At 42.2% G+C, this 70,866-nt stretch overlaps 3 protein-coding genes across 13 annotated transcripts in view; 2 read left to right on the top strand and 1 right to left on the bottom strand.

Annotated features, from left to right (window-relative positions):
- MKRN1 (makorin ring finger protein 1) overlaps positions 1-13,649 on the top strand; it is a 26,626-nt gene extending 12,977 nt beyond the window's left edge. For 2 of the 4 annotated variants that reach the window (XM_020800460.3, XM_020800458.3), the window contains 6 exons: positions 2,679-2,905; positions 5,666-5,892; positions 8,423-8,637; positions 9,366-9,476; positions 9,949-10,087; positions 11,870-13,649. In XM_020800460.3, coding sequence (XP_020656119.1) covers positions 2,679-2,905; positions 5,666-5,892; positions 8,423-8,637; positions 9,366-9,476; positions 9,949-10,087; positions 11,870-12,082 — 1,132 coding nt within the window. In that variant the 3' untranslated portion in view covers positions 12,083-13,649. The remainder of the gene's footprint in view (positions 1-2,678; positions 2,906-5,665; positions 5,893-8,422; positions 8,638-9,365; positions 9,477-9,948; positions 10,088-11,869) is intronic. The other 2 variants (XM_078376245.1, XM_020800459.3) reach the window with 1 other exon arrangement.
- A 5,307-nt stretch (positions 13,650-18,956) lies between these two features.
- RAB19 (RAB19, member RAS oncogene family) lies at positions 18,957-27,449 on the bottom strand. Of its 4 annotated transcripts, none has more exons than XM_072999960.2 (4): positions 27,365-27,449; positions 24,212-24,442; positions 21,158-21,341; positions 18,957-20,000 (listed from the first exon to the last, which is right to left on the bottom strand). In XM_072999960.2, the coding sequence occupies exons 2-4, from the start codon at positions 24,404-24,406 to the stop codon at positions 19,735-19,737; spliced, it is 645 nt and encodes a 214-aa protein (XP_072856061.2). In that variant the 5' UTR covers positions 24,407-24,442; positions 27,365-27,449; the 3' UTR covers positions 18,957-19,734. The 4 variants fall into 4 exon arrangements, with proteins under 4 accessions (XP_072856061.2, XP_020656082.3, XP_072856060.2 ...); XM_020800423.3 differs by lacking the exon at positions 27,365-27,449 and adding an exon at positions 26,818-26,967; XM_072999959.2 differs by lacking the exon at positions 27,365-27,449 and adding an exon at positions 26,736-26,818.
- Positions 27,450-29,562: 2,113 nt separating this feature from the next.
- SLC37A3 (solute carrier family 37 member 3) lies at positions 29,563-65,587 on the top strand. Of its 5 annotated transcripts, none has more exons than XM_072999964.2 (16): positions 29,563-29,785; positions 30,707-30,780; positions 36,927-37,107; positions 39,213-39,327; positions 44,792-44,884; positions 46,433-46,516; positions 47,647-47,792; positions 48,636-48,732; positions 50,854-50,938; positions 52,215-52,420; positions 53,310-53,451; positions 54,135-54,236; positions 54,805-54,852; positions 56,075-56,226; positions 62,719-62,784; positions 64,488-65,587. In XM_072999964.2, exons 3-16 carry the CDS (start codon positions 37,013-37,015, stop codon positions 64,578-64,580), a joined length of 1,524 nt encoding a protein of 507 aa, XP_072856065.2. In that variant the 5' UTR covers positions 29,563-29,785; positions 30,707-30,780; positions 36,927-37,012; the 3' UTR covers positions 64,581-65,587. The 5 variants fall into 5 exon arrangements, with proteins under 5 accessions (XP_072856065.2, XP_078232369.1, XP_072856063.2 ...); XM_072999962.2 differs by having other exon boundaries at positions 29,679-29,785; positions 30,707-30,935; XM_078376243.1 differs by lacking the exon at positions 30,707-30,780 and having other exon boundaries at positions 29,675-29,785.
- The last annotated feature ends 5,279 nt before the right edge of the window (positions 65,588-70,866 follow it).

Below are 70,866 nucleotides of genomic sequence, written 5' to 3'. Positions count from 1 at the left end.
GCAACCATTTCATTCTGCCTAATAGTAGGGTTCCCTCTGGACTGATGTAGAGGCTGGAGAAGGGAGCTACTTGGTACAACCTGCCCATGTTTTGGTCTTACTTTAAGATATAATATCTGAATAAGGCTGGGGAAACTGCTGTCTTTATCTTTCAGCCTCTCTTTATGTCATGCAGTTGTCCATATGCCCCCAAATTGTTAATCCCTCCTAAAAGCTACTGTAGTACTTCTGAAGAGTTATAATGATCATGTGCTGTCTAGCATCACATGTCAAGTGCCTCTTATAGGGGGAAAATGTAAAATATTTTACACATGAAAATTGTTGGATAAAATTAACATTGATCCTGCATGTATTTGTTCAAAGTCATTTGTATTTTAAGGAAGTAAAAAAAAACTTATGATTCTTTGATACACTGATAAACTTATTGATAAGAACAACAAAAGTATGAACAAAGAAGGCAACTTCTGACTTTATTAATGCCACTTTCCTTAGAGCTTGGGAATCACTTTTAGACAGTGGAAGATTACTGTCCGGTTTAGCTCACTTGGCCAGTTTTTCTAGTACTATAAGTGGTATTTGCATAGCTTCAGCCTATCAGAATGTGTACCTAATCCATTAGCAACATTAAAATACCTTTACATCCTTAAACCTTTTTATTTTTGAGGCATTCAGTTGTTGATCCAGAAAAAAATTATACAGGAATGTGTTTTCTGATATGAATGCAAACAGAGCTCTTACAGCATGCTAATAAGTAGCACTCTGGCATGCATGAAATGTAGGTTCCTTTTCTTGATTTTATGCCTTGAGGCAGCCATTCACAATCAGATGCCCTCCAGGTGTAGTAGACTACAACTCCCACTGCTCAGCTGTCATGAGATGAGGAGAGTTGCAGTCTAACATATCATATAGTCACTATGTCAGAGACAGCTGCTTTGAGGTATTAAAATAAACTGTAAGAAGACTTTCAGTTCCTTAATGGAGTGCCTGCGGGCTGAAAGCCTTTATTATTTGTTGCGTAGATCGGTGACCCCTACAAATGAATTGGCTCTACATACCAAGTTAAAGCCACTATTAAAGAAAAGATTGATGCTTAATGTGCCAGACAAATGTCTGCAAAATCAGAGTAGCCACATAGCAAAATGCGGGAAACTGTTCTTTTAAACCTTATATAGGAGTTTATGTGTGATATGGTTCTTAACAGTCCAAAACAATTAAGTTAATCTGCCAACATATCAATCCCTCTGTATTTTGTTTTAGTATTATAAGGTAGCAATTTAAATGTCTTAGACAAAGGATATGGGTTTGAATGAAAGTCCTGAAATTGTAATAAACTACAATAATATATGCAAGTTTGTGGTGGTGTCAGGCCAACATAGTGCCAGGCTCCAACTGGGTTGATCTTTGTAAGAGTTTGTATTGTATCATTAAGCTCACTTGGGACAGTCACTGTGCCAGCCTCCCCTACCTCATAGGACCATAGTGAGGATAAAATGGAGAGGACATGTGCAAGACCCTGCACTCCTTGGAAGAAAGGCAGGCTATAAATATAGTAAGAACATATGGATGTATGACGTGACAGTTGTGTGTGCATTGTGTCTTTGAGGGAAAACAAGCAGCAACTTCCTTACTATCTGAGAACTAGTACCATCTTGTTCCCATCATTGGTTGAAAGTATTTTCTTCCTCTTGATCCAGCATGTGCAGGAAGGATAATGAGGATAAAATGTGATAATCCCATGTATGTCACCCTACACTCCTTGACTGAATGATAAGATAAGCATGTGAGAATTAAAACATATGAGAGGCAAATTTGTTGTTGCCCATTACAGAACAGATATTTCAGAGTGTGCTTGGAATGAAGGAACGGAGAAGAGCGTCTCTGGTATTTACTGTTTTTTCAAAGGGACTTGTTGATCTGATGCTCCTGCTAGAGGCCGAGAACACCATTTCTCATCAAACTGAGCAAATTACCATGCGTTTGAAAGGAAGATGCTGGGACCTTTGTAATTTGCAAAACTTGATCTCCAACTTTTTAAAAAATGTCCTCGTATATTCTATATAGAGAGAAGCACTAGAACAGCAATGGCAAACCTATGGCACATGTTCCACAGCTGGCACGCAGAGCCCTCTCTGTGGGCATGTGAGCCATGGTGATGCCGCCGTCCATGCCAGCCTCGTGCGGGGCACAGCACCACTCACTGCTGGGGCTCAGCTTGAGCTCACACTGCTGTCTCACCTCCCCCGCCCAAAGAGAACCCGTGAGTGGCGCTGGAGGAGGTGATTGGGCAGCCGTGGCAGAGACGAAGGAAGAGCTGCACTTGGCCACCCCTCACGGCTGCCCATTGACTGTGGCTCCGGCCCCACAAGAGAGTGAGCAAGCAGGGAGGAGCGCAGCACAGGAAGCTTGCTTCACTCTTAAAGAACAGGCAAGCGCCTTGCCGATATTTGGGGAGGGGGCGAAGATACCCCCTGGCCACCCTCTGGAGGATGCTTGCTGATTTGGGCACTCGGGCTCAAAAAGGTTTGCCATCACTGCATGAGAATGTGCCCTCATCTATGACATATAATGGACCTGCTTGTCATGAATATTTTGTAAATGAACTTCAGTACACAGCAGTGATTTCTACATCCATTTTTGCTGAAGAGGATAAAAGTCCAATTCTGATTCTCCCTTACCAGATATGAACATACCAAGCCATTGAAAAGGGAAGAAGTGACTACTGTGAGTCCAGCTGCAAAAACATATCCATCAGCTTCCACAGATGTGACCTCATCCTCTGCAACACTTGAAGTAAGCACCAGTGAGACTGAAATTGAAGACAGAGACTTGGTCGTTGTCGGAGCTGGTGCTGAAGATTGGGTCAATGCAGTGGAGTTTGTTCCTGGGCAGCCATATTGTGGCCGCAGTAAGTTGATTCACTACAGTATTTATAACCTTTATTTGCAAGTATTAGCACTTAATGGGCTTTTTGGCCAGAATGTTATTGCTAGTTTTTTCTTGCATAAGGGATACCACATGATTCTTGGTGGCATGGCATGTTGCTGCTCATTAGTGAAGTGTTGATTGTGTTCCAAGGTGCATGCACAGTTGAATAGCTGACCATTTCTTTTACCCTATAAATGCCAATTGGAAATGAAGGATCTGTTGTGATGTTGCTCTGCACTAGGATTGAAGAGTGATTCCTTCACTCCATAGTCACTCCAGAATTGCATAAGTAGCCCAATTCAGTCTGGTTTTGCATATTTGTCCTATGACAGTACACATCCCTAACTGAAATGCACACAGGATATGTCTGATACTTGATTCCTGGTGGTTTCAATATCACATTGCCTTGTGCTTATGTGGGCACACTTATGTGTGATCTGTAAAGAAGAGGAAAAGAGAGCTGGGAATGGGTGGTGAGAGATAAGACAGTATTAAACTGTTACATTGACAGTTTAATACTGTGCACCATAACCTAGAAGGCTGATGGATATCAGTGGGATTTCTGTTCCTGGACAAAAGCTGAAATTCTGTTACTTTTTACTCAGGCAGAAAGCAAAGGGGGTAACATTTACTTGCTTCCAGCTGGCAGTTGCAGCTGAAATTCTTGTTTGTGGTACAGGCTGTTATGCTTCTGCCCCCCCTCCCCACCCCCAAAATCCCAGCAGTGATTCTTTAATTGCCAGCTGAAAACAACTGAGTGTTAATCCATTTACCTTCCCCCTGTACAACAGTATTTCAACCAGTATGTGCTTTCTAAATAAGTAGCTTATTAAGTCTTTCTCAGCATGTTGTGAAAGAACATAGCTTTATTGTCATTTCCTTGTAAATCTTGCTGAATGTTCTTTGTGTGAATAATATCGTCTTGATTAGTAATTTGGCATCTTGTTATCAAGAGAATGATTTTGGAGTAAGTGTTCATAGTCAGTATTACAGATTCTCTAACAATATACTGGGTATATTGTTTGCAGATACTGTACATAACCGTGCAATTTAAGATCGGAGAACATTTGTCGTCTTATTGTATTTTGGACTTCAAGTTCCAGATGGCTCAGCCAACATGGCATGCAATAACACAGTGTCCTGACTATTTCTGTTGTTGTTATGCTCCGTCAAGGTTGCTTCTGACTTTGGTGACACTATGAAATAGTAACCTTCAAAAGGTCCTATTATTAACAACCCTGCTTAAGTCTTACAAACTTAAGTCTGTGGTTCATTTATTGAGTCAACCCATCTCACATATGGCCTTCCTCTTTTCCTGCTGCCTTTAGCTTTTCCCAACATTATTGTTTTTCCCAGTGGGTCTTGTCTTTTCCTGATATATCTAAAATAAAGTAACCATAGTTCACTCATTTTTGCTTCTAGAAAGAGCTCAAACATCCATTTGTCTTTCCAAGATATTTTGGAAATCAACTTCCATATAGCAGAAATATATTTTCTGTTACTTTTTGGGGACTGAAAGGCAGACCCAGAAGCACTGGAAAGACAAATGCTCACCTACTTTTATTCAGTAGTTCAAAGATCACACACCATTTCCAACATTCAGATGTATCGCATACAGAAATCTACTTCCATCACTTGGATATATTTGCAACTTAACCATCTTTTCTTGCAGTTTGTACATAAGTGGACTTTCATTGTTGCATTTTCATTTTACTGTCAGCTTGTATAACTTTTGAACTAAGTTGTTTTTCTTTCAAAACAATTTTCTTGGGCAATATTAAAAGAGGGGGGCAGTGGGAGAAGAGCTCATTATAGGTATTTCCGTCTTTTCCCAACCTGTGGTCATTATGACTCCAGCCTGATATCCTGGAAGAGTAAGGACTGCTTCCCATTACTAATTCTTCTGCACAATCAAATCTGCATATCCATAAAGCATAAAGTGGGCTTCATGGTAACACTTCCACCTACAGTTAAAAGTACGGAAGGTATATGGCCTGGCCCCCATTCATATTTAGTTACATAGTCATGTATAGGAGTTTAACAGCATGGAACGGTGATTTCAGTTGCAGTAGTAGTGAGCTGAACTGTTGCAGGAGTTGCCAGAATGTGCCAGCCAGCCTCTGGGAGCAACATTGTAGATGCCCATATATGCAGCAGTATTCACACACTTGTGTGGCATTTTAGCAAAAACAATTTAAAATTCCAATGTAAATAAAAAAATTTTTTGAAAGTCATGGTTTTTTAATTTTAAATTAAAATTTTAAAAATCATTTTACCCACTTTGAAGGTTATTTTTCTTAAGATAAACTGACTGATCATTGTAGTTTTAGAATCTGACATCCAAATGATGTAGAAATATTTATAATATAATGATTTAGAAATGACATTTAGGCGCCAGGTCAAAACCTTCCTGTTCCAGAAGGCTTTTAATTGAAATAATATTAGCTGTGGGTCCGATGGCAATTTTTATATATATTTTAATTGTATTTTAATTGTTCTAAATTTTATTGTATTTTAAATGTTGTAAGCCGCCCAGAGACCTTTGGGTAGTGTGGGCGGCATATAAATTAAATGAATGAATGAATGAATGAATGAATAAATAAATAAATAAATAAATAAATAAATAAATAAATAAATAAATAAATAAATAAATAAATAAATAAATAAATAAATAAATAAATAAATAAATAAATAAATAAATAAATAACATGGTCTCTGTCTTCCTTCTGATTTTTGCCAGCTGCTCCTTCCTGCACTGAAACACCTTTGCAGGGAATGGTCATTGAAGAAGAATATGAAAAACAGCAAACAAATCTGGAAATGAAAAAGCAACTTTGTCCTTACGCTGCAGTCGGAGAATGCCGTTATGGAGAAAACTGTGTATATATCCATGGAGATGTATGTGACATGTGTGGCTTGCAGGTCCTCCATCCTGCTGATGCTGGGCAGCGATCCTTGCACATAAAGGTAAGAACTGCTAGATAGCTCAGTGGTTTAGGTATCTAGCTGCAGAATCAGAAGGTGAAGGTTTGATTATGCACTGTGCTTCCTTGACAGAGGCTGGACTCAGTGATCAATAGGGTCCTTTCCAGCTCTGCAGTTCTAAGATTATTGTTGTTGTTAGGAAGATTAAATAAAATAAGTAGTTGGCCAGCTGGAGTTTTAAAGTATTGCCATTTTTGCAAACTTGCAAGCCTCATAGTAGTTCTTGTAACAATTGTAAACTAATAAAAATATGCAGAGTACTGTAATAGTTAATATTTGGATTACTGTATTTTGGGATTCAGAGGATTTAAATGCTGTTCTTGTTATGTGCTGTCAAGTTGGAACTGACTTAACAGGGCTTCTATGGTAAGTGAGATGTTTAAGGGATGATTTTATCAGTTCCACATCCCCAGTGAGTTGCCCAGGCTGAGCAGGGATTAGAATCCAGGCCTCCCGAGTCCTAGTCCATCACTATCCACTGGACCAAACTGGGTATCACTCTACCCTGAGCTTTATACAGCACTGTAATTATTTAAATTGCTTGGGCATATGTGGTTCACAGGACACAATTGCTATGGACTTTCTGGCTCAACAAGGATACTCGCAAGATGCTTTAGTTTTCTCTTCAGAAAATGTCCACAGTTCTTCACAGAGATTAACGTTTTGCTGTGAGAACAATGGTACCATTTTTATGCCATTCAGGTTTTATAGGACCTTTGCAGAGCAAGCAGAATAGGAGTTGGGACAACTGTTATCTGCTGTCCTTCAGATACAAAAGGAGCAGTTACAGTAAATCTGGGAAAGGGGTTTTCAGCCTCCCCAGGGACTATGGGCACATTGGAAAATGCTGAGGCTCTTTCTTGGTCCTCACCACAAAATAACTATCATCAGCCTCTGACTTGTCGTGAAAGACAAGCTGTTTCCCAAGTAACTGAAGACAGGCTGTTGTAGAGTTTGAGTTCTGAATGCTAAATCACATATTTGTGGCCAGTCAACAAGAGTAATTTATGTAAAATATTTTTATCCCGCCTTTCTCCTTAAAAAGACAACTATACTATCATAACTGTCTTAAATTACTGTTCCATGTAAAGTGAACCTTTATATCTAAAAGTCCCGAGGGATGAAATGTGTTCTTATTTCTGACTTTAAAGCAATTTTATTCTGCTCTTTTAATATCCACTCCCAGAGTGGATATTAATAGAATAATACTTGGACAGTATCCTTGGGCTATAGTCTAAAAGAGATATCTCAAAAGTAAAATACAGTATTTTTGTGTCCAGTATACGACTCTCCATCCTTTTCAATATATGAAAGTAGTTGTTTTTGTTTCCAATTCGGGATGTGGGAATGATGCAGTAGTTAAGGCATTTAGAGGATAGTTTGATTTGATCTGGCCACTTGTTGCCAGTTTTGAGAATTCCATACATAATCTGTGAGTGAGTTTCATTGGACTCAGTGAAACTGAATACTGTACGTGCATGAATGAGAGGGTAAAAGAGCGAAACTTCCATCTTGATTGAAGTTTTATTACACTTATAATATTGAGTCACATTTCTCTTAATATATTCAAAGCAGTTTAAGATAAAACAGTGCATTACAAAATTAGAACCAGCATTTAAAACGGAAGAAAAGAATATAGGACAGTAAGATACAGTACTATCGCTGTTTTTAAAGCCTGTAGAAAATCCTTTTAAAGTTTTTGAAGGTTGCAATCGTTTAGTTCTTGGGAAGACATCCCAGGAACCATACCTGATATCCCATAGCTCAGTGGTCCCCAACCTTGGGCCTCCAGATGTTCTTGGATTTCAACTCCCAGAAATCCTGGCCAGCAGAGATGGTGGTGAAGGCTTCTGGGAGTTGTAGTCCAAGAACATCTGGAGGCCCAAGGTTGGGGACCACTGCCATAGCTGATATCCCCTCTCCCAAGATGCATAAGAAAGTCATCTCACAAATGCTTCCCCCTGCTGGTGGCAGAAAGGATCCTCTTCCATCAGTGCTCTGACAAAGGGGACAAAAAGGAGCTGTGTTCTGGGCAGACAGGAGAATGTTTTGCATCCCTGAGATCCAAAGCCTGCTTCTTCCCTGCTACTTTATCCCCCACCCCCTGAATGAGAGCAATACATGCTCCAGACTTGAGTCTAGCAAACCATTTTTCTCTCCCACTGGAGCCTGGAGGGCAGACAATAAACAAAGAGGCACCGAGCAGCAGAAGACATGGGAGTTGAAAGCCTGCCCAACACACACACATGCCCCAGAGGGCTCTGGTTTTTGCATCTCCTATGCCATGAAGTCTCCGTGCCACTCCCAAGAGAGAATTTTGATTGTAAGTGCCTGGTTGTAACCACAATCCAGAGGAAAGTGGCTTCTTATACTCACCCTCATGACAGAAGGGGCGCTGGTACATTTGTGCACTGCTTCAGGCAAGAAATGTTATGTCAACATGGGGCTTGTCCTCCATGGTTATCCTTGTGGTTGGAAGCTATCTGTCATGGTCTTCCTCTCTCCCTTGCAGTCTTGCATTGAGGCTCACGAGAAGGACATGGAGCTCTCATTTGCCGTCCAGCGTAGCAAAGACATGGTGTGCGGGATCTGCATGGAGGTGGTGTACGAGAAGGCCAACCCCAGCGAACGCCGCTTTGGGATCCTCTCCAACTGCAATCACACTTACTGTCTCAAGTGCATCCGCAAGTGGAGGAGCGCTAAACAATTTGAGAGCAAGATTATAAAGTGAGGCACTTCCCCATGTCCGTTGTGCTTTGTTTCTTGGGAAGAAATTAGTATGTTACGTGAACTTGGAACATCACCCCTCTTTCATCCCAAGACTGTGGTTAATAAGTAAAGTTACTATTCAGAATTGAGGGTTATTTGGGTATACTTTCTGACCTTGGTATTCTTGATAGGTCAGTGAGTTCCATTTTGTTTGAATGTTAAGTCATCTTTTTTCTCCTTTTTTCGCTTTTTTTTTTGTTAAATCGTAACAACATGCTGTCCTATTGGTTAAAAATGCAAAATCATTTGGGTTCAGATGTTGAAAGAGACAGATTCAAATGTGTGTTACATAAGCCTTCAGTCTTCTAGTTCATTACTGAACCAGTAATTTATCCCTCTTTAAAGTCTGCCTGGAAAAAAAAATCCCAAACCAATATGGACATTCCAGAAAGCAAAGTTACAAAAAATAATAATAAATTTATTTATATCTAAAGCAAAATGAGTCTGTGTGTGAAATGTTTTTCCCCTTATGCTCTTAAGTAATGGAGAAGCTACAGAATTGAGAACCTCAGAAAATGGTGGGGATTGTGGTCTGGGTGAGATTTATTTTGTGAAAGGAACATGGTACAGACCTCTGAAGTACAATAGACTGCTTTAGAAGGTGGGCATATGCTGTGGTGTGTCTGTAGCTGAAGATAATGCCCCTGTCATGTGGAATTTTGCAGTGCAGTCTGTTCGTTCTCCAGGTCCTGCCCAGAATGTCGGATCACATCTAACTTTGTCATTCCAAGTGAGTACTGGGTGGAGGAGAAGGAAGAGAAGCAGAAACTCATTCAGAAATACAAGGAGGCAATGAGGTATGAGCACAGCAGCCTCGGAGCAAGTTTGACTGCAGACATTAAGGGCGTACTTGGAGAAATGCAGGGTGTTACCTGAAGTCCTCTCATACCTCCTTCCTACCCTCTCCCCTCCACAAAATGCATCTTTAAACACCAGCAGATGCATGCGGATCACGCGTTACTTCGTCGCTCTTTTTTGCCAGACAACTTCACAAACTGTTTCCTTGCCCACCCAATCACAATCTGGCCCTAACTGGTATTACATGCTAGCACAGATTTTCTCCTCTGCATGTACCTACCCATGTGCACACCTTTTGAGTATGTACGTTCACCTAATCCATTGTGTACCTGTGTAGACTGATTGTAAAATGGCTTCAGCAGCAGGCAGTGCCTCTTTTTAAAAGGAAATCACCTGGATTATAAAGCAAATGCAGTACTGAATTCTGATTGGCTATGCTGTGAGTAAGGGTTGCGATATTTTCCTTTCCAGCAACAAGCCATGCAGGTATTTTGATGAAGGTCGTGGGAGCTGCCCATTTGGAGGGAACTGTTTTTACAAACACGCATATCCCGATGGCCGCCGTGAAGAGCCCCAGAGGCAGAAAGTGGGAACTTCAAGTAGATACAGAGTAAGTCCCACAGTTTTATGTTGGTTCGTTTTTTTAGACAAAGGTAAGATGTGTTAAGCTAGATTGTTTTTGTTATTAGATGCTGCTTCCTCCAATTTACAAAATATGAATAATTTTGATGGGCTTCTTTCTGTGTGATCCCAACCAGTCAGGGAACCTGTAAAGAATATAGTGACACCATTACCAAACTCAACTGTTTGACATCTCAAAGCCAAATTAAAGTGGGGCTAGTGCTTCCTGGCGTTGCTGTTGAACATACGAACCCTGTTATGAAAAATCTGCAAAATTACATGGACATGAGTTCATTTTGCAGGTGGTGATAGGTTTTATGGAACATGCTATCTCTTCCAAACCCCAAGATCAGATCAGCCCTAGCCAAAATAGTCTTTCGTATCTCCTTTACCATGTGAATTTTAAGCAGAATTACTGTTTTAAATGGGGTGGGGGTGCAGGTAAAGTTACTCATTTGTACTTCATGTGAGAACAAATTATTCCTCATTTGGTCTGAGAAGGAACATGGCACGTTGTATTTCTTTCTTTAATAATACCACATGAGTATGAAGAGACTGCTCATCCTTATTTATTTAGTAATGCTGAGTTCATTCTTCAGTCAGAATTGTTTGGCATCTCAACAATAAGCAAGTTTGTTATATATCAAGCTTTTACAACCCCTGTCGTAATAAACTGGTTATGCCAGGACCCTTTTTGGCTCATTGTGCTGATGGAAGGAACCTGTCAGTGGATCTCAGAGGAAGAAAATTCCTCCAGCTCTCATAGCCCCACACAACTGCAGTGAGACCCTTGTCCTTCTCTCCCTCATTATTAGGCTCTCTGTGGGCACTCAAAACTCCAGAGGATCATAGGGTTTTTTAACCCTATGCTGCAGAAACTGAGGGTGTGTGGGGACTATGTGTTTTTTGATTTTTTAAAAAATATATTTCTTGATATAGGAATCGATAGTAGCCTGGCCATGATCTTTAAGGTGCCTTAGGTCTTCTGTTTATTCTGTTATTTTGTGCTTACTGTTAGATCCTGTTTTCCCTAATCTGTTTCTAAGAGGCCTCCTTGATGTGATTCCAGATAATCAGGGGTTATGTAGTGAACACAATGATATCATGCCAGTTGCTTTAATCAACTAACATTAACACCTTTTTGGAAACTCTGCAGTCAGAAATACATAATGTAGTCCTGTATAACTGCAGCCCTTCAAGCTAGCTGCATCCTGCCAGTCATACACAGTTACCTATCAGACATTCCAACATTTCACTGCTTTTGAGGATTGCAAAAACAGGTGGTGTTAGCACTTCATATACCACTGGTAACATGGTTAGGAAGGGTGTCCCCTGTTTTGTAGGTCATGGATTTTGCAAGCCTACTCCAGTATGTGGGTATTTCTGCACTTGTTTCAGCTGGTGGCTGCCTATACTGGTTGCATAATTAGATGCTGATTCAAAGATGCAAGAACTATGCCCATAAGGAAGAGGTGGTATAAAGTCACATGATGCTTGGGCAAACCCTTCATGTCCGATTTACCTGCTTGTACAGCCATTGTATAACGGCTGGGATCAGCCTGAGTATATGCAGAGCTTTTTTTATGTCTTGAAGACAACAATGGCACCCTCAAAACCCACCACTTAATGATGTCCTACACATTCCTCATTTCGCTCATTTAGCTGAGGAGCAAGAAATGGGCGGTGGAGCTCTTTGTGTTGGCCTAAAGACGAGGTTTTGTTCCTGGAAACGTCACTCACCTGAGGCCGATAACTGTGCTCCACTTTGCAGGCCCAGCGGAGGAACCGGTTTTGGGAATTCATCGAAGAGAGGGAGGGCAGTGATCCCTTTGAGAACGACGAGGATGATGTGGTGACCTTTGAGCTAGGCGAGATGCTTCTCATGTTGTTGGCGGCAGGAGGCGATGATGACCTGACAGACTCCGAGGACGAGTGGGACTTGTTTCACGATGAGCTGGAAGACTATTATGACTTGGATCTATAGCACCTCTTTGTGGAGTTTGAACTGCCTGCTTGATTTTCAGGCAGTAGCTCTTTTTCCTGTGGTGTTGTGGCAGTGCCTGTGTTTTGTTTTTTCCCCCCCCTCTTAGGCAGGCCTATCCATTCCAGGTGCTGCTATTGTAATAACATTTGACCCAGGGTCTGTCTCCCTTTCCCTGCTCTCGATCTCCCACCCCACTCACCCAGCCCTAGGAGTGTGTGTTTTTTTTCTTCTCTGTTAAAACAAATGACATGAAATAAACCTTTAAAATGTTAGGGTTTTTTTGTACAAATGAATTTAACTGTCAGACAGTTAGATTAGACTTGTTGCTTCATATCTGTGTTCCTGACAGGATTCACCCAGTTCCAGGGTTCAAGTGTTTACATGACTCCACACTCATTTTGAAGAGCCCAGATACAAACATACGAGCAGCGGCTGTGCATCGGGCGAGGGGAGGGACAGGCAGAAGTTGGCCAATGGCCTCTTTCCACTATGGACTTTGGAAACGTGTTTTTTTTCTATTTTGGATACCAGGCTAGTGGTGTATTTTCCTGGCTGGCTTCAGCTCCATTCCAACCTCTCCTCATGTACACGTGTTCATTTGTGGTTTTGGCCTCTTGTTTACTTGCACATTACTATTTACTACTGTGTAACCAGAACCAGGCGCGCGAATGTTCCGGGTTTTTACTGTTTTGGCATGAAAGGCAAACGTGTTTGTGTGTGAAAGGAGAACTTTCTATGTGTGTATATACAAATAAAATGCAGAATTGTATTCCAAGGGCTGGGCAACTTGGTATATGTGTATATTAAAACTTTCCACTTTCCTATCCTTCTCTCACCCCCCCTTCCCACATGCACACCTTTTTTTGGTGCACAGTGTTTTGACATCTGACTGGATTTTGAAGTAAATGTTGTGGATCTCAAGCAATTCTGTGCAAATAATCTTTAAACCAGCTAATAGGACTTGGTAGTTGACACTTCCTTTATGACACCAGCACTCTTCCTTTTTCTTTCCTTTCTAGCCACCTTGCCTCTTCATGTGGTTGTATTTGACTTGTGCAGGCGTAGAAACATGGTTAGCCAAAGAGGGTCTGGACCAAACAATTACCAGTGGAGGACCATGGTGTTTTGGGATCCCTGTGTTCACTTCATCTTTTAAAAATATTGTAGATGATCAGTAACAGCCAAGTAGAGTCTTCTCTTTCTTAGTTAAGAAGCCCCTTGTCAACTTGCAAAGTTGGGCAAGTGAATTTAGATTGGTTATACAACATGTATGTTACTACTTTGTCCTCATGTATAAACAGCCAAACAGCTAGTCTCTAGAGAAGTCCAGATGTCACCAAAGCCTCCCCACTTCCCTCTTTCTTCCTTTCTCCCTTAGTGCAATTTTAACTTCCCATTACATTTAATGCTGCTGGATTCTCTTTGATCTCTTCTGCTTCTGTCCTTTAGATTGCGTCTCCTTTCACTTTTAAATGAATCAGAAATTGTTGCTGAAGTCTGTGTTACTTTGCAGCTGCCTTTTGTAAGAAGCACTTTTCCCAAATAAAAACAAACAAACAGAAAAGCACATTTGTTTTCCAGTTTGAACTTTAAAGATGTACCGGTGTGCTCTTGGTTTATTGTATTTTCTACACTCTTGACATGGGAAACTTTTCCCAGCCTCTCTAACCACCCAGCTGCTAGTCTTTACTTCCATTTGTTAGACTACAGTGGCTTATGGACATCTGAACATTTGCAACATTGAAGATTTGTTCACACATTACATTAAGCCTTTTTTTTTTTTTTTTTGGTTCTAGTTGCTAATTGTGTCTTAGGCAGCCAAACCAACCATCATTTTCCTTGTTTCTGCTCTGTTCCCGTGTCTTTTCTCATGTCCAATTTCACAATGAGCAGCTAAGAAAAGTGAAGCTGGGGCAAAGCCAGAGCTTGAAAAGGTGCTTTTAAAAGTAATAAATTACTGATGGTATTGGGAGCCACCTCTTTGTCAGTTACTTTTTTATACCTTTAAAAGGTCATTTTTTTAAAACATTATATTTGCAAAAATACTGTAGTTTCTATGGACAGAAAAGAGCAGATATGGATTAAATGGTTTTCAATGCATTCCTATGGGAAATGCAGATTCAACATAAGAACTTTTCAACTTGAGAACCACCTTCCAATACGGATTAAGTTCTTAAGTAGAGACCCCACTGTAAGTAAAACAAATGTTTTAAAGTATCTGGATGCAGTAGCAACAAATGTGGCATGAGCAAATTCTTGAAACTTGATTCTTCCATTTAGTGGAGGAGGGAACTGTCATGAGTCATGGGGTCAAATTTTCATCTAAACACTGCAAAGGCCATCTCCAGCTCCAAATTGTCCTATTCACCTTCTGGTTTGATTCTTGGAGGTACTATGTAGTGGGATGCTATAGCAGGGGACCCTCCCATACAAAAATACCTAATTGCCCCTGGGAGCAGAAAAACACCACCTCCCACTTTTTAAAATAAATAATCTCTGGGGGCCTTGGGTGCTTTGTGTAACCTATGGGATGTTTTTGCTTCCTCTTAATTTAATGACAGCATGTATCTTGATTATAACAGTAACCAAAAAAATTCTAATTGATATGGCAAAAGCAGGAAAATGACTTCAAATTATGGTTTACAACTGCCTAAGCATGGCTTGGCAGGGACGTGGTGGTGCTGTGGGCTAAACCGCAGTACCCTGTGCTCCAGGGTCAGAAGACCAGCAGTCGTAAGATTGAATCCACGCAACGGAGTGAGCTCCCATCACTTTGTCCCAGCTCCTCGCCAGCCTAGCCGTTCGAAAGGATGTAAATATGAGTAGATAAATAGATGCCATCTCGGTGGGAAGGTAAAACGGCGTTCCCTAGTCACGCTGGCCACATGACAATGGAAACTGTCTTCGGACAGGTGCTGGCTCTATGGCTTGAGAAGCGGAATGAGTGGCTCCCCCTAGAGTCGGACACGACTGGACTTAAAAAATGTCAAGGGGAACCTTTACCTTTACCATGGCTTGTTTGCAGAGAGGGATTTGGGCACAACAAATCAGCATTCAGCAAACTAAAACCTGGCTTCCTGATGTGTTAATCCATCCATGCTCTAGTTTAATTGTAGTGTTATGCAGAATAGGAAGACTGTTGAGGGAGAAATCTTAAGGGTGGCTATTGAAGGCATCCCTCTCTCTTGTTCAATGCAAACATAAACGTAGTCTGAGTACTTTTGGTCATGTTTAGTAACTAGTTGATCGCAACATGGTGTGTGGTTCTTGGTTTGTTGGTGCAGAATTATTGACTGGACACTAGTGAATGTGATATAACTGATGTAGCATCAACAAAATATATAAGGTAGAAGGATTGATAACAATGGTATTGAGTGTTACATGGAGAGTGGAAGTCTAAAATGAAAGGCATCAATACAGGCTATGATCACCCTTAACTCCTTGGCCCAGGGAATGATGTTGGATTGGCATTACAGTATAATGCTCTGCTAGGTGGGAGTTACAATTTAGAACTTCTGTTCTGAATTTAAAATGCTGATGTCTCTTGCCAATGTGCTGCAGATAGGCATAGGTAAGACTTGAGGAACGACATATAGAACTATGAACCAGTGATGCAACAGTTTGTTTCAGCTTGAATTTTGGTGGCAGATTTTGAGTGTCTGCACAGCCGGATTCCTACACAGAACTGAGATGGGACATGAGATTCTGTTGACTGATGGAAAGTCCTTTCAGTGTTTGGGATGATTGTTGGCTTTATATGCCAGCTGGTACCTATTCTCCCCTCCCCCCCCCAAAAAAAAACTTTTTCCAAGCACTGCTTGATGTCCATTTTGTGAGATTCCTGGAGACAACTGACTGTCTGCATCTTGAGTTGGTCTATTTGTTAGATGTGGAATGTTAGATTGCAACTTAAAACAACTCAGCCCCTACTCCCCATTGAGCTGTGAAATTCATTCCATGATCTTCCACTAGCCCCCTGCACCCCCAGGGTGATCCGTCTCTTAGGATGAAGGGAAATATGTAGACTTTCTTTCAACTCATTGGAATTAAAACGGGGTGTAAATCTTATAGAGAAATAATATATCACAGCGTAGGCTTGTTATAATTGTTTGCTTCAAGTGCTATGATTTGGCAACACAGGGGTCCATGCTGAAAGGTATGTGTTCCTCACTTCTCTACAGGTCGCTCACATACCTTATTTAGAAAAGGAAGTACAATCTGCTACAAGATGTTGCAGAGTGGGAGCTGCCTGTTGTGGATTTTTAGCCACTCTATTTCATTCCTAGTTTTCTGTTTCACCACCACCAAGCAGTCCATGCTGACTTGACCATTCCTACTCATGATTGAGCTGCTTTGTTAGTGATTGCAAATGTGTTCTTAAGCAATTTTTTTTTAAATGTACTTTGCCTTTCTTCAAACCTTAAGATTCCCCAAAGCTTGCTGCTACCTCCCTTATATGCTGACATGGTTATACAAGTACCAACTGTCAGCACTGTGATCACTGTTAGTGAACAAGGGGAAAATGTACTCCTTATACACAATCTAAAAACAAGAGTGGGTGATGCTTTTAACACACAATTAGTATATAAAAATATAATTGACAGTTGTATTGCTATATAGTTGACCCATATCTCCTCACTCAAAATAATTCTTAGCTGGCTACATACCGTATGTAGGCCCTTAACATCCTCACATTTGTGCTTTTTTCTCCCAAGGCTGGCCTCAGGATCATACAGAGTCCACCTGCAAAAAAGTCAGATACTTATTTTTTTGTATTCTCGAAGGCTTTCATGGCTGGGATCTGATGGTGGTTGCAGGTTTTTTGGGTTGTTTGGCCATCTTCTGGAACACAGCCAAACAGTCCAAAATACCTACAACCACCATTGGATCCCAGCCGTGAAAGCCTTCAATAATACACTGAACACCTCTACAGGGAGGAAACGGTAAGACAGACCTGGAAACTATAAACACTCTGAAGCAAAAGAGCACACCTATGTTCCTTCCACAACACAGCCAAACAACCCGAAAAACGTACAACTTTTTTTTCCATATTAAGATGTTATGTAGAAGCTAGTTCTTCTAAAAGGGCATCTGGTAGATGTAGAACAAGAAAATTAGCAACTTGATGCACCCCTGGTGCTCTAGATACATCTTCCATTGGTGAAGTTGGCTAGACGTTATAGAAGCTGCAGTCCAATATATCTGGAGGGTACCAGCTGGGTGGAGGTGAGACTGGTTTGGTCCTATACCAAAGGTTCTGTACAGACCTAGAAGTACTTCAAGTAAACTCAGTGAAACCAACAAGCTAATGACTAAATTAAGTCCCACTGGTTCAAGGTGTTTACTTAAGAATGACTAAGTCCAGATCCATCAGATATGCAGATGATACCACTCTGATGGCAGAAAATGAGGAGGGATTAAAGAACCTCTTAATGAGGATGAAAGAAGAGAACGCAAAAAATGGTCTGAAGCTCAAAAATCAACAAAACAAAACAACTTAAGATCATGGCCACTGGTCCCATCACCTCCTGGCAAATAGAAGGGGAAGATATGGAGGCAGTGGCAGATTTTACTTTCTTGGGCTCCATGATCACTGCAGATGGTGACAGCAGCCATGAAATTAAAAGACACCTGCTTCTTGGGAGGAAAGCAATGACAAACCTAGACAGCTTCTTCAAAAGCAGAGACATCACCTTGCCAACAAAGGTCCACATAGTCAAAGCTATGGTTTTTCCAGTAGTGTTGTATGGAAGTGTGAGCTGGACCATAAAGAAGGCTGACCGCTGAAGAATTAATGCTTTTGAATTGTGATGCTGGAGGAAACTCTTGAAAGTCCCCTGGACTGCAAGGAGATCAAACCTATCAATTCTAAAGGAAATCAACCCTGAGTGCTCACTGGAAGGACAGATCCTGAAGCTGAGGCTCCAATACTTTGGCCATCTCATGAGAAGAGAAGACTCCCTGGAAAACACCCTGATGTTGGGAAAGTGTGAAGGCAAGAGAAGGGGATGACAGATGACGAGATGATTGAACAGTGTCACTGAAGCTACCAACATGAATTTGACCAAACTCTGGGAGGCAGTGGAAGACAGGATGGGCTGGTGTGCTCTGGTCCATGCGGTCACAAAGAGTCAGACACGACTTAATGACTAAACAACAGCAAGTCCAGATCCAAGCCATAGACAACTTCCCTGTCCCATAAACAAAGACCCAAATTCATCACCCACCCCTGAATCCCAAGTGCATACAAGTATTGCTAGTAACTTAGAAAAGAATGAATACAGAAACATTCCTATAACTACTTCCTGAAAGCGAATTATTAACATGTTCCTGTTATTACAGGGCACTGATTGGTACATAGAAAAATCAGTTACCAAGCAGCTTGAGACATTTAAAGCTGATTTCAAAAGTTGATCCATGTTAGTATTTTAAGTCAGCTCATTATAACTCATTATCACTACATACTGTATTACTTGTTATTTAAAAACTAGCATGTTACCATTATGTTAGCGTTATCGGAAAAATACACACACTTAAAAACAGAAATGGTTCAAAATGTCTGAAAGCAATGCTTAAATAAACATCAGTTGTTACAAGCAGTATAGTTATACTATTTTACAAAAATAATATTGTTATGCTCCTTTTATTCCAGAAAGTAACAAGTTACAGGTGAGGTTACTTGTGGCACATTATTCCCAGCCTCTGAGCTACCCTGTATCTTTCACAGTAAAGACTAAATATTTTGATGATTCCAGTTTCAGTATCCTTTAAAGTGGTCAAAAATGTTTCATTTGATGAAGTTTGCTATAGTCTTGATAGTGGGGGAGCAGACTCTGAGGAGTCATTAAAAAGCAGCAGAAAACTCAAATGGTAGTAACTTCAAGTCAAGGTTTAATTTCAAAAAGGCAGCACATTCCTTTTAGTTACAGTTTGTTACAATCACAACCACATGCTTTTAGTTACAGTTTGTTACAATCACAACCACTCAGTGCCAATGGGAGGACTGCACAAGACGAGCAAGAAAATATCACAATAATTAGAGGTCCCTCATTAAATATCTTTCTTAGCATTCGTTGCTGATGGCAGAGGAAAGGAGGAAAATGAATAGGTCAGTCATAAGTCTCGTTTGCTACAAAAGTACTGGGTTTACTTTGCTGGAGAGTCAACTTCAATGTAAACATTCAAAACCACTGTTTTAACGTTTAGCTACACTACTGTGGCTAAATTGCCATTTTAAACCCTACCAACTCTGAGCTGAACATATGCAGGAAAAGCAGTAATTAGTCACTGACAGATAAACCCAGATTCTTCCCCACACATCACTGGTGAAAACCAACAGAAACCCGATAGGGTAGTTCTTCATGTAGCCACAAAGACAGCTACCACCTTCTGTCAAAAGTATACACCGTTCTCTTTCCAATTAAGCACAAGGTTTCTAAGAGATGTTCTCTGCAGTCAAAAGCCACTTCAATCCGCTTTGACCATCAAAAGAAAGAGAAACATCTGTTTCAGGATGGTGACAATTGAACCAGAACTGCGTGGCTGAATTATACACTGAGACAGTGACAACACAAGGTTAGAAGGGAGGCTTTTCTCCTAATGGACAAGGCCTCAAGATTCACTTCAGTTGCTTCTTCCCCTCAATCATCTCTTCAACATGAGCAATTGGAGTTCTCAGTCCGAGCAGCAATCACTGGCCGGCTGTCTAGATGGATGTTATCGGAAGGGCCGCTTTCCCCGTGAAGCTGCAAAGTATTCCGAGCTATCAGCTCTTTAGCCATCAATATGAAGACCTCATCAACATTTTGTGCCTCTTTGGCAGACGTCTCCAATACAGCCAGAAGACCATACTTCTCTGCTAGCGTGCATGCGTCTTCAAAGAGGACTTGCCGCTTCTCTGCTTCATCTGACTTGTTCCCTTTAAATTGGGTTTAAAAAAAAAAATTCAGACTCTGGTGATATGACCAGTTATGTTTATATGATTTGGTAACTCTGTGATGGGACCGGGCGAGTGAGGAACATGGAATTTTAGTAAGTTGGGAGAGGGTGGAGTATGATGGACCAAGGAGAAAAGAAATCTCATTGATACACAGCTGGTCCCTTAATGGCATCAAGGAGACTTAACTACCACAGCAAAGGACCCATCGTAGGTAATGTGTTGGAAAAGGTCTGGAAAGAGGTGGCTTCAAAGCCCTACAAAATCACAAAGCTCAATAGGAAATTCAAGGCCATTATAGAAAGTAGAAAAGAGGTGACAATTCAATTGTTCATTAACTTTATATCTCTGTCTCAATAAGAACACGTCAAGAGGTAGCAAACTATAAATATTTTTTTCTAAACCTTCCCCATCTCTACCTTGGGCGAGTCACTACATCTCAGTCTATAATTTCCCTTACAGGGTTTTGAGAGGATAAAAATCAAGAAGAACCTTTTATGCTACCACAAGCTTCTTGGAAGGAAGGTGATATATAAAAGAAACAACATTTGCCAGCTGCAGTTGCCACAGAAGAGATCATCCCAAAAATGGAACCTGTCCTCCAAGTCTTGATGTCCTGTTTCCAGATTAGGAAAATTTCATTGGTCCCCCCCCCCCCATGATTGGGCTCAATTTAACTTCTGGATTGTTGTTAACATTCCGAACTTCCTAAAGAACAACAGCCTGATCCAAAACATTTTGGTTTGGACCAAAATCTCATCAAGTTCAGTGGCATTTCCCTACTAGTAGAAATCCTTAGAATCCAGTCCTTAAGGCAATAAACTACCCACACTTCCCTTCTGGCTAATTAAGGTAATGGATGAACCCTGCTCTTGATAAGGTAGTGTCTTCCTCGGCCATAGCTGAGGGCAGCAGCCTAAATTATATACATATCATTCATAATTTTGTCTCCCATCCTTCACTGTTGCTCCTTATTCCTGCCATCTGCGCCCACTGATTCATTCTGCCTAATGGCAGGACCAGGCCATATATTCTGTTTTTCTTTTCATTGCTCAAATAAAAGTTGGCACAGAGTTGAGGACCAAGATGAGGCAGAGAAGCCGAAAAGCATACTCTGGAGAGAAAAACCCAATACTTACCTATCAACATCAAGACTAGATTAGCTGCTCCATATTTTTCTATCTCATGAATCCAATGAGGAATAGACTCAAAAGTAGACCTCCTGGTCATGTCATAGGCAAGGATAGCACCATGTGCACTGCGATAATAACTTTGGGTTATTGTCCGGAAGCGTTCTTGTCCTGCAGTATCCCACACCTGTATCTGAATCAAACAAACAAACAAACAAAAGAAAGAAACTCGAATTAACTTTTTCCTTTCAGAGCAAACGGAAATATAGCTTCCAAACTGAAGTCATATATGAACACACACATGGCAACTCAAGATATTCTGCTGAATGGAAAATATTCTGCTTATATTATCAGTAAAGATCCAAGAGTAACCAATTAAGTAATTTAACATTAATGAATGAAGTAACATTTCTAAAATATGCTGCCCAAGATAAGAAAATGAAGGAACCCTAGTTACAAGTTGAGAACACATCCATTATTATCCTCTGGAAACTTTTATTTTTACATTGGTGGGTTCCTCAAATTTAATCTTATAGTTTGAATGAATTTTAAGTGTTGGAAAGCAGGATGCAAATAATCTAGAACAGAAATAGCAAAAAATACATTCCAGTTGTTCCTATTTATCAGAAGCCCTCGGTCTCTAAGAATATTTTAACCCTTTAGCCAATGTCTTGTTTACTACATGATATGATTATAAGAAGACTTTCCTTAGATGCTGAAAGATATCTCTTTCTTATAGCATGTGCTTTCAGATAGCTTACATGTACTGCATTCTACTCAGCTGCAAAACCTGGATGCTAGTTTTTCACTCATAAAGCCTATCTGTTAACTTTTAGCCAAATTACAAATAACATCATGATTTGATCTAATTAGTTTAACATTACCCACAACTTTAAAAGCTTCAATAGGTGCAGCTTATCTGTTTTGCTGGAGCTATAACCAACAGTGAAGACATGGACAGAGTGTGAGCCATGGCCAAGAGGAGAAGGGGAGCTCATCACTGCAATCACCATCCAGCTGAAATAGGAGAGGGCAGGCTTTACTTCTAAATTTCCCCAATGTTGTTTAACATCTAACACGAAACCGGGCCTTCTCGGTGGTGGCTCCTTGCCTCTGGAATAACTTTCCTCCAGTGATTCGTGCGGCCCCTACGCTAGGCACTTTTAAGAGTCAACTAAAAACATGGTTGTATGTTCAGGCCTTCCCTCCTGTCAATATTTAATTCTTTATTTTTTTCTTTCATTTATTATTTGTTTTATTATTGTATGTGTTATGAACTGTTTGTAAAATCCTTATGTTTTATCGTATACACCTTATTGGAAGCCGCCCAGAGTGGTCGACCAGACCAGATGGGTGGGATATAAATAAATAAATAAATAAATAAATAAATAAATAAATAAATAAATAAATTCACTGGCAGCACCATAAAACTGCCACAGCCACACAGTGGTGGCCAGACACAACATGAGTTGAGCACAGCACACCTCGTGGACCTGCCTTTAAAGACTTAACTGTGGGAAGAAAGAAGCAGAGGATAATTAGCAACATCAGTCAGAAAAAAATGAAGGTGGGAGGATTTAAAGACTTTCATATAGCTTGCAAAATTTGTGTTAATGCAAGGCATTTTCTCTCTCTCTCTGGATGATTATGCTGATGATATACTAGATTTCCACTTTTATACTTCTAGGGTAAGAGTCAGAAGATGCAACTACCCAATAAATATTGCAGAAAAATGTTCTCTGCGTGCTTAGAGTTGCACGAAATATTTCAAGACTCTCCACCTTATCTACTGGCTGATCTTTATGGCCAGTTATTACCGCACTTCAGCAGGGCAGTGGATCAATGTCTTCCAACTGAAATGAACGTGTAATACTTGAGTCGTTTTTGTTTTTCAATCCAGTGTTTGAAGGCTGAGTGAATACAAATGTTATCATGGTTGTAGGGAAGAAGGGAAAAAAAGGGAAGATCATGGTCGACGCTTAATTGAACAGGGTGTCAAATGCATGCTTTAAGGCAGCACTCTGTAACCCAGCACTTTCTAGATGTGTACTGCAAAGCCCATCATCCGCAGCAAACAACTGAATTGTGATATTTGTGGTTCAGATCCTCAAAAAAAGTGCCCAGTTGCAGAAGCCAATTTAAATAAAACTAACAAAACATTCTAATTTGGAGAAGTATGCAACCACAAATGCCCCCCCCGGGGGGGGGGAAGAGAAACATGGTCAAGCACTGCAACATATGCTATCTTCTCCTAGGATTTCTGTCAGAACTAACAACTTAGGTCAGAAAACTCTTCATTTTTATTGTGTGGGCAACAGTCCATTGTACATGCAGGTGTTCTTTCTCTAGTTTTTGCCCTGGGGGTATGAATGCCCTGCTTGTGTATGCAAAAGTCCCATTGCTTTCAATGGGCCAATTTTCATACAATTATAAGCCTGAGTTTATGCAGAGTGTTATGCCCACATTTCCCTAAGAGGACACAGGCTTTAATGTTTAATTTCATGTTTACCTTAATGCATTAAAACCATAATCCATTCATCTCAAATTAAACTCAGTTAGGTTATTGTGTCCTCTAACTTGAATCTTTTGGACTACAATTCCCAGAATTTCACAGTGAGCATATTAGCAGGAGGAAACAAGATTTTTGAAGCTATGGGTAAAAGACAATCAGGCAAGGCATTTGGGCAATGACTACTGGGATGAGAAGTAATGATAATAATTAATGTGCTATCAATTCTGACTCATAATGACCCTTTTCAGGGTTTTCTAGGTAGAGAGTACTTAGAAATGGTTTTCCATTCTCTACTTCTGGGGATTCCCTGGGACTGTGCAGCTTGCCCAAGGCCACACAGGCTGGCTCTACTCGCAGGAGACACAGTGGGAATCAAACTCCCAACCATTGGCTCCACAGTTGGATGCCTAAACCACTGAGCAATCCAACCAGCCAGGATAAGAACTGGAGTGTTACAAACACATCTCTATTCTTCCCTGTCGCTCTGGTTGGAGAGTTGCCTATATCTATATCTTGAGGCTATTTCTCTGCAAGAAACATGTACTACTTACCTTCACTGCCTTGCCATCAATCTCCAGTGAACGGACTGTGAAGTCCACTCCAATCGTGTTTTGCTGTTTTGTATTGTACTGCCCCGATTTGAAGCGATGGACCACGCAAGTCTTCCCCACATTTGAATCTCCAATCAAAATAATTTTGAATAGATAGTCAAAGGCCTCATCCATCTCAGAGTTGATATATGCCATGACTCTCCTTTTCCTAGGTAACTTTTTGCGTTGGCCCTAGATGAAGTGCGATGAAGAAAGCATTCACAAAGTGACCAAACAGCTAAAGAGAAGCAAATTATTTAATTGATGAGAGCTTCTCTTTCCCAATTATTTTTGTAACAGAGCTTTTTATTTTAAAAAATATCCCTTTTTGGACTACAAATCCCAAAATTTGTGCTATTTTCTTTTAAAACATCATTATTATTAACCAGGGCTGTTGAAGAGGATGGAAAAGTTTCACTACAGAAGGAAACAGCAGGAACAATGGGGATTGGGAGACTGCCAAAAGGCTTTGTCTGTAACTCCAGTAGATCCGGTTTTCTTAACTGCAGGTTTCCAACAGACTGACTCTCCCCTTGTTAGTCCCATCTTGTTTATTCATAAACTGTATGGGCCACTGTAACAACGTTCCAGCGGAAACTAAGCCTGCCAATTTTATAGTTCAAATCACAAACGTTCAAGAGATTCCAAGTTTGTTGAGATTGTGCATTTCGACTGGGTGCAGTGGGTTGTTATGATTTACGCCATCAAGTTGAAATTGATTGACAACACTAACTCAGCTTGCAAGGTAAATAACATATTCAAGGGGCAGTTTTACCAGTCCCAACCCCCTAGTGAATATCCAGGGGTGGCAGAGTTTCAAACCCAGGACTCCTGCACCCTAGTCTACATTACTGTGAGTCTTGCAAACAGTACAGTAGTAACTTTTGAAATGCATAGGCTCAGAATGACAGTCCCTGGAACCACACTTCTAATAAGCATCCAAAAGGGGGTGGAGGGAGGCAACAGTGTTGACTGGAACAGTTTTCATCTTCACCAGGAAGAGAAATATGGAGAAGCAAAGGTCATAACTGCCTATTCAAGACCAAAATATTTTGCATTACAAGAATGGTAGCACACAACATTTTTTTGCTGGAGAAAAATTCCCAGCCACATTCCCACCACACTTCCACCCCCAAATACCATTGAACTTGGGGGGGGGGGGAATATTCCAAGACTCATTTTTGAACCCATCCATACTAATTTGAAACCAGCAAGGATCATTCATCCTGCATACCCAAGTTACACTATACAACATGGACCTTCAAATTCTGACTGTGATGTTGCCTAATTAAACAAACATGAGTGCCTTGATGGGGATTCCTGCACTGAGGAGGAGGTTGGACTCGATGGCCTTATAGGTTCCTTCCAATGCAATTATTCTATGATTCCATGAGTGTGTGCAAAAACCTGCTGCAAATAATAAATGCAAATTTATGCTAGTACAGTATTATGTTCTGAGACCAAAATCACACACTCTTATAACAGTGTGTTTTTAATGCTGCTTTTAAAAAAAATGCAAAACAGCTAACAGGAACATGAGAATAGTAATAAACAAGAAAAACAAACACACCAAGACTTCAATGAAAATCATTTAAAAAACAACAGGTAAACTGCAGCAGCAACCAAAACACAAACAGGAGAAAAACAAAGGTAACCTCTCATACAGAGAGCAGTCAAAACTATGACTGTCAACTCTTCAGGGTTCTCAGCATCCTGTCAGGATTGCCAATCGCAGGACGAATGTTCAGGATATCGCGTTGTTTCCCTCCAAGAACTGAAACAAATCTCAGGGCTTTTCACAGGCAACCTTGTGGCTAGATATGTGGTTAAATTTTTCCAGGTTCTGGTTCCGCATACAATAACGTTGCATCAGTGGGAAATTTTTGAATCAATTTGCATTGTGCTAAACCAGGAGTAACTGGAGGAGTATATTGCAATGTGGTCATACTCTTATATTCATAACATTATTTCCATTATATATTGTACCCATACAATAATTTATCATATTCAGTTAGAAGATGGGGAAACCAACTTCTGTTGAAGAAAAAGGTTTAGGTTAAGAAGCCAGGGCGGCCTTCTCAGACTAAGACTGCTATTGAAAGGATTGATTACATTTCTTTTTAAAAAAACAATTAAAAAAGAAAAAGCAGAAAGATTAACCGTCTATATTTAGTAGAATGATGGGGAGGGGGAAGAATGGCAGAAGGCGTTTTCTCTCCCGTCTTGCTGTTTTCGTTTTTATACATTTATTAAAAAGAACCCTGTCTTTCCTGCCTTCAAACTCAAGCTCCAGCAAGTAAACACGGACAGAAAGAATGGCTTCCCCGTTATCAACAGAAGGGAAGCCATCCTTACTTCCCCTGAGGGCAATTCCTGTTTTCAGCTTCCCGCTGCCCCGTGAAAGTTTTTCTTTCTGAGAGACTTAAAAAGAGACAATCATTGATCAATGCTGTAAAACATTAAGACTCCTCAATGAAAAGCACACCTCTCAAAAGCCCCAGAAGAAACATCGCCGCCTCCACGGCCGGCTTAATTCACCTGTTATTATTCATCCCTCTCCCTCTTACCTGCACGGACAGGTATAGCTCGCGTTGTCTTCCCCTCCCACTTTTTTTTCCGCCTTTCTTATCGCCTGATGGGAAATGGAGTTTCAAAAGTTCAGCGTCTTCGCCTCCCCAGCCCACGCCTTGTTTATAACCCAGCCCAAGTCATGCTTTTTTAAAAAAAAAACACCACACACACAGAGAGACAACGTGAAGTGCCAAGTATTGGAGATTTTACTACTTTGATAACTGAAGTTGAGAAACCACTTCCTAAGCAGGCCGTGGCTGCCGCTTGCAAAGGGAAATGTAATAAAGTTTTCTCCCAGCCCTGCTTGATACACACGATACTAGAAACTGCTTAGAAAGGCGCTCGACAAGGCAATCTTCAGTCTAGACAGAAGCAATTCTTATAGATTTCAACCAGGCTTATTCTAAGATAAATGCACGTTTCGTATTAGATTACAACTCAAGTCCTTGGCTGTGTTGCACAGGAGATTTGGGGAGTTATAATCCGAAAAATAACTTTTTCAAGCCTTGAGTACATGTATTTAGGCTGCAGCACCATACTCACCTGGGAGAAAGAAAGCTCTCTTGCATGCTATGGGACTTAATTCTAACTGGGCAGACACAGGCTCACGTTTCAGAAGAATTTAGCTGCATAATTTATTTTGCTTGCCAACAGCAAGCAAACTTGCATGGAGAGTAGAAGAGCAAGAGAGGCGCTGCTATGGTTTTTGCTCTAGAGGTAAGAGATAGAGCCTTTTTTTGGCTCCAAGATATCCTCAAATACTGTATGGTTAGGGAATTAAAGTGGCTCATGAAGCAAAAAAACACCACAGGTTTACTCAGAACTGCAACCAGGTACAGTATTTGGCTGCCCGAGGCCAAAGAGCAAATGGCTTCCCCCCCTCACCCAACTCAAAGGGCCTGTTCTGTAAAACCAGCCACGTTAGTACCAGAGTAATCAAATTTCCACCAGCACCCTTCCTTCCTTTCCCATAAAAACACAGCAATAAATTAAATAACAAATTGCTTCCATTTCATGATGCCCAAATCTGCTGCCTGAGGCAGTCTCCTCACTGCCTAATGATATGGCCAGTTCTAGAAGCGGTACCTTAGAGGCAATAAAATCAAATAAAATGTAAGCTTCTTGTTCATTATCCAACTTAACTCCCTTGCATTCAGCAATGGAAGGAGCTTCCAAATAAATATATGTATACAGTACTGTATATGTAGATGCCTTTGCAACTTTAATTTGGCTTGAATACTGCACAAACAGAAGGCTAGTTTAGTGACATCATTCTGTGATGATGAGCCACCAAGGCAATTTTAACTTATGGAGACCCTTTTCAGGGTTTTCCAGCTACAGAATACTTAGAAGTGGTTTCCTGTTCCCTTCTTCTGGGGGTGCCCTGGGGCTGTGCAGCTTGCCTAAGGCCACATAGGCTGGCTCTTCTCTCAGGAGGCCCAGTGGGGAATCGAACTCCCACCTAAACCACTGAGCTATCCAGCCCTCCTGTGATAAAACCACTCTTTAAAACAGGTTAACTAAACTTATCCTGTGATTTACTCTAATACGTCTTCCCACATCACAACAGTCAGATAATTCATAAGGTTCACCAGAGTGCAGGAGGGCAGTAAGCGACTGATCCTATAGATCCCCAGAAAGGGCTACTATTCAAAGCTACCAGTGGAAACCATTGTTATCTTCTCTGTATGTCCCGTTTTTCTTCTTTGCATTTTGTATCTCCAGGGCAGTTACTAAGGTTGCCATTTTAAAACATAGTCTGGAACTATGTTTCTTTAAAGCAGGGGTCAGGGAACTTTTTTACCTTTTACCCCCCCCAAAATTTATATACACCGACATTACCCCCTTGATTTGAAAGGAAGGAAATCATACATTATTTGAATTAAAAATATTATTGAATCTACACAGGCTGTGTACCGAACGAGCAGGATATATCATCAATATCAATGGCTGCCAGGCTATGTACCAAACTAGGAGGATGCACCAAATTTAATAAAGGTGTGTATTTTTGCTGGAACACATTGCTCTCCAGCCATGGGGTGGTATAGAGAGTAGTACAGATTTACAAGTGCGGCAGGGAGAGGTGGCTTCCAGTTTGTGGTTCATCTGCAGGGGGTGGGAGTGGGGTGTGGGGTGTAGCACTTTGCTCATTACCCCCAGGATTTTCTTTTTTACCCCACTTGGGGTAATTTAGGCAGCAGGAAAGATTAGCTTTAACTTGCTGGTTTTCTTCCCATCATGTCTATGTAGTTGTTTTTTAAAACACAGGTGAGACTGGGTTTAAAAATGTGGCAACTATAAAAGGAGAAATGTGGTTTTTTATATACATGTAAAAGGTATGTGTACAGAAATGAAACAAATATTAAGTAAGTTAAACAAGAAATCTCTAACAAGATAGTAATGATCGTACTTTTGAAATTACTGTAGTGGGAACCGAAGCCGTATACTCTGGATCAATTCCTTAATAAATTAACTGGGGCTTACTCGTGAGTAAACGTACCAGAACCACACATGGGAATACCCCTTCACCCCCCAATTTCTGGACAATGGCTCAGCAAACCTGAACATTCCCTGACAGTATCTATGCATGGTTTACTCAGAAGTAAGCCCCACTAAAGTTAATGGATTTATTGCCGAGAAACTAAACGCAGGACTGCGGCTTCACCAGGCAATTATGTCGGGGTGGGGGAAAAAAAAGTCAAAACAAAACACCCAACTTGGCAGCGACGGCTTTCTTTCGCGCAAACCTCAGTCCGCGCAACATGAGGAGAGACCAATACTGTGTACAGTATTCCGAAAAGCAAGGAGAAGCTAGCCTGGAGACTACAACTCCCAAGATGCACCGCGAGGAGAAAAAAAGCGAAAGACAGAGATAGGCGGGGAGACGAGGCGCGCTCGCGGCTCCGGCTCTGAAGAGGAGACGGTCATGTGACTTCCTGGAAGTTGCCTTGGAAATTCGGGCAGGTGAGCGGTGCTTCTTTGGAGGGTATACGGGTATATGGGTAGTTATGGGGAGAAGTCTCTCATGGCTTCTTTTTAGATCTTGCGGTTTTCGAGAGAATCGGAGGCGAGTGGGATGACTAGCATGATGATGTATGTGACGTTGTACTGTCAGTATCATGCCCTGTTAAAGGGGGGCATCGCCTGAGTGTTGTGTGTTTCATTTTATCCACCCAGATTAGAATTGTTTCTGCTCTTGCTTTCTGGGTATCCAGGATTCAGACGTGCACTCTGATCCTATGCATGTTTGGAATTGCACGGAATCCGTACGGGATTCTCCCGTGTCTTTTGCCGAGTCTCGTTCCTGCGCTGTCTGCCACGTAGCAGCCGAAGCATGTGGCGTCCCCCCTCCCCAGTCTTTCTAACTGGGGGAAAAAATTCCATTCGTCGTTGTTTTTCTTGGATTACTCTTAAAAGGCGTCTGAGTAAAAAAATTGCTGGGGAATCAGTGTTTTAAAAAGTAGGTATGTAAGAGGATTCCAGGCTGAAGTTGGTCCGACTACACCGTTGTAGTCCGAAAAATGCTTCCCCTCAGCTGTTCCATTGTGTGTGTTTGACACTGACAGTAAATTTTTATTTTAAAAGGGAGTGCCTTTATCTAAGGATGTCTCAGAGCCCTGTAGAGAACAGGAGGCTTCTTTACAGAGTGACCACCACGGTTTTCCTGATAAATGTTGTAGCTGATTAAAAAGGAAACAACCAGCATTTATAGTTGTAGAAGGGGTAGCTGTGTTGAAGTGGATTGTCCACAGAAGCTCACATTAAAACATATAAAAGTTAGTTTTTAAGGTGCTACCATATTTTTGCCTTTTTTTAAACTTTTAATATTGTTTACATCTCTAAACGAGCATTTAGTAATCATCATTGCTCTGATCTGTGTTTCAGGGCAGGACAAGGAAGTTATGTACTGCTTCTTACTAACATAGATTCAGGACTGGAACCAAATCCAGCAAGTGCAGGTTGGATTCACACAAGCTTATGTGTTTCTGTCTGTCATATTTTTACCTCACCTTTCTCCTTTAAAAGGACTCAAGGCAGCTTACAACCGCCTCTTTATGCATCCATCCTCCTCACTAATTTTCTGTAACAGTCAACTGAATCATCGCTAATGATGGTAAGAAAATAATGAGAACTAAGGATTGTAATGACGTTTTAAGGCATGAAATTGTAGATTGGTTCATAATACATTTCTTGAGCCACTAAAAAGATATAAACAGAATAAGCTGTCAAACCCTACAGAAATTTCAAGGTTTACGTGGCAAAAAAATTGGGGGATCGCCACCCCTGACGAATAATTCTGGAGGACCTGAAAGTGTGCTTTGTTTTTCTACAGCACTATAATGTTCCAGTATTACCCAGTGCACAATTTTGTTTGTACTTATGGATCATATGACTCCTTTGAGGTTTTTGACTTCAAGCCATGGTTTCAGATAATGTTTTGTTGGCAGACATGTTACTTCTAATCATGGTTAACCCTGACAGTTGACATAAAGTTAACTATGGGAGTGAGGAGGAAGTTGTAGAGATGTATTAAAGAAGGTAGTATATGTGGAACTGTATTATCAGTGGGCTTCATAAAGCAGGTCTTGAGGGAGAGCGAGGTGGTCGATAGCTCCCCCTCCTTCTCTTTCATCCACAGTTACAGGAAATGCATGGGCCTTTGGAGGCTGTTAGACGGTGGGTGCTGCACATCATCTCTTTGCAAACAGGTCCAAATTTTGTGGCAGGAGAGGAAGAGGAGTCCATTGCATCTAGGTGGGGGCAGGGGGAGAAAGCAGAAGTGTACATCCTCTCAATAGGTTGTACTTTCTGGACTCTCTTAAGGGCCAGACCTACCAAGTTGTTTCCCCATTTTAGCAGGCTTCTCTGAAAACTTAATTATTAGCACTAGGAGTTTTCAACTAAAATATGCTATCATTTTCTGTTGCACTCTTTTTCTTTTTTCTGATTGTCACTAGAATGCACTCTGAAAATAATGAAGGGAACTGATACATCAATTGAAATAGTAGATCAGAAAATTGTACTTCTTTCCACTGTGATGATCTACAAACCATGACATATTACATGTGTATTTACAATAGGTACAGTGCCCACATGGATGATGAGTACTTAGGAGTAACACACCCAACAAAGTATTACAGGACTTTTGTTGTTTTTCCTTAAACTTACTTCTCCTCAGCAAATCTCCAATATATTTTGTTCTTCTAAAAGGATTCTGTAGTCTCTCTTGGCAGCTTTCTACTGTATATTGTTTAGAATATACTAATGCCTCTTTATGCTGCCCTGTAGTTTGGCAGTGATATTGATCATAGGTTAGAACACTGTTGATATGATGTTTAGGTTCTGTTTTACCTTTTACCAAAAGCTCCCCATGTCTAATTTTGGTAGCTTGGCAAACTTGTTATTTGTAACATGATCTGGGGATCTCTGACTTTTTAATCTAGACAGCTCAAAAGGCTGAAAGAGTTTCCCCTACTTTGAATTACGTAAGCTCTACCTCTGTCGATTAAAGAAAGAGAAGGAAAGAAAGGACAGCACTACTGTTTGTCTTCCTTATGCAGTTTCTAGGAGTATTCATACTCCTCGGTGCTCATTCATACATCTAAGATGCTCACTGAAGCTTGTGACACACTCCCATCCCTACAGAGTGTGTGTTTAAAAAAGGTCACATATGCATACATTTATGCAGGCTTAAGACATCTCTAAGCTGTTAGAAACCTTGTTTGGCCAGAGCAACTTGGAGTCTAGTGTCACCTCAAAGAGTAACACGTTTAACTTGGCGTAAGTATTCATGGATTGCATCTCATTAGAAACAGGAAGCAATGTTTTACATTGGTGAGTAAGTAGAGGGTGTAATCGGTGCAGAAGGTATAACCAGTTATAATTACCTTAACAGTGACCATTTACAGAACACTTGACATAGCACAGACATCATTGCACTAATGAACTGATGGTACATAGTGAGGTGAAAGTCTTTGTCCCTGTTCAAACAAGGAGTTGAAAAGTTGAAACTCTCTTTTGGTTCAGGGTTGTCAACAGGAGGAGAAGGGATTGAAATATAGGGAGTGCAAACAATGGCCAGAAGCCTCTAGGTGTTTGTGTAACATGCCATGGCTAATTAATGAAGTGCTGGGGTGTATCTTGGTTGCATATTTATTTTATTTATTTATTGAATTTATATGCCGCCCACTCTACCCATGAGGTCATGTGGATGATTGGACAATAGAGATGTACCCTGGCTCCTCATCAATTAGCTGTAGTTAGCTGCTGTAAGTTACACAAACCTTATGCAAGCACTGAGAGGACTCCAGCCATTAGTAATTGCTTCAACTATGGCTGTTAACAAAGAATTCATGGGTGATTTGTGCACACTCCCGGCTCTGCCAGCTGCAAGTCCAGGGTTCAGAGTATCTCCAGTAACTAATTCCGTAGGTGTGAGGAGACACAAGGTTTATTGCTGGCTAATTTGGAGATACAGAGGTAGAGGTTATGACACCCTCCTCCTGAGGAATAAGTCCACTGAGGTCCTCAGTTTTTGGCATTAGCTTCTCCGGCACAGTCTCTCCCACCTGTCCCCTAGTTATGTCCCCTGGAGAATGAGGGGAGTCCTGCCTGGCTCATAAGTCCAAGAAGCTGAGGTGCTCCAACATCCCACCTGGCTCCTCTCAGGGTAGTTTGTAAAGGCAGCTGACGGGTATCTGCTGGCACCCTCCATGTCCCAAAGCCACTGCTGCCTGTCCTTCTGGTACTGGTGACATCTGTTTTGTTGAGGGGTCGGGACTATGGGACCCATTGGCTTCCTGTGTCACCAGGTGCATACTGGTTGAAGTGGTGACTCCAGCGGGGCAAATATGGGAGCACCACCACCTCCCCCTTGCCCTTCAACTACTACTGCTATCTCTACCAAGATAGCTGACCAAGGGTTTTTCTCAAACTGATACTCAAAGTCCCCCTCAGCACATCAGTTCCTCCATGGCTTTACCTCAGGTTTCTTCACTGTCCGAAGTAGCCTACTGTTTTCAATAGTCCCCAAGGAAGCCGTCCTTTCCTGCCCCTTCTCACTGGACCCCCAGCTCCTGCTTCTCTTTCCCCTTTATTTCCCCCTCAGCCTTCCCTACCTGTTCTCCCAGTTGAACCTTGTTATCGGCTCTTCTCCTTTCACCATGCCCTCCTGGGATCCACAAGTGGTCTCCATTTTGTCCCCCTCTAAAGGGGGTTGGGTGGGGGCCAGTGATCTGTCCAGAGTGCTGGCAGCGACCCCCCTCACAGTAACAAAACTGACATTCTGGCATGGATAAGGAAATCAATGCATGCAGTGAGACAAAAAGCCTTTATTCTATTAAAGCCATAGAAGGCAGAGTTGAACTTCTTGTAGACACCAGGTCTGTTTTTAAAGTTATTTTGTTTGGCTCTTGGATGAGTGAGAAATTTTCTTGGGAGACTGAAGTGCCAACTCTGATTTTTTAGAAATGATAGCCATTTCTGTTGACACACATATTGTCCTTTTGCAAAAAGTTTTACGTTTTAACTTGTGAACCACGCAGAGTAGTGCCTGCACTATTGGGACAGTATATAAATTCAATAAATAAGGAAAGAAAGACTGGCTGTCTGCAAGGGAGAGAAGTTGAACTCCCCTTCCCTTTTTCTACCTGACATATTACCTTTTACCTTTCACCAAATGATAACAATTCTGCCATGCTATCACATCTGTTAAGCCTTCTAAAAACTCTTTCAGCCAAAGCCAGGGCCATCTGGAGAGACAGAAAGGGCACACAGAGAGGAAGAATTGTTGACTAGGGACTATTTTTCTTAGTATGTCACTTATCTTGTTTTTTGTCTTATCTTTTACCTTAAAAGCACCAGGGTGGGCTTATCTAGTTACATATGATTTACAGAGGCAGACAATGGAAAGAAAAGCGACCAACAGTTCTCAGTTTCAGCAGGAGTGGGCAAAGTGCACTCCTCTTGATTTTATTGAACTGTGTCTTCATCAGCCCCATGTGGCATAGCCAGTGGTGAAGAATTATGGGATTTGAAGTCCAGCAACTTTTGGAGGGATGCACTTTCACCGAATCATACGACTGTGGAGTGGCATGAGACTCCAAGCAACTTAAGCTGTGACTTTTCCTGACAGTGCAGAAGATCTGCAGCCAAAGCATCTCCATTATATGGCCATCTACTTTCTGTTTAAAAACCTCCAATGGAAAGTTTTCCTCCTTCCAAAATAATTGTTCTCCTGTGGAGCATTTTCGTTTTTATCACGAAGAAGATTTTCCTATCGTCTCGTTTGAGTCTCCCTTTTTATCATCTGAATCTCTTTGTCCAAATCTAAACCTCTGGAGCCGCAGAATATAGGCTTGCTCTTTTATCTGTGTGATGGCCGTTCAGATGTCTGGAGTTCAATCATTTATCTATTAAATTTCTACCCTGCCCGTCTAGTGGTAAGCCATTATTCTAGGAGGCTTGCAACAAAGTAGAAACATGAAATGAAAAGAAAAGAAAGAAAGAAACCACCCACATAAACAAACATACACAGACAGCAACATAAATCAAGCCAAGATCAATGATGAAATAATTAAATAGGGAGAAAATTCTCAAAAGTCACCTTGTAATCACTAGGAGGGTGGGGGCTTTATGCATCTCCACTGATAATGTGTGGCACAGCAAGGTGACCACCACTGACAAGGCCCAGTTCCTAGTTGTAGACTTCCAGGCTTCCCTTGGGGTGGCGACCCATAACAGCGTTTGTGAGGTGTGGGTGGGACAGGTGGTAGTTCTGTGGAAGGGCATTCTGACATCCCAAACCATTCAGGGCTTAATTATCAACATTAATTCATGTTACTTCTTGAACATCTTCGATCAAGATCAACCCACCCAGGTCCTTAAGCTGTTACTCATAGGGTTTAGTTTCCAAATCCTTCACTGTCTTTAGTCACCTGCTTCTGGACATGTTCTAATGTGTTAATATTCTTTTTAAACTGAGATGCCCAGGACTGTACCCAGTACTCCTTTAATTTCCCAGCTATTTTCAGTTTAGCCACTTAATGATATTAGAAAATTAAAACTTTTTCCCTCTGTGGAGCAGAGGGAGGAAGCAGAGTTTTTGTTTAATGCCAGTTAGAGCGGCACCAATATGATGTATCTTTTAGGAAAAAGAAAAAAAAGAGAAATGAATGCTTTCTCATGGAAGCAAGAGGGGGTCAAGGAGAGAGAATTGTTTTTCTTTTCTTAAGGGAGGTGGACTAAATAGGGTCACTGGAGGTGTAGATGCCATGTGGATGCAGAGATTGCACCATACTGGACTTCTGCTCAACCTTAAGGGACCCTATATAGCCTGCTCCAGTTGAACCATCTAGCTTAGCCCTAAGACTGAATATGAGTCAATAAAAGAAGTCATGGCCTTGTGTTTGCAAGACCTGACCTGGGCTGTTAATGATAGGAGCCTTTGGCAATTAATAATTCATAGAGTGACAGTAAGTCAGAACCAACTTGATGACGACAACAGAAATATCAGTGGCTGAAAGCCATGATCTCTATATGCTGCTCCTAACTGTATGCCTCTGAACACCAGTTACTGGAGAACAATTGTACTAGAGAGTTGTTGCTCTTATTTGCTGCTGCTTAGTCTTTGGGTTAGCTCCTATGAGAAATGCTACTGGATACGACCAGCCTTTGATCTGATACCGCAGGGCTCTGTGTACTTCCATTGTGTTGCTCATCTCCCTCAAACATTCTTGTCTGATTTTTGTGGGGGGACAGGTGTGGAGAACAGAAGGCATGGGAATGATAAAGATGAAGTAGTTCAGGGCAATCTGTGTCAGCGAAGGAGTTTTGAAATAAGTCTAGACTCTAGGATAAAGTCTAGACTCTAGGATAAAGAATGGCTTGGCAGAGAGTAGTTGAAAGATTACTTAAGAGATTTCTCTGTGATCCTTTCTGTGAGCTGACTGATTTCATAAATACATACATGTATTCAGCCTTATGGGATGACGGAGCATAATCCTAAATTCATTTGATCAGAATTAAGTCCTTAAACAATTTTAGTCTATACAACTTGTCTGTAAATTATCTCTCTTTATTCTGTGTCTCCTTCTCTTTTTTCAAGGGGGAAGAGAAATGACCTGATCTACGTTTCAGCCTTCAAGGGCCAAGGGGATCGGGGGTGGGAATTGGGGAGAGCAGAAGATAGTGATGCCTGGAGTTTTGAGGAGGCTGCCTACCAAAAGGGCCTTTTGGTCGCAGTACACCCATCATCACGCGGCTGTGTTCCTACTTACTTTCTTCAGGTATGTAATTTCACTCGTGAGAACTAGAGATGGGGGTATTCCTATTCATGTACGGATATCCCTGCACAACTCAAGTTAATGAGGGTCCGCTCCGTGGAGCCGCACCATCCACTCGCGTGTCTGCCAGCAGCTTCGCTCATCCTTCCAGTCGCTCCCATAGCCCCGCCCTCTTCCAACTTGGCTAGCCACTCCAGGCAAGGGAAGGGCGGATGAGTCTTCATGCATGCTGCTGAGTTGCTAGCTGAGCAGGAAGAGAGTGGGAGTCTGGGAATGATTGGAAGGATGAGCCAGCACCGCCAGATGCGTGAGTAGATGGTCCGGCCCCTTGTTCACTTCAGCTGCACAGGGATATTCATATTCGTGTATGAATACCCCCATCTCTAGTGACAACCATTGAGATATTTTGTCAAGTTGGGTGAGAACTGCAGGGACCTATGTTGTAATTCATTGATTCCCAGCCTTGGGTCCCCAGATGTTCTTGGAGTACAACCTCCTGAAATCCTGGCCATCACAGCTAGTGCTGCAGGCTTCTGAGTGTTTTAGTCCAAGAACATCTGGAGACTCAAGGTTGGGAACCTCTCATGTAATTCAGTTTTATGTATTTTAGATGTTCTTATTCAGAACAGCCATTTTCTGCAGCAGGGTTTGGCAAGTTTTGGAGTTTGACTCTGAGAAGTCCTAGCCACTGTATGTAAAGGATTGTGGGAGTGGTAATCTATATGTTGAGAGTCATCACTAGCCCTGGTGCCTATACCCAACTCTTATCAGTCAAACTTTTTTTTCTGCTAGGAATTCGTGGAGGAAACGTTCATGAAGGGCTGCCAGTCATTAGATATAGGATTTTCAGATATTTTTTCACTACAACTACCAGATGTCCGCAGGAATTCCTCCAGCTAGAATTCTAGCAAATTTAGCAAAAGAAAAAAAGGAAAAAAAGCTCAAGTTCTCAAAGGAGTTTCAGGATCCTCCCCTGTTTATTGCCGAGACTTTCTCTGGAGATGGCCATTAAATCATGGACCTGGGTAGAACTTTCTAAACTTCCTGGGAACAGCAAAGCATTAGGGGATGGTAATTTTTATGTTCATTGCACAACAAACCTTGGAAGGTGGTGTGTGAAGAACTGTTTCCTCTGTGTGTGTGTGTGTGTGTGTGTGTGTGTGTGTGTGTCTGTCTGTCTGTCTGTCTGTCTGTCTGTCTGTCTTCAAATATGCCAGGGCCGCCCAGGGGCCCCCGCATGAGCCCGTTGAGAATGGCTGATGTAAAGCAGTGGTCCCCAACCTTTTTCGAACCATGGACCAGTCGGGGGGGTGGGGCACCCCCCTGCACTCACGGGTGGGCAGGGTGTGCTCACGCACATGCATGGATGGACCGGGCACGCTTGCTCATGTGTGGATGGGTGGGGTGCGCTCACACATGCATGGATCAGCAGGGGGTGCTCATGGGTGGACGGGGCTTGCTTGCGGGTGGGTGGGCCATGTGTGAAGGTGGGAGTGCATGGGGGGAGTGTGTGTGTGCGTGGGTGGGTTGGTGGGAGACCTGTCTCCGTGGCCCGGTCCTGCCAAGGCCACAGACTGGCATGGGCCATGGATCCGTGGGTTGGGGACCCCTGCTGTAGAGGATGCTTCTCAAAAAAACTACCAGCCCCACAATACTCTCCCCCCCCCCATATTCCTACTTGATCTGGGAAAGCAGCCAATGACAAAAAAGTTTGATGAAGGCAGATTCTTTTCCCCTCCCAACTGTCAGACCTGCCCTACCCGTCACTGAACAGACACTCACCTGTGGATCAACCTGTTCGTTCCCTCATGCAACCAGCGAACTTCTGCATATGTATAACATCACCAAACAAAAGCAACAGAAGGGGACTGACATTGACACATAAGAAACGATGTCCGCAAAATCTGTAGGGCCACGTATTTTTCAATTTCTTTTCTATATATTTCAAGGTGGCTCCCCCCCCCCCAGTTCTGGCTCATTCTCACCAAAATTGCCAGTGGCAGAACAAAAAACAAAGTCTGTCTCTGCACAGTATTTGGTGCAAGCATGAATTAAATAGCAGAGTGTGATCATCCTTCTTTTTCTTCCTCATTCCCTCAATTGTCCAGTTACTCTCTACTCCATGCTTCAAGGAAGACATTCAGCAATGTCAAGGTCAGCATTTCTCAACAGTGGACCCCTTCCTCCTTTAATGACACTGCCCTCAGTTTTCAGCCGTATGAGGTGAGTATATTCAGTTTGTTGACCAATGTTAGCTTTGGCTTATCTTCCATTTTCCTCACAAGCTGGTAAACCCCAGGAACCTGCTGTATACAATTACAGTATGCAAAACCGTCCTTGGACTAGGCCTGCCTGTTATTGTTATTGTTGTTGTTACTGGTTAATAGAAATGGTCCCATCATTACCTCAGGCCATTTTTGTGACTTATCAACTAAATCAAATATTTGTGCAATCTCCAGTTAGGGGTAGGAAAGCTAAATGGGCCAATGTTCTCACACACTATGAAGCCATTGTTTAGGCCCCATGCCCTTCACTTCATCCCTTTAGGTTGTTGTTGTTCTTATGTGCCATACAGTCACCTCTGACTTGCAGCAACCCTCTGAGTGATGTCCAGGGTGTCCTGTCCTCAACAACCCTTGTTCAGCTCTTGTAAACTCAAGCCTGTGGCTTTCTTTAGGGAATTGAACCATCTCATATTTGGTCTTCCTCTTCTCCTGTTGCCCTCAGCTTTCTAAGTACTATTGTCTTTTCCAAAGAATCCTGGCTCTTTCTGATGTGGCCAAAGTTGGACAGCCTCCGTTTCAACATTTTGCCCCCAAAGGTAGTTCAGGTTTGATTTGATTTGGACCCACAACTTCACCTCACCATATTTCCAGTGAATCAATTCTCTCTCTCTCTCTCTCTCTGTGTATTCTTGCTATTGCCTCTAAACAGCGATTGGAAGTAGCTGTGGGGAATACCGTCAGAGTAGAGAGTTGAGGAGCTAAGTCAGCATTGTCTAGCTGGTTTTTTAAATTATTGTCTGCAGTCACTCATGGGAAAAGGGAGAAGTTCATAATCCAAAGTGGAAGCATTCTGTCTGTCATTTTCATAGGGACACCACCCACTGTCACAGGTGTATAGGTGGGACATAACCACTGATTGAGGGTATCTACCCTTCTGCCTCAAATGTGATTGCTCATCTTTGCCCTATAAGTTGAGGTGATGATGTTGGGTTTCTCCTGAGTAGTCCTACAGCTTCCCTTAGAAAACAAAGTTTTTTTAAAAAAAGACAATAACATTATTCCCTCATTTTTAAACATGCAAAATCCAGATGGTATTTAAAACACTCTCCTTCCTAGACAAAATGTTATGCCCTAATGTGAGAGAAATTATCTCTGTGTACAGAAGTGGTCTTATGCACTGCAGAACTGCAGGTATTGGGTTCCAGTTAACCTGCAGGTAGAGAAACACACTCTTAAATGTTCCTTAAGTGAAGAAATTCCATCTGTACAGAAAACTAGCATCCCAAAGAGAAGGCTAGCATATAATACTTGCAAGTCAGGTTTGGGCAGTGATGTAAAACAATGTCTATTCTTTCAAGGGGGAAGAATTCAAAAGAGATTGTATCCTATATGCGGTGCGATGTCCTGCAGTCCAACAAACATATGCCATCATTCTGACAATTTGTGGGCAAGGGTGTAAAGTTTCATCAGTTTTTACAATTAACAACAATTGACTGGAGCAGTTCGTCATTTGTATAACAAGTTCAAGAATCGCCTAGCTAACACGGGTATGATCATGTGAACTCTGGTGTTAAAAAAAGTAACTTTTCTAAGCTCTGGGTCCAGCTTATATGGGAAACGAAACCTTATCAATCCATGCTGTTCATCTGGAAGAATACGTTCCCTTCTTTACACATGCATCGAAGCAAAGCTTTTGTGCTTTCTTTGTACCCTGGCCAGCAATCACTGTGATGTTCTTGCACTTAACAAGAGCATGACTTACTGTGTGTCAGTGGCTGCTTCCACGTGGGTGACTTCCGTGTACTGTGATCTACGCAACAAAGATGAAGAACCAATGATGTAAAGGAATGGCAACGGAGGTCACACCTTGCCATGAATCCCTTATCTTGTCTTTGATTTAAGGATTACACAAAGTTTTTGTCCCAGCCAAGAATCTGGAAGTAGCCTTGACTCAGTTAAACATTTACTCTGGTCAAGTCCAATGTGTTTAGTACAGCTATGTAAGTAGTTGAGAAGTAAGGGGGAAATTGCCACGAGATATTCTCTTTTACTATGCTATGCGCTTTCTAGGATTGTTCCTAGCTCTTAACGAGAATGGGATTTTTCTTTAACAGACAGCAGAACTTGGAAGCCATACCATTTTGGGGAGGGGGGGCACTACAACTCACATAATCCCTTGATGAGGATGGCTGCTGGCCATGCAGCTGGGGATTCTGGGAACTGTAGTCTAAAAATACTAACGTTTCGAAACTGTGACAGAAACCTGGAAGACATCTGATGGTGGTCCCTTTGCAGCCGAGAATAAAGTCTCAGAAAGTGTCGTCTCTGGCACAGATGAGGAATGTGCCCCTTGGAGATTAGGGAAACGTGCCACTGATTGACATGCCTAGGGCTGTACAGGAAAATAGGGATACGAGCTTCTGTATTTTCAGGGTTCTTCTCCAGATTATCAGCAGTGTAGTGGATTTTGCCACACAAGCTGACTTCTTTCTCAGTCTTGGCTAAGGCCCTCCTGGTTCTCTGTGAGTCAAGGCCTCTCTTTGCTTCTTGCTTTTGTCATGTGCTCGTGGCTCAACACCATCTTTTGCCAATTAATGAATCTTAAATCCTAGTCTAGAAGGATCTTCTTCAAAGGATTGCAAGCCTGCACCCATGTATGGAGAATAACTTCAGTCTGTTTCTGAATCAAGGGACTTGCATTGGAAATGGCCTTGGGCAAATTCTTATTCTCTTCAGCTTGAGTCTTCTGCCTAGCCCAAGGAGGGGCAAAGTGCAACCCTTTGAATGCTGTTGGACTGGGGATTCAGCATTCTTTGCCATTGGCTATAGTGCTTCTATCCATAAACTGCCCACCCCTGCCCTTCTATAGGGGAATGACAGTACAGGATTACGGAGATGATGTGTGTGAAGAAAAGTGACCATTCTAAAGCCAAGAACCTTAAAGCCTGACATGTTCTACATCATGGCATAAGCCCACTTCATTAGACAAATTCCCTTGTCTCGCTTGGACAGTTTTACAACGGGCGGTGCTAAATTTATCCATGCAGAGTGGAGATCCTTCAAGCTCATGAAGGAACTCTCCTTGCTTCTCGGGAACTGAGCTGCAGTCCATGAGGTTTCCCTGATTCACATCTGGATGCTAAGTAGCTGTATGATATTTGCATACATCCAAAACAGAGGTTCCTGGACATATCATGAGTCACAAGCCTGGATCTCCTGGGTCTCTCTTCACACAGCATAGAGCTGTGCGTTATTTTGGTTTTTCACATTTTTAGGAGTAAGCATAAAATGTATACCACTTGGACTAGGATTCAGAAGACCTGGTTTCAATTCCCCTGCTCTCCAGTGGAAGTTCAGTGGGGGATGGACCTCGTAAAACCACTCAAATGCCTCACTTTGAGAACCCTGCTAGGTTCGCTATAAGTAAGTTCAGTCTTCAGCAACAAACATTGGAGGCCTTTATCCAATGCCGGGGTGGGATATCTATGGTTCTCTCCGTCAGCTCTAACCAACAGAAGCCAGAGATGAGGAAGGTTACAGTTCAACAACATCTGCCATGCCTACCCCTCATCTATAAAGAGATCTGCAAAATGAATGGCCCTCTAGTGGCAGGGATCAATTTTACATTACTGCCAGTTAATAATCACCTTTTTTGAACTGGAGAGCTGGAAGGGACCCTAGGGGTCATTGAGTCCAGCCCCTCTTAAGGAGGCACAGTGAGGAACCAAACTCCCAGCCTTTTGCTCCACAGCCAGAGATCTAAAATACTGAGCTATCCAGTTGCTTAACAAATTTATGGAGATGTGCTGTGCACCCCCCCATACCACAAAACCATTAATGTTCACACACACACACACAGAAGTGCCTGTCCTTTTCTGTACACTTTTGACAGCAACATGGTGATTCCTGTGCATTTCTGGATCTCCGTGAAGGAATCCATTCCTGGGAGTGGAGAAAATGCAAATGTGGGGATCCAGAGTAGGGGCAAGTCCTGCACCATTGGTTTCAAGGATCTGATAGACAGGATGTTACTTCTGCCCACAGGCACAGTTTTAGCAATTTCACGAAGCCCAGCAGAACGTGGGATTTGCACCCCCTGCAAAGAAGAGAAAAGGTGGAAGGGAGGAGAGGAAAGAAAGATCCTAGCGCTCTAATTTTATCTAGCTAATCAAAGCACATACAAGATGAATGCTGGTGTTTATCTCTTCATTCTATCAGTGAGCTGTTTAGTAAATTAACTTAGCTAGATAAGAAAGAAAACAGGAAATTCTAGATTACAAATCCTAGCTAGCAGTGATGATGCAAGTCTTCATTTGCCCAATGTCTATGTAAAATGCAGAGAAGTTGCATTGGGATGGACAGTGTACAGCGACCTCTGTTTGAACCCTCCTTAGTCCCTCAGTGGTTGGAGTGTTCAAGGAAGAGCTTGAGTTTTATTTGGGGATTTAGTTGTCAGTTGGCTTCTCCTTAAGCTTAGTCTTTTAAGTGCCCACTTCCCTCCATTCAAACTGTTGGGCATCTTTGTTTAAAAACTTCTAAACTCTGTAAATACTGAATGCAGGCAGCATGAAGGACTTGCAGGGGCCTTCCTATGCCCCGTGGGTGACCAGCAGCTCTTTGCTCCACTCTGTAGTTAGCCTGTAATCGTGCAGACACCCCGATTTGGTCCATTTTTGCACAGCTGTCTATAGACAGTGTTCATCCCTAGAAATTAGCAGGGAGGGGAAACTGATCAGGATTGGAATCAATCCAGCAGCCAGCTGGTGGAATATAAGAGTTGTAGCCCAAACAAGAAACTTTGCCAAACTCTGAGTCAACAGCATTTTAAAAAAAAGATTGCCAAGGCTTGAGTCAGAAGTGAATAATGTGGTGGTGTCTGTAGTCATTCTTATTTGTGTGTTTGTTTGTTTTATAAGCCACCTTACTCCTGATAAGGAAACCCACAATATTAAAAAGAATAGAAATAACATAAGTTATACATGAGAAATTATTAAACTACATGCTAATTAAAATACAGTTGAATAATTAAAAGTAAGTAAACATTAGAAACGATCAACTTTTAAAAGGTATTCAGGGACTCAGTGATTGTGGAAATGATTGTGGAAAGCCTGCCTGAAAAGATGGGTCTTCAGTTGTCGGCGGAAGGATAAAAAGGAAGGAGCTAGCCTGATCTCCCTCGGGAGAGCATTCCAAAACCTGGGAGCTACCACAGAGAAGGCCCTCTCTTGTGTTTCCATCAGCTGTGCTTGTGCTGGCAATGGGACCGAGAGGAGGGCCTCCTCTGATGATCTTAAATGCTGAAAAGGCTCATACAGGGAAATACAGTCCTTCAGGCAGCCTGGACCGAAGCTGTACAAGGGCTTTGTAGGTAATGACCAGCACTTATGGTGTTCTGGGAGAGTGTTGTTCCACCAACACATTTGAGACTACCGCTCTTACACTGATCTTGTGTTTCTCTGCAGCTCTGGAACAGTAGTAATTTGTTTCCTAACGCTGAAGAAGCCACGCTTTTCCTTGGGACGCTGGACACCATCTTCCTGTTCTCATATGCTGTGGTGGGTGGAATCATCTTTCTGTGTAACTCTAAAAAACCAGAAGTGTGTATATATATATATATATATACGTATAATGGCGGAGGACAATTCTTAGGAATGTATTTTTCGCTGCCTTTTCAATGTTGGATGCTTTTGAACGGTTTTGAAGCAGAGTGGATAAAATCAGTGATTTTTTTTAAAAAAATCAAATTGATTTAAATCACTAAGCTTAAAAACGGAATCTTTTAAATTTAAATTGTCAATTGTGAATTAAATTGTGATTTAATTTTTTAAAAATTTAAATCAAGTCCACCCTGTTTTGAAGTCGGACCAAATCATATATATCAATATTAGATGTGGTAGGCACTGATTCATATTTAATACTATTATTTATGCAGTGGTTGTAAAAGGAAAACTTCAAAGCTTCATATAGATTTTTTTAAAAAAAGAACCTTGCAGACAGGTCCGTTTTTATTTTTAAAGAAAAGACTGAGGTTTAAGATGGGCAACAGTGACATGAATGAACTGGGAAGCTGTGGAAGAGATAACCCAGAATGGGAAACCTAAGAAAATTGTTTTATGCATCTATAGCAGGCATGGGGAAGGGGTGGCCTTTCTCTCCTCAATCCTATCCAGGAGAGTCAGTGGTGAAAGATGAAGGAGGTTGTACTTGGACAATATCTGGAAGACCGTGGTGGCACTGTGGGCTAAACCGCAGAAGCCTGTGCTGCAGGGTCAGAAGACCAAGCAGTTGTAAGATCGAATCCACGCAACGGAGTGAGCTCCCGTCGCTTGTCCCAGCTCCCGCCAACCTAGCGGTTCGAAAGCATGCAAATGCAAGTAGATAAATAGGGACCACCTCGGTGGGAAGGTAACAGCGTTCCGTGTCTAAGTTGCACTGGCCATGTGCCCACGGAAGATTGTCTTTGGACAAACGCTGGCTCTATGGCTTGGAAACGGGGATGAGCACCGCCCCCTAGAGTCGAACACGACTGGACAAAAATTGTCAAGGGGAACCTTTACCTTTTTATAGGTTCAGCATTTGTAATCTGTAATATACATGGGGATGGTCATATTTAGAGATGGGCACAAACTTCTGGTTTGGTGTTTTGTGCCAGTTCATTTATTCCCAGCCCCACCTCCTCCAGTGGGTGCCCACTCATCTCTGATCATATTCAAACGCTGGAGATGATCTGACATAAGAATCTATACATTTTTAATGCTGAACGCCATTTCTTGAAAAAAACAACACTTAACTAATTCTGGAAAGAAATATATTAGATAGTCCCCCCCCCACGCAAAAGTATTTTCTTAATTTTCTTTCTTTCTGTTCCCTCTTCAAAAGACTGTGAGCAGCCAGCACGGTGAGCCTTGTAGCTCAGCTGTAAAACCTGGGTTTGACATCAAGCTTGTCCTGACGTAGACGTTGATATTGTCTTGAATGCCTCTTATGGAATAAAAGCGACAAAGAGTTGCTGTGATCTGGAGCATGAACACAATTATGAGTTTCACAGACTGACAGTTACATTGTGCAGTGCTCACTGAATGGAATTCTCCTCTGATTTTTAGGGCCTTTTTATCAGTGGTATTGTTGGGGATCGTCTGAATATGCGCTGTGTCCTATCATTTGGCATGTGCTCTTCTGCGTTAGTGGTGAGTTGGGGACTCTGAACACTATCTATATTGGGAAGGATGTTATCCCTGTAGCACATGGTTTTGATTTGGCAAAGCCCCTTGGCATTTTACTGAACCTATATCTGAAACAGTAAGGAGCTGGTGTGAATGTTTTACAAAGCGAAACCTGCATCTTTCAATCAAAGAACACACAGATCCCACCAGAGAGGCCTTTTTGATATATACAACGTTCAAACGGCATTTTATTGCCAAAAGGAGCAGTTTCCTCTTCACTATAAATATCCTTGGTAATAAATGCATTCTGATAAGATTTTAGCTATTTAGAAATTGCAAAGTAGAAACAAGGCAGGTAATTGATTCTAATACTTCTTGTTCAAAGTAGTTTTTTTTTCAGATCTGTTGTAGGCATTCTGCCCTGCTGTGCAATCGTTCTCATACCTTTAAATCTTTCTGATTCTGCTAGAATCTGTAGTTCAGCTATTTGCATACTTCTGTGCACTGTCGCTCTTAGCTGGTGATCTGTACAGATTGTGGGTGGGAAAGGGACTGGGAAAATCGATCTTCTGGGACTGGGGGTGCGGAAAAATAATGCATTGCTGGAATTTATTTACATCCTAGTAATTGCCTGTCGTCTGAAGGCTGTCCTGATTAGACTAACATTAGCCTTCTAGGGAGTACCATCACTTCTGTGACACTTCCTATCTTAAATATACATTGAATTGTGGAGTTGGAAAGGAGCCAAGGGTAATCCAGTCCATTGCCACTGTGGGAACCCACAGCTAAAAGTTGGGCACTGTTAGACTCTGCTTTAAAAACCTCCAACAAAGGGGAAACCATCATGTTCTGAGGAGGGTTGCCAAATTCCTCCTCCTTTTTCTGCCTGTCCTTATTTAAACTGGGGATGCTCTCACCTTGCCTTCCATAGTTTCCGTTGCCAGCACCCACCTAGTTTGCCTTCCACCCATCTTGGTTAATGGCTAGTGGCTTGATCTCTTGGAGCAAGGAAGAATCTTTTCTAGGTGACCAAGTAGGGAGATTTCAACAGTTGCCTTGCCGTTCCACAAATAGCGAAGAGCATGGGCTAGTAATTGTCGTGGGTTGACTTGCCCTTTACCTTGCCATGACAGTGTCCACTCCTTTCCTCCCAGGTGTTCGTCTTTGGCACTCTCACTGAATGGCTCCATTTCTACAACAAGTGGTTCTACTGCAGCATGTGGATTGTGAACGGGTTGCTGCAGTCCACTGGCTGGCCCTGTGTGGTAGCAGTCATGGGAAACTGGTTTGGCAAAGATGGGTATGTTTGCTCCTCTCTTATTTTTATCCGTGCCTTGCTGCTCCTTTGCATGAGGGCTTTGCAATTTTTCCCTCCTTGTTTGGCAGGTATTGCTGGAGCTTCTACATTTGTTTTGTTTTACTAAATTTCTCACTTAACTCTTTTGTGCACCATGCCATCTGATTACTCTCCTACATTATCTGGGGATAAGAGAAATTCTACATCAAAAATGTGCTCACAATAATTGTTTTCTTTTTAAAGTCAGTCTTTAGATTTTTAAGCTCTTTTCACATGCCCAGCACTTCCCTCAGGTTGCCCATTGGTTTCAGATAATGTATACATAGTATATAAGCAATAATCATAATCATAATAAATGTGCCATCAAGTCAAGTCTGACTTATGGTGACCCTTTTCCGGGTTTTCTATGTAAAGAGTACTCAGACGTGATTTACCATTCCTTTCTTCTGGGGGAGACCTGGGAGTGTGTAGCTTCCCAAAGCCACACAGGCCGGCTCTTCTCCTGGGAGGCACAGTGGGGAATTGAACTCCCAACCCTGAAATCACCAAATAAGCCGTTAATTAATGGTGATTTGCTGATGACATACCATATTTTTCTGTGTATACAGCCCCCTCAATGTATAAGGTGATCCCCTAATTTTGATCCTTGCTGGAGGAGCAGTCGATGGGCATGTACAAGGGGCAGCCCAGGGTAGTGAAGGGGTAAGCTGGGTGCATCCAGATCTGTTTTGGGGAGTGGAGACGTATGTCATCGTGTTTCATAAAATGAAGTGTTCCTTGACTTGTGTTCTCAGCACATGCTCAATTCATTTTTCTTCTGATCTTTTGAAAAAAAAACATGTTCAGGAGAGGGCTTGTCTTTGGACTCTGGAGTGCTTGTGCATCCATGGGCAACATCATAGGTGCCTTCCTGGCCTCCTCCGTTCTGCTTTATGGCTATGAGGTGAGTGGAATGACTTGCTGTTTCCCTTCTAGATGGATTGTTTGTTGTGCTTTGTGGAAAATCATTCTGAAGCCTAGGGGCTTGCTGGTGAGAGTCTTTAGGGCAGGGGGTCCCCAACCCCTGGTCTGCGGACCAGCTCCGAGCCACAGGGGACGCATGAGCCAGGCTGCAGAGAGACAGGAGCAGCAAGCAAGAGGGTATTGTTTATTGTCCCTTCCGCGCCAAATAACTAGCTTCTTACCCAGGCACTCGTTACAAAAAAGAGCGGGAGTGAGTTGAAAATACTCTATTCACTGAAACAAATGAATGAGCCAATCAGGAAACGACTTAACATAAGCACTCTTCCCCCCCCCCCAAAAACCTGCGACTGATCCCTTGGAGGGTGGGCTGAAAAACACTCCTCCATTCCGTAGGTTGGGCCTTTCAGGAAGTTCTTTCATGCCCATAAGGAGGACCGCAAGCGTTGGTGCCGCCCCCCACCCAAACCAGCCGCCTGCAAGAGAAAGATTGCCTGGCTTTTTCCTATTCCCTTTCCAAGGGGCTCACGAGCTTCCAGACTTTTCCCGCACGTGCACACTGAGTGGAAAAGAAGAGGACGGCAGCCAAGCGCTTGTAGAGAACATGGAGCTCCATTGGTATCACCATTTCTAATTCTTCCAAGGACACACCACCCACCCACCCACAGATGCCACCCCCCCAAACTGGTCTGTGGTTTGAAAAAAGTTGGGGACCACTGCTTTCAGGCGTTGCATTGTCTCCAGTGCCTAACATCTATATGGAACCCTTGGATGTCTTTTTCCTGGCTTGGAGCAGAATGTGAACGTATGCAGATGATACCCAACTTTGGGGGTTTCCTCCTCCTTATGGAGGGATGGCAATGCCTGCTTTCTTCACGTAAACCTCAAAAAGTCATTGCTGAGGAGTGATGCCGGAGGCGGCATCTAGGAAGACATTTAGATGCCTTTAGCTAATTGTACAGTTATATGCCTTCTGTAGAAGATTTATCTCAACACTGCAGTGCATAGCTTGGTCATCTCTGGTCTGCCCTTCTGGACCAAAGTTCTGGGGAGTCCAGCATTCTATTTGCACAGCAGTCAACCAGTTGCCGAGGGGAAATCCACGAGCAGGACATGATTGCAAATGCACCTTCTGTTTTATGTTCTCCACGAACTGATATGCACATGAATGTTGCCTCTGATACTGGATGTGATATAAAGCCTTTCTGACCAGTAATGGCCTTGACATCTTTAAATATACTCAATCTGCTTTCAAAAGCTGTCTGAGTTGGCAGATGCTGCTACATCTTGTGGCAATGAATTCCACAGTTTAACTACAGACTATATGAAGTCATTCCTTTTATCTTTCCTGAACTTTCAACTTTGGTTGATGTCCCTGGGTTCTTGTATTATGAAAAAGGAAGAAGAGCTGTTTCTCTGTCCACTTAATCCACAATTTACATAATTTTATATACCTCTATCATCTCTCCTCCTACTTCTGCTTTTTCATTCCCAAATGTTTAGATCCGAGATATTTGAATCTGTCTCTTCCTCCTGACATCTAAGATTTCAGAATGAGAACTTTCTGATTAGTCCAACATTTGTTACAACTCAGGAAATGTTTCTTATGGTGGCTGCTAAGCTTGGGAATTAGATTCTAGGCATTGTACATCAGCTCTAAAAGTGGTAAAACCTTCAAATTCTAGGCCAGATTTTGTTGCTTGCTTCCAAATGCTGTCTCTTTATTTTTATTTTGTCTTTGCTTCATTGTTCTCATTAAAATCTTTCACCTCAGAATCTGGCAGGACTGAAAAGAAGCTAAAAATATCTTAAATAAATAAACAGGAAATAGAATACATGCTTTTTTGCCAAGGGAAAATGTGCTTGAAGGAGCCCAGTTATGCAACAAAGGTTACATCCTACATGCTTATGCCTTTGTCGAGCATTGTGGTTACTCTTTAAATCACTCAAATTTGGCAGTTCAGGGATTTGTAAATCATTGTTTTAACTAGTACAAATACACCTGAGAAGGCATAAAATGGTTTAAGAAGGAAGCTCAGATTGCTTTATCTGACAGAATCAAAGAGCCATGTAACACGAGCTAGTTTTGCTTCCTTCCTTCCAGTATGCCTTCTTGGTGACAGCATCGGTACAGTTTGCTGGAGGAGTCGTCGTCTTCTTTGGCCTTGTGATTTCTCCCAAAGAAGTGGGTGAGTACAGGTGATGGTCATGCACCTCCTTTGACTGCCCGGTTTGCAAGGCAGTTCCCCTTTTATTGCATTAAAATACATCCCGGCACCCCATTAGCTCAGTGCCCGCTTGTGCAGATATCTGTTGTGAGTCTGCACAATGCTGTCCAGTAAGTTGTTTAACACAAGGATGGGTGGCTTGTGGCTCTCCAGCTGTTTATTGGGCCACAACTCACATCAGCCCTAGCCAGTGTAACCAATTGTGAGGACTTGAGGACTACAAATGGCTCACCTTGTTTTAAACCACATGCAGACAGACAGACACATATACACTTAAAAAAAAACATACACACACACATGCTGTCAAAAGAGTTTAAGGCAGCTAACAAAACAAAAGAAAGGGATGAAATAACACAGCAGATGTTGTGCCTTAGAAGAAGAAACTGAGCAGAAAAGTGCAAAAGGCTAACATGATAGGAAGAGCAGTAAAACCGTGCAAACTACAATTCACTAAGATCACAAAGAGCTGAAGGCCTTCATTATGGGATAAATCTTTGGATTGTAATACAAGGCCATCAGGAAGAAGGTGATTTGGATCTCTGGGCAGAGAAATCCAGAATCTGGATGCAGTGAAAGATTTTGTTCGTATTTGTTGTAGATGTTGAAGGGAGGTTCCCCAACATTCATTCCAGATTTGGATCTGGCAATTGCAGCGATTAGATTTAGATGGGATGCGTCTACTTGAGAGATACAGAGGAGCCTGCAAAGGAAGTAGGAATAGTTGCAGAGGAAGATATAACTTGGAGAAAATACTGTAATGAGATGTTTTCTAGCTCAGAGGGTTTTAACAGTTGTATCAGAGGGAGTTTTTCCTCCACTGGAACCACTGCTGATAGATTTCAGTATCGAGTTTTCAGTACCAGGGAACAGTGCAGTCAATACTGTAGAATCTTGCTATTGGAAAAGTTCATTCCCAGTTAAATGAGGGAATGCACTAATTTATTGTGTCTTCCAACTAACGGCCAGTCACTCAAAGCAGACAGAGTCCGGCTCCAGGATCAGACAGGATACTTTCAAGAGCACTAGAAGACCGGGGTAGAAACGCTGGCAACTCTGCAGCACATCGTCTAGAAGTGTCTCTAAGCAAAGGAGGAGGAACTTGAGGTATGGGGAGAGTAAGCAAGCTAATCAGAAGGGAGGAAGGAGAGAAACAAAGGACCCGGAAGAATCAGCGGTGGGGAAGGGGGCTGCTTTTATTCTTTGTTCTTCATTTATGGCTCTCTGTATATTCTCCCAGGCCTCCCAGATGTTGGAGAAGATGGTGATGGTCCTGTTGCTGAGGAAGATGCTCGTGAGCCATTGATTGGCGGCAGCATCAAGGAAGAGGATGACGATCGTGATCCAAATTATTCCATCCAGGCTGTGGATTCGATTAGCAGCGACAGCTCCCAACCTGAGGCCATTGGATTTTTCCAGGCTTGTTGTCTACCTGGCGTAATATTGGTGAGGACTGCTGGTATTCTTATGCTACATTTTTGCTAGAGCAGTTCTTTTGTGACCTTAGCCAGTATGCTTTGTGCCAGCATCTCGGAGAAACCAAAAATATTCAGAATTTGGTTGGAAGGAGTGTGGAGGCAGCTTGTTTGTTGCTTCTTATTTTTATCATGAAATAGTGGAGGAGTTGTAGATGAGAGATGGTGATGAACTCCAACCCGCTCAGCAAGTTGTCTTGTTGAGGGGGCAGAATTTGAATCCAGGCCGTCCTCCTTTAAGACTGACCTTTTGTGCTGGGGTGGGGAGCTGAAACCCTGGGGCTGAATCTGATCCTTCTGAGGTCTCTGGCCAGCCTTCTGGAAATCCACAGAAGGCCACATCCCTTTATTTATTTATTTATTTGTTTGTTTGTTTGTTTGTTTGTTTGTTTGTTTGTTTGTTTGTCTATCTGCCTATCTGCCTATCTATCTATCTATCTATCTATCCCCACCCACCCACCCATTCATTCATTCATTCATTCATTCATTCATTCATTCATTCATTCATTCATTCATTGCATTTATATGCCGCCCATCTAGACATAGTCTACTCTGGGCGGCACTTTATTTGGGGCACCTTTGTTTGGTAAATGTTTGTGTTTCCCTCCATTCTTAAAACCTGAAATACCTCTCTTAAGATACTGTTGTAGCCAGTAATAGTTAAGAAGTCACAGCATTTGGGCGCCTCATCCTTTGGTTTTTGGCCCACTGGAATATGACTTCTGAGGGCTTCCGGGCAGCAGACTTTGGTCCTCAGGCTCAGAGAGGTTCCCCACCCTTACTGTGTACCCACAGCACAATTCTGGCTCGGCTTGCAGGGCCCGTCCATTCTAACTGCTTTCCTTTGGGGTGTGTTTCAGTATTCCCTGGCCTACGCGTGCTTGAAGCTAGTGAACTACTCATTCTTCTTCTGGCTGCCCTTCTATCTCACCAGAAGCTTTGACTGGAAGGAGACGGAAGCGGACACGCTCTCTATTTGGTACGATGTCGGAGGGATTCTAGGTATGAAGCCAGAAGTGCCTCTTTTTCTTTCCTTCACTTGCTATACTTCACAAGGTCAAAACCAGATGTATCAGAATGGAAACTCCAATTCTAAGCTAAGCAGACCCCAGTTTCCTCCAGGGGGAGGCAGCCCAGTGCCCTCTGTGGGATTACAACTCTCATAAGACTTGTAGACATGGCTGGTGGTATCAGCTATCTAGAGGGCAACAGTTTGCCTACCCTTGAGTTAAATGATGGAAAATGGGGCTGAATATGTGCCTCCTGTGTTGTATATGTTGCAAAATATAAATTATAAAGGACCCAAGAAGCAGATGTGTGTCTTTGTGGAGGGCTAGGCTGCCCTCCAGGCCTGGCTTTGTTCCATCTTCCATCATCCTGCACTGTTAGCTCAGTTGTCTGGGGCTGATGGGCCACTATAGAATTCAAAAACAACTGGAGGCCCTCGGTTACCCATCCATGGTTTAGAGGCAGGGGCTGTAAACCCTAAGAGGAACCAGGACACTGAACAGCACCCAGCAATCTGTATTGCTAGGCAGTTGTGCTTCCAAATACTGAAATCTTATCCTCCTTGCTTTTTTTCTTTTTTCTATTGTCTGCTACTATCAGTGCCATCTAAGACTCAGACACAGAACTGAGCATCTTCTTTGTTCCTAACTGGTCCTGCCTTCCCTTTCTTTCTATAGGGGGCAGCATTCAAGGCTACATTTCTGATCGGCTCCAGAAAAGAGCACCGGTGTTGGCCGTTAGCTTAATCTTTGCTGTTGCCTTTCTCTTTGGATACAGCCGTGAGTACTGTGCTGCTCAGAGTATGGGTTAAATAGGTGGAGTCAGGTGGATTTGGTTGGTTTTATTGTCCCAAGTTTCGCATCAGTTATGGGTGATCAGAGAGGTAGTGGAGCTCTGAATTTAACAAGGGTTCGGATAAAGAATGGCAGAAGAGCCTTTTGGACCCTCAGACCCAGCAGCAATCCATAATCTGCTCCATCATCCTGTTTCCACCAGCAGCCAGCTGAATGCTCCAGGAAGGTTGCTTTCTGAAAGAGGTGTTGTGAATGATCAGAGTGAAAAGTGTGGCCTGAACAGATGACAACCTTTCTCTGCCCCCTTCCCACATCTACAGAAAGTGAGCTAGAAGCATGCTTTCCATCCCAGTAGCAATAAGCCATTGGCTCAAAAGTAGCTTGGTGTGTAGGAGCCCATCAGTTTTGGTAGGTTGAGTTTTTTTAGTGAGATGTGGGTGGAAGACACAATTATAAGTGTTCCACTTGAGTTTAGAAAGGACAGATCAGACATGTATAAGTCTGGATCCACTCCCAAGGGCCTGACCGAACTAACAGGGTTTTCTTTTTGTAGGTTCACCAAACAGCAAACTTGTCAATGCAGTTCTCATGGCATTTACAGGTAAGGCACAGGGGCTCCCATTTTGTCATGGCTGCAGAGCAGAGAAGGAAAATGTAGTCCAAACCAGTATGCAGTCCCATTGCTGCAGAAGTAAAAGTGTGATCTGTAAAGTTCCTAGTGTGCTTCCGCTCGCCACAGTTGGATTCCTATATATTCCAGGACTGGGCAAAATGTGTCCTCTAGATTTTGCCAGACTGCAACTTCTATCAGCCCTAGTCAGCTGGTGACAAATGTGGGGAGTTAAACATCCTCTAGAGCAGTGGTCCCCAACCTTGGGCCTCCAGATGTTCTTGCACTACAACTCCCAGAAGCCTTCACCATCACCTCTGCTGGCCAGGATTTCTGGGAGTTGAAGTCCAAGAACATCTGGAGGCCCAAGGTTGGGGACCACTGCTCTAGAGAGCTGCAGCTGATAGACTCTCTTCTCCTTCCTGCCAAGGTGAACCAGATTACAATGGGCCGAGAGAAGCATCTAGGGAAGCCTGCTAAACACTCTGTGTGCATGTGCACCTGCCAACTAGGGTAACAATTTGTGCATCCAGAAAAGCAGCCTGTCATCTGCAAAAGCTTATGCGATAATAAATATGTCACTCTTTAGTATGCCACATGGGATACCCACTGTGGTGTATTGGACAGAGTGACCGACTAGGATGCAGGAGACCTGGGGTTGAATCCCTGCTCAGCCATGGTGTGACTGCTGGGCTGGAACTGGTATAACACTCCTTAAGTACAGTATTTCACTTACCTTAAAAGCCCTGCCAGGCTTGCTGTAAGTCAGTTCCAGTTTGATGGCACATAGCACACAACGTTCTGCAAGACCACAGTGTGCCGCATGAGGACTCGTCAAGAGACCAAAGGAGGAAAAAAAACTCATGCTGTCTTGAAATGAGGAGTGGACCTGTGGTGGCCCTCCAGATGTTCTTGGACTGCATCTTCTGTCAGCCTTACCCAGCAGAGCCGGTGGTAAGGGACAAGTGGAAGTTGTCCTGCAGAACCTGGAGGGCCCCAAAGTGCCCACCTCCCACTTTTTTTTTTTTAAAAAAAAAGAAACTTCTCTTCAATTCCAGGGGTATACATTTAGTCTTTGCAAGCCTGAGTGGGCTGTTGCTTGTAAGTTGCATGGCAGTCTTATCTAAGAGTAATAGGCGGAGAATGCATTGTCTCACGTATATCCTTTGTGGAGGTTTCATAGCCTTATGTGTTGTCCTTCCATGCCCCATAGGGTGTTTCATCGGTGGCCCTTCCAACATGATTAGCTCTGCCATTTCTGCAGACTTGGGGCGTCAGGAGGTGGTGAAGGGAAGCAGTGAGGCCCTGGCAACTGTGACAGGGATTGTTGACGGCACCGGGAGTATCGGAGCGGCTGTGGGTCAGGTGAGAGAGATCCTAAGTGATTTGGAATCATCCATACATTATTAATATTGTTATTTTGTGCTCTGGGAATGATCAGAAATCAGAAGATTTTAAAACACAGAAACAAAAAAAAGGTAAAATTCTTACCCAAGCTCTTCAGGTTGAGCGATAATAATAATCTTTCTTTTTGTAACATTTATACCATCTCACTGAAGGGACATCTTGGTCCTGATGTGTGTTGTGTCTTAGAGCTGAAAAATGTACAGAGAAGAGCAACTGAAATAATGAATGGGCTGGGTTGGAGTAGCATCTTTATTAGAAAAGGCTTCATCGTTTGAGATGTTCTTTTTAAAAAAAAAATGATGAAGAAAGAAGACAAGATAAAAATTTGTAGAGAGAAGGTTCCCCCTCCCCTTCTCTTATGCTGCTAGACCTGGGATCAAGTACTGAAGCTCAATTGTGAGAGATTGATGGCAGACAAAATGTACCTAGACAAGTGCTGTGTGTCTTAAGTGGAAGAATCTTGACCTCTGTTGTTTCCAGACTTGTTTTTAAGAACCCTTCCCATGTAGCCACCCTTATAAGTGTGAGAAAAACAGAAAGCTTCCAGGCCTTGCTTTCCAGCTTCGTATTGTCATTGGTCACTATTTATGGTATAGACAGGGCTGGGAAGGTTCCTGAATGTCTGGCTGACCTTCCAGCTGTCTCCGCTTGCCTGGTGATTCCTTGTGCCAGGGTGATGTGCCTCTGGGCACTAGTTACTCCATCCTTTTGCCACCACCCTTTTTGGTGCTAGACCCTCAAGTTGGAAGGCCCAGTCCTGAGTGTCAAAAACAAACAAACAAACAAACAAAAAAACCCAAGTAGGGACCCTACTCAGGCCTGGATCCCGCTGTCCTTCTACTGTTAGCCAGCCACACTTTGGGATGCTAGCCTGTTTGGTTTCTATGTGGAGTTGAGAGGCAAGGCCTTCTCTTTCTCCCTGACCCAGCACAGAAAAAGTACATCAGGCTCTCAGGGGTGGGGCCCAGGCACTCCATCCCCTCTCCCATCTGCTCTGTCGGTTACTGCCTTGGTGAGGAAGACGGACAAAACTCCCTTGTCCACACCTGGCACAGAAGTGGTGCAAGCTCTCTGAGCAAGGGGCAAGAGCTGCGCCCATCTCATTCCTGCTCATCGTCATTCATTAGGGTAAAATTCCGAGTCATCTATGGTAAACCAGGCAAGGTTTTAAAACAATGCTGACTTTTGTTTTGTTTGCATTATGATAATCTGGCCTGGCATCTGAAACCGGTTTTGGTCCCGTCTACATTGCCTGAAATAGAATTTTAGTAAAGGTAGATCAGGCTTTATTTTTCATTGCTCACCTGCTCACCCCAGGTGACTAGAGATTTCACCCCCTGGGCCCCTCTGCTGCCAGCTTGCCACATTTCTGTGCGGGATGGAGGTGATGTCTGTTCTGGCACACCCAAAACTGAATCCAGGTGAGTTTATGCGGGAGGCAGGGAGGCTTCTATACCATCATTGGTAGTCTGCAAAGTGGCTTATTAAAACTTGCTGGTGAAGGAGGTAACAATATGTTCTTATCATTCTTCACTATTTGTGAGTATTAAAATGCAGGTAAATGGGGCTTGTGGGGAGGAGGAGGCAGAGGCAGATACAGCAGCAAGCTGGCAATATTGGCAGCTAACTCATGTAGTTGCAGTACAGTGGTGCCTCGCTTAACGAGTGCTTCATTTAATGACGAATTCGCTTAGTGATGGCTTTTTCAGAGCGATCTTGCGCTCCGTTTAACGATGTTCCCTATGGGCGATTATCGCATAGCAATGTTTGGGACCATGCTTCGCATAGCGATGACAGTTTGGGTCCCCCTGTTTCGCTTAACGATGGTTTTGACAGCCTCATGTTGGCTGTTTTTTATACATTTAAAAATGTTTAAAAAATGTTTTGAATGCTTGAAATCATAAGTGCACTTAATAAACCCTTTGTTAAACTAATTTGACCTTGTTCCGATTCTTTTTCAATTTGTTGTAATTTTTTTCCCCATTGAGATGCATTGAATAGGTTTCAATGCATTTCAATTGGGGAACCACGTTTTGCTTAGCGATGTTTCCTATGGCGATTTTCGTTTAAGGACGGCAATCCGTTCCCATTGGAACAGATTATCCAGTTTTCAATTCATTTCTATGGGAAACTGTGTTTTGCTTAGCGATGTTTTCCCATAGCGATGAATTTTTTGGAACCAAATAAAATCGCTAAGCGAGGCACCACTGTAGATGCATAATGTTTAATTCAGGGTGGGTAAAAACCAACAATCTTTTTTTAAAAAATCAAATTGATTTAAATCGTGATTTAAATAAAGTGATATTTTGGTTTAAATCATTACAAATCCAGTTTTTTAAACATTTAAATGGTGATCAATTTGATTTAAATCAAATCCACCCGGCTTTAATGGCCTGCCTGTGGCCAAAAGCCTGGAGTGCAAGGTTGGAATAATGGCCTTCTGTGCTGAGATAGAAACTAGGGGTGTGCAGGTGTCTCGTAAAGTATTGTTAAGGTGGCATGTGCAGAACAGCTCAGATGTGCACATGCAGAGAAGAATATAGGGCTGATTTGGGGAAAATCTTAGTGTGGCAGGAGTTGCCCTTAGCATCCTGGCTAAGTAATTGGCTCCTCCAACAGAGTGCCATAAAACTTGCCAAGGGCCAGAATTCACATTTTCATTCTTTTGTAGGAATTGCATTGCTCCAGGGAATGTTAATGCAGTTTATCCGCAGTGTTGGTTGTTGTGTGTTTGCACGGGTGAGGGGACTCCATCCTGGCTTTCCACTGTCTCTCTCAAGTGGTTTGGCCCTCCAGAGCTAATGCTTTGATTCTAACAACAAAGCAGTGAAATGGTTCCCAATGCTGGAGGAGCGACTGTTGCCACAATGGCAAACATCCTCTTTAGAATCCAGTGTCTAGTGCTTTCTCTTTGTTCGTCTCCAGCTTTTGAACTTCACCTCTTCCTGCAGAAACAAGGGCTTTGTGCCTGACAAATCATATCCTCCACTTCTTTCTGTACCTGTGCTTTGTAGTTAGTGGTGGCAACGAATCTCCATAGCAACCCACTGAGATTGTGCAAACAGGGGCTGTCTCCCCTAGTGGGAAGCAAGCAGCAGGAGTGTATCTGGTGTCTCAATAACAAGAGACTAAATATTGCACAGCTACCTTGCCCTGCATCCGTTCCCTCAAGTTGAATGCTTTGGGCGGAAGGTGAAGCAAAAGGTATACTGGGGGTGTGTGTATAGAAATTCACCCCAGGTATTTTGATTGCATTTACAAGAGTGTTGAAGCAGTAGTGCTCTATCCTCAAAGTAACCTTCCAAAGGAAAATATTTTTTTGCCACCAGAGTGATGTAGTGGTACATTCTGATGCTCAGACCTTTTTTCATGATGGTTCCCATAGGCACCTCTAAAGAAAGGTTGAAAAATGCAGGTAGTTCTCTGACCCATGTCAACAAGCTTTTTGGTTCTTGTTCTTCATTTGCACCAGAAGACATTGTTTGTAAAAGTAATGGGTCTTTTTAAAAAGTTTTTATTTATCTAAAACATGAACATAAAATACACAAATCAAAATACAATATAACTGTGTTCCCCACCACCGTAGACGGGACCTCTTGCTGTAATCTTCTTCTTCCATTTATATTCTTCCTCTTCTTTTATTGTTCTCTTCTCCAGAACTGCATTGATTCTTGATTTGGAGCTTTCCCCTTTCCTCTTGTTAATACATATTCCAAGAATCTGCCCCATATTTCATAAAAACTATTCTTTTTCAACTCTCCTTTCTTAACCTTTAAATTACAAGTTAATTTATCATTTAGAACTATATTCCATATTTCACTATACCATTCATCTATTTGAAATTCAGATTTTGATTTCCATTGCCTTGCTATTATTAATCTCGCTGCTGTTAATAAATTAGTTATCAATTCTTTAATCATCTTATCATATTCCACATTCTCAAATATTGATAACAAAGCGATCTCAGGATTCAATTCTATATCTTCTCCACATATCTCATTTAATTCTTTAAAAGTTTCTTTCCAAAATCTTTGTACTTTTTCACATTCCCACCACATATGAAAGTATGTACCAATTTCCTTCTCACATTTCCAACAGACATTCAGATAACTAGCATTAATTTTATTTAATTTTGTTGGTGTGAAATACCATCTTAAACACAGTTTAAATTTTTCCCCTTATTCTCACTGACATAAATCTTAAAACCCTCATATTCCACATCTTCCTCCATTCTTCCTCATTTATCCTTTTTCCAAGGTCTTGTTTCCACACTAGCTTCACCCCTTCTTTATCACTTTCTTCTTTTTCTAAATTTAGCAGGAATCCGTAAATTTTACTCACTGTGCCCTTTACTGAATCCATCATCTGAATGTCTTCATATGATAATCGAACTTATTCATACTTCGTGTATTCTCTACCTTTGTTATATTTCTTTACCCATTCATTAGTCCATCTTTCTAATTGTAAATACAGTAGTTCAACCATGAAATATTGGTACTCTGAAGAATTTGTTTCATTTGCTCTATTGATCTCATTTTGTTCAACCAATCTTTTAATCTAATCACTTTTTTCTTTAAATAATTCCACATACACTTTCATATTGACAGGAAAATTCTCTATTTCTGTCACTAATCCAAATGGAGAGTTAGATGAGCATAATGGCATCAATTTGCTGCCAATACACAGTAAATTTCCGTACACAAGTGCAAATAGGAAATATTATTTATTTAATTATTTATTTCTAAACTCTCCCACTTCTGGGCAGTTTACAACATATATAAGCAACAGGCTTAAAATACAATTTTACAAAAGAGAAAATAGAAATGATAAAATGCAAATACACAATAGGATTCTGATCCATGTGAAATCTCTGTTTCTTTTTTAATCCCTCTTTGTAACTACAGACTTGCATTGGTTTGTCATACAATATTATTTTTTTTTTCTTTAGATTAATCAATTAGAGGAAAATTTGGAGGAGGTTGAGCATAATTCAGTGAGAGAACAAAATATTTATTTGATGCCTTACAAGTCCAAAGTCCCAAATTCTGACAACACAGACAATGCCATTTACCTTGATTGGGAAAGGAGCTGGTTGACCCTAAAAGATTACCCTTCTCCGAAATGCTGCCTCACACATGTCTTTGTTTGACATTTGAGGGCCATCTTTGCTGGTTAAGAGGATGGGCATAAGGAACACACTCTTTTTGCTGATAGTGCCAACTCATAGAATGCTATCTCCAGAGAGACTTCCAGCTGCCCGTCTTTGCCTTCCAGCACTTGAAAAAAAAAACCCTAGTTCTTTACAGAGCCTTTGAGGGAGAGCTGAGCTAATTATCTCTTCCTTTGGCTGCTTCTGCGGTTGTATTTTTTAATTCAAGCAGTTTAATCATGACTATAGATATCTCAGCTTTGAATTTCCACTACTTGGGAAATTCAGCAGTATTTATCTTCAAGTTCTTTTAGCTTTAGATTTATCCCTATACTGAAAAGAAGAGTGCCATTGCCTTCCCTCCTTCATGCTTCTACTTTTAATACAGCCGATGATTACTCTATAGATTATAATGATCATCATAAATCAAAATTTGAGAGGTCTGTTTTTATGGAACAACTTTTCATGTCTTCTGACTTTAGAAATCATTACTCTGATTGCGTCTTTTCCTCTTGCCTCACCATTCCTTGTTCTTTTTGCACTGGCTGTGAGATTGTGAGCCTGCAGGCAGGGATCGGAGCTTGGGAACAATAACTACTTTTGGACTATAACTCCCCGAACTGTAGGGCACGCAGCAATGAGCTCAAGCTACAGGAAGCCAGATTTAGGCTGAATGTCAGAAAAAACTTAATAACTATTAGAGCAGTACAACAATGGAACCAAGTACTTTGGGAGGTGGTGAGCGTTCCAACTCTGGAGTTAGTCAAGAGAAGATTGGACAACCACCTGTCAGATCTGCTTTGACTTGGATTCCTGCACTGAGAAGGTGCCTGGACTGTAGACACCTTCCAACTCAATTATTCTTTGATTCTGTGATTCTAATTCACTAGCCTGTGAGGCAGTGGCCATCCTGATCAGGGGGACTCTAGGAACTGTAGTCCAAAACATAGTTTTTCTATGTTCTGACAGGGATTGCCTTTCTTTTCTCAAGTGTTAGAGTAGCACCCAGCCCATAATAGGCACTGTAGAATTGGTACATATGCCCATGTGCATGCTGTTTGTCTGTCTGTGCATCATCAAGATTTTGGGGGTACTGAGGAAATTCATAAAGTAAACCCCAATAGCTTCTGATAGCAGAAGAGGCCCCGCGAGAGAGATGGGCAGAGGGGGGGGGGGTTTGTGCTGGTCTGTGGCTGAGTCAGGAAATGAAGTAAACTGCCACGTAGAGAAAGACAATTTTTTTTGCATGTTAATATGTTCCTTAATGACCCCAAATCTCTCTGTATTTTTCCCTCCTTCAGTACCTTGTCTCTTTGATCCAGGAGAATTTGGGATGGATGTGGGTTTTCAATTTCTTCGTCCTGATGGTAAGGACTGCTGCTTTTTAACACTGCAATTTTTGATAATATGTGTGTGTGTTGTGTCTGTCTGTCTCTATGTATACAAACTGTTCCATAGCCCTTTCTCAGTTATTTTTTCTGTAGTACTTCCAATGACCCTTTAGGTTGGGAGAAAGTTATTATTCTCCTCTTGCAAACTGAGCTTGAGAAAATTTGGCTAAGGCCACCTCTAGAGCAGTCCTGAGCATGTCTGCTCGCATGCAAGCCCTGCCTAATTCAATGGCACTTTCTCCCAAGTACCTGTATATAGAATTGCAGCCCTACTAAGTTAATTCCTGAGGCAAGAGTCAAGCCAATGGTTTTCCTGATTTATGGCTCAGTCTCTTAGCTGTTACTCTATTCATGGCTGCTTGTTGTTCAGCTTCCTTTTGCTTAGGAAGCAGCTGCCAGTTCCTTTTGGATGGACATGGGCATTGCGGCCGGCCTGCCGCACACCTCTTTTGATCCACAATTTTGGTTGATCTGCACAAAGTCAGCAGAAGAAATGTGGGCCTCAGTCTTCCTTCTAAAACAGAATGTCTGCGATGTAGATGAAATGATACCTCTGAAATGAGGGAAGAGATAGAAAAGTACATGTTGACTTAAACACATCCAGAGGAGTTTGGACAGCCCCGTTTCCCAGACTGTCCTACTTAACCAGAAGGGTCTGCAGTTCTCCAGTGATTCCCATGATCTCTTGTGTTTCATTTTTGGCATAGTGCAGCTCACAGGCACGGCTTGGTCCCCCTCAGCTTCACATGAAGAGCTGTTTGTGTGAAAAAGCCCCAAATGCCAAAAAGACAGCTGATGTTACTGGAATTGAGCCTCTCTGCTTCTTAGAAGCAGTAGTTTGTCACTTTTGGATTTTTTTTTCACACGGTACCAGTTGTTTGTCACCAAGCAGTCCTTGTGTGAAACTGAGGAGGTGCCCAGTCTTGTGTTTGAACTGCTTCTGGCCCAGCAGTGATAACAGAAATCAGAGAACGGCTCAGTTCAAAACCTCAGCCTACAATTGGTGACCCAGCTTTTGAGGTAATACGTGTATGTGATGCCATGCCATGCGTTATAAGGCTGCAGCTCTGAACCTTTTGTGTGTCAAGACCCATATTTCCTTGGGCCTTATTAGTCAGAGTTGCAGCAGCAAGTGGGTATCTAAAATAGGCAAACCCACCCATTTGCTCTCCCTATTTCAACCCCCTTGCCTCTCTCTCTCCCCCCCCCTTTTCTTCCTCAGGCTCTCCCTCATGGTATCGCTTCATCTGGCATCCTGAACCAAACCAGTCACTTGCAGGCAGCTTTTTAAATCAAGCTGAGGGCCACAAATCAAGGACACATGTCAGCTGTGTCAAGTGTTGAGTGCGCCAATTGCCTGAACCAAGCAAGTGCTCTCCGTAGGATGTCATGTCTGGCTACGCTTTCCTGTCGAGCACTCGTAGAGAGTGTCACTCATCTGACAGTCTAACCCATACATTACAATGGCTGCCTAGAAATTAACCTTTTCACAGCCTTGCCTAGAGTCAGACTGTTGGTTCACCTGGTTCAGTCTTGAACTGACCAATGTTTGCTCTCCAAGGTTTTAGGTAGGGGAAGTGCCAAGATTTGAACCCGTAGTTTTATGCCTACAAAGACAGGCATTCAGCAACAGCACACCCCCCGACTTTAACATCCTTAACTCTTTTTGTCTTTCACAGATCAGCTTAACAGTGGTGTTTCTTGCGCCTTTAATTGTGAAGGAAATCCAGATGCTCCTGGTTCAGCGGCGCTTGCGCAGATTAGTGGGTTGACCACTTCCCTCCCTCCTTTGCTATGGACTGGACCTCCTTGAGGGCAACCGCTGAGAGGAGAGGGGTTTCAGGTGCTTCACATTTCCTTCTTTATGTCACCTCCTCTACGGCCGCCGTGGGTTACCAATGTCATGACACAATTTACTGCTGAGACCGTGGGGTCTGAAGATGCTAAAGTGACTGAGGACATGGAGGTGGCTGTACCACCTGAAGAACTTGTTGAATGGGCCAGAGAGGAGCGCTTCCTTTTTTGAATTTTGCCTCTTGTCTCAGGGCTGTTGGTAATCATCAAGTTCCAGTCCATAGTGAGGAGAGGAAAGCAGCCATCCATCCAGCCGGGGCTGCAGCTGGCAGAACTCATTTTTGAATACTCCCAAACTCTCCCCTCCCCTGCAAATCTCCTTCCACAACCATTTCCAAGAACTCCGTTCAAGCTCATCTTTTTTTTCTATTGTACTACCTGCCTCTATGAAGAAAGCATTCTCCATGGAGATGAGGGATTATTCAAATGTACGTTCTTGCCTACAACAGAACAGTCCAGGAAAAGCGTTCATCGCTTGACACTGATGACTGTACGCAAATACTCCTTTGTATTTTTATTTGCTTGTATCTTTATGCTGTATCTGGCCAACTGCCAGATAATATGAAACTGACAGCCCTTCCCCCCCTTTTGCAACTTATTTTATTTTATTTTATTTTATTTTATTTTATTTGCAGAGGGGGAGAGGCCTTTTAATTATTTGACACTAAAACGTCCTTCCAAAGTAGCCTTGGGTCAACCCAGCTCAGCACAGTTTTTTATGAACTTGATTGTGCCAACTTCCTGCTTCCTGGTTACTACCTGGCTGTATATTTACAAAATACACAGTAGGAAACAATGGAAGCAGGCCAGATTCTTAGGATGCTCATGTAAAAAAGAATGGCTGTGGTGTTCTGTTTATTTGATAACTGAATATTTGTCCTGTCTTGATGCTGTTAATTTAACTTTCCTTTGTCCAACAGTGCAATGCATTCCATACTTGATTTATTTTTCTCTTAATCGCCTACCTAATGTGTGAGAATGGAGGCTGCATCTCCAGTGATGTTTGGAGCCAAACATCTCTCGTACAGAGAGATGGTGATCAGAGTTGTAACTAAGTCCTTAAAATTCAAATGAAAATGACCTTATGATTTTCAGTGGGTTTCAGCAGTTGATCAGAAGGGAATGAGATGATTGTCTGATATTGCCCATGTCTGATCAGTTGTGATAGCTTACAGGAGGCGATCTCTGTGAAAGCTGAGGCAGACCTTCAGCTTCTTCATTGGGGAGTCATCCAGTCACATCTCTTCCGGCCACCTTAGGAGCACATACCTGGACAATCCTTTGAGCTGCACCATTGTGTAGGCAGAACTAGCCAGCGTAAAAAGCCTAGCACCACTGCTAAAGAATACAGTGCCACATCCATGAACACTTCCCATGTTGCCTTCTTCACAAGCTTGACTTCAAATGAGTCCATCTCATGCTGCCATTGCCCTGTGGGATGAGAGGGGCAGAAGTCCTCCGGGCTTGAGGGATACTCAGATCTTGGAAATAATGTGTTAAGACATTGATGTCAAAACAGTTACTCTTGCTTTGAACAGGAGGAATGCATCTGAGCTTTCAAAAATGATGTTTTAAACTTAATGCTAAATATTTCAAAATATCATTCTTTATGGCAGTGGTCCCCAACCTTGGGCCTCCAGATGTTCTTGGACTACAACTCCCAGAAGCCTTCACCACCACCTCTGCTGGCCAGGAGTTCTGGGAATTGAAGTCCAAGAACATCTGGAGGCCCAAGGTTGGGGACCACTGCTTTATGGTTGTTGTAGGTTTTTCAGGCTGTTTGGCCATGTTCTTAAGGTTTTTCTTCCTGACATTCCATATACTATCCCACAAACTGCACCAGAGCACAGACAGAGTTCTGACTCCTATCCTCTGAAGATGCCGGCCACAGAGACTGGCGAAACGTTAGGAAGAAAAATCTTAAGAACATGCCCAAAATGCCCGAAAAACCTACAACAACCATCAGATCCCGTCCGTGAAAGCCTTTGAGAATATATATCATTCTTCAGTTGGTTTGTGTTTCTGTTAATGCAAAAGTTAATGCAACATGAACACATTAAATGTAATGCAGTATTTCCAAACATGTTGTATAAAAGCATGTCGAGGAACAGGGGAATCTGACCATGAGGTGGTGGTTTGGGGTAGCCAACACACACTGTGGTGGTTTTCTGATTAGTGTTTTGCCCTGTAAATTCAATAAAGGAGAGTCATAGTTGTAGGGGTGTCTCATGCATTGTAGCCATGCATTCCCTTGTTGCCTACCTGATATGCTTCATATTTTTAAGATGTTTCCAGATGTCCACAAAAGTTGCATATGCACACACACACATAATCCAACATGGTAGCCTTCTCTTGCATCCATTCCCAGGTTTTACTCGGGACATCAGCTATACTCTCTATCTACATTGTACTGCAGGTTCTTAAAAAACACCCCCCCATCAATTATGTTGTCATGTAGGTATTTAGTGTAGACTGGGAACAAAGGGATGCCCTCACTTCCTGCCATATACATGGGACAAATTTTTGTCTGATCTAGCCCTCTATTGCTACTTTGCCTGTTCCTGGTTTGAATTTAGTAGGGGGAAATACAACACAAATTCAACATAGTCAAGTGTACAGCGTATGTGCATTGGATATGAAAACATAACACAAACGTCTTCTCTGTGCTGAGTTATTTCCAAATCCCTCACCTGCTTCTGAATATGTTTATATTGTACCTGCTCACAATGGATGTCTTCCTGATCAATGGATTCTCGTCTCAGTTTCTTCTGATTGCTGAAATTGGCAGGGGTGGTGGTGGTGGCTTAATCAGGTGTTACTTTTTAGGAAAAGGGATTTTTTTGCCTTTATAAATACTTAATGTGTTGTGATATCTTTTTAATATATGTATATATTTATGAATGTAAATGTAAAATCATGTTACGGCTGCTGTGAGTGAAATGTTGCTGGTACCTTAAAGGCCTCTTAATGAAGTATGTTATTGTTTGTGACAATCTTCCTGTAAGGCTGCTCCCATCCACTCTTCTTCAGTATGTGATTGCCTAATTTCTGGGAGTCTTGGGGTTTTTAGAAATCTTCTGTCACCCAGTGTCAGCCTTCTTGGAAGGCCAATCTTTATTCCTTGTTTTGAGATAGAAACCTAATCCACCAACAATGCAGAGGCATAGATTTGATTTTTCTTCCTTGTCCTTGCCACTCGGTTTCGGCTTTTCTGTGGTTTCTCCCAAAGGAGAGGCTCTTCACCCACCTGAACTTGTTTTGTCACTAAACTATTTTGTAAAAAAAAAACACATTACCCTTGTGAGTTACATGGTCTTATTCAGGAAAGCAACACACTTCGAATTGTAGACCTTCCATAGAAAAGCACCTTTCCCCTACATTGAGAATCTATGCGCACAATCACTTTCACCATTTTTCTTAATTTGATTGTGAAAATTGACAAGAGATCCACAAGGAACTGGGTCTTCAGGCGGACCTTTGATATGTGTTCTGCCCTTGATGTCTACACAGGTGTCAGTGGCTGAAATCCTGTTACTTAGTAGGGTAAGGTGCACTAAAGTAGTCTCACTGAATCAGTGTGGATTTGGTGAGTAAAGTCGCCCATAAATTCCATTGATTCAAGTGGGTTGTTTCTAGTTGCAAACTATTGCACTAAAGTAAGTAGCAAGTAGAGTAAACCAGTTTGAATAAATAAAATTTATCGAGGGGTTGCCTCACCAAATCTCCACTGAATTAATGGGCCTACTCTAGCATTATTGACTGCACTAAGCAACAGGATTTCATTCCCTGTGTTCAAAGAAGCAAGGGTGTGAATAGTCCTGCACAATCTTACCTTGAAATGGTGGACATGGACTTCTTAGCTGACAGGGGATGAAGACAGGCAGTTATCCCAAAGCCCACCTTCAGTCCAGGAAAGAGAGAAGCTTTAAAACAGATTCTTCACCTCAATCCTATTGTACAGATTACAAAGTTTTCCTCTTGGAGGTTGATGGGAGCACTTCAAAGATGAACTTTGAAACACATTGTACCTAATGAAGGCAACCAGTTGGGCATACCAGTTCCATATATTCCCATGTAGGACCTTTTACTCTGTAAAGATTAGAGAATAATAAATTATTTTTAGCAAATTAGAAAATTTTGTGTTGTTTTTTGGCTTTGCCCCTTAATTTGTTACACTGAATACTTTGATTTGCAGTTTAGATGGATTAAAACCCAGGTGTACATCAACCTGCTTGTTCAGTTTCAGGATGTAGTTTGGGTTTACGAGTGCCAAGCTTTATGCCTATTGTCTTTTGTGCTAACATGGTGTCTTAATCTGCATATCATGGAAAATGCCCTTTTCTGAACCAAAACTCCCAGCATGCACCAGCCAGCCTGGCCACTAGCCAATAATGGCTTGTTGTTTACGTCCATGAAAAAAAAAACTGGCATCTTTTCCTTGCAGGCCTCTGTATTGTCTGTAGCTCTGGCACATGCACTCTTAGATTGAGCTCTTTGCCTTTTAAACGGAATGGGATTTATGGCCAGGCAAAGGTTTCTGTGTAGCTTTTGGCAAGAATGCAAAGAACGGCCAAGCTTTTACATTGCATCACAGCCAGGGGACGTGGGTGTGTTCTTTTTGACCAGCAGCCCTTCGTGTCATTGGGCAAACAGCTTTTGAAACAGAGGAAACTTACAAAAGTTGTTTTTGAGATCCATTACTTGTGCATGTGTCATTTTTAGATGGCAGAAGGAAATGTTCCACTGGGTATAGCCAAATCCTTAGAGCAGATAAAGGAAGCTTTTACATGTTGATATTTCCCATAACTAGTCATTTTCAGCGGGCACATACATTTCCTCTATCTTGTCTCATGCATTCTCCTCTTGCATCTTTCTGCTTTCTGTTTAAATCATATAAATTGGGATCAAATTAATGAGTAGCCTGAAAAGATCTTTTCGTAGAACCTCTGGACTTCTGAATACAGCATTGGTGCAATCCGCTAACTCTTCCCTTTAAATATTACAAGTTAAGGGGGTCAGCACCGTTTTTGGCAATTGCACCAGAACTGAAGGGTTGTGGAGTTACTTGTTTTGCCAAGACACCCCTACTGCCCCAGCAATGTTTAAATAATCCATGCAACTGTGAGTCAAGAGACCTAGTGTTTGCTGGGATACCATTTCAGGTGGATAAGCTTTGTCATATTAGCCCTTAGATAAGAGTCTTTTCTGTCTCAGCTATAACCTCATGGCCTGTTGATCTGACGACCTTTCTAGCCTCTTTCATAAGTTTCCTTTAGCAAAGGAAGGGAAACCATTGTGATTGAGGGTTTCTGATAACACAGCTGAAATGCATGTGATACTCTTCTCAGCCCTCCCCACCAGAACCCCATAAAGTCAGCAACTTGACTCAACCAGTAAAGTTCAGTAGGTCAAGCAACTGGAAATAAACACAATAGCTGGACTGCTTCTGCTTCCTCTCTCTCTCTCTGAGGGTCACAGCACTGGCACATGGGAAAAGAAGGGATGGGTAATGAGCCGGAGTGCCATTCCAGCACAAGGAGAAGACGCCAGGTCTTTTTACTCCTCCCATCATGTTGCCAGGAGCTGGTACCTGGCATGAGAAAGACTAGAAGCTGAAGCCGGATCAGGCACGATGGGTGCAGGATAGTATAGGAGCTGATTATGACAATCCTAGCCAAACCTTCAGAAAGAATCCCAAAATTCAGCTAACTATTCAACCATATTTAAAAAAAACAAAAAACCAACAAACAAACACCCACAACAGAAGGAGCTCGACTGTTTCTGTGAGGATTGTCGTTTAGACCTGAAGGGACAAGAAAGCATGGAAGAAATGTCACTGTCTTTGCAAATGAAGTTCCAACAAGCCCTTGTTCCACTACATCATTGTTTAGGATTTAAGCCTATATTTATTGTATGAAATTTCATATGTCAGAGGAGTATAAATGCAAACATCTTGGGTGAAATCACAACTAGAGCAGGCCCATTGAATCAGTGAGTCAACTTCCCTGTAAATTCCATTCATCCAATGGGCCTACTCTAGTTGCAAGTTACTACTGGATTTTAACCCTTATAGTCAAGGTGTGACTTGGTTCGTGGATTTGGTGCCAACTGTGAAAACAATATTACTTGTCTCTGATTATACCTCCATGCGCATATTGTACCCTTTAAGCCTTTGTTAACGTAAATGATTAACAGATCAACAAA

Source organism: Pogona vitticeps, chromosome 5 (genome assembly GCF_051106095.1).
Source record: "Pogona vitticeps strain Pit_001003342236 chromosome 5, PviZW2.1, whole genome shotgun sequence".
Classification (NCBI taxonomy): domain Eukaryota; kingdom Metazoa; phylum Chordata; class Lepidosauria; order Squamata; family Agamidae; genus Pogona; species Pogona vitticeps.
The sequence above is the reverse complement of the archived record's forward strand: the minus strand, read 5'-3'. Positions and strand labels throughout refer to the sequence as shown.

Bases quoted from the DNA above. Each gene is read 5' to 3' on its own strand.
- RAB19 (XM_072999960.2), bottom strand. From the start codon at position 24,406: ATGGCATATATCAACTCTGAGATGGATGAGGCCTTTGACTATCTATTC. The intron at 21,342-24,211 runs GTAAGTAGTACA...TGTTTGATTCAG, and splicing joins TTGATGGCAAGGCAGTGAAG to ATACAGGTGTGGGATACTGC. The intron at 20,001-21,157 runs GTAAGTATTGGG...CCCAATTTAAAG, and splicing joins TCTAGTCTTGATGTTGATAG to GGAACAAGTCAGATGAAGCA.
- SLC37A3 (XM_072999964.2), top strand. From the start codon at position 37,013: ATGCCTGGAGTTTTGAGGAGGCTGCCTACCAAAAGGGCCTTTTGGTCG. The intron at 39,328-44,791 runs GTGAGTATATTC...GTTTCTCTGCAG, and splicing joins TCAGTTTTCAGCCGTATGAG to CTCTGGAACAGTAGTAATTT. The intron at 54,853-56,074 runs GTAAGGCACAGG...CATGCCCCATAG, and splicing joins AGTTCTCATGGCATTTACAG to GGTGTTTCATCGGTGGCCCT.